This window comes from Melozone crissalis, unplaced genomic scaffold (assembly GCF_028551555.1).
Source record: "Melozone crissalis strain CALT ecotype California unplaced genomic scaffold, PUWL_Pcris_2 ptg000019l_1, whole genome shotgun sequence".
Taxonomy (NCBI): domain Eukaryota; kingdom Metazoa; phylum Chordata; class Aves; order Passeriformes; family Passerellidae; genus Melozone; species Melozone crissalis.
Genome location: NW_026535797.1, coordinates 23,612,843 through 23,684,931, shown reverse-complemented (window position 1 = coordinate 23,684,931; position 72,089 = coordinate 23,612,843).

Genomic DNA, 72,089 nt, shown 5'->3' with positions numbered 1-72,089 from the left:
GACAGTGCACCCTGGCATAATTTCTCTTTTTTTTCTTTCCTTAAGATATATCTTTCTCTTGAAATTATAACATAAAATATTATAAAAATTATAAAACATAAAATTTATAAAACAAACAATTTACATAGGAACATAGTATTCAGGTGACTTTTTTCTTTTCCCCATGAGTAGAAACTTTTTGCTACCAAGATGAATTTTTGTAAAATTCAAAGCTTGATTTATACATTAGGTCCAAAATGTAGGTCATTTAATGTTGGCAAGACAAAAGGGACACTCACTGAGTGACTGGCTGCTGTCAAGGCTTCATTGTCTGTCAGCTAAATAAAACTTGATGTGCCATGCCTGGAAAATTGTGTCAGGCAGGGAACATTCATAGCACTTTACTTTAGCTCCTAACTCAGGTGAGGAAGTAATAAATTATTATCTGGATCCTATATATATATGCACTAGAGAGACAGAAGCTTCTCTGGAGCTCAAGTCAAAGCTTAATGAGGGTACTGTAAATGACCACAGAAATCTCTCCTTTTTACTTGTGACTCAAGAGCAAGACTTGACTTAAAGGGAAAAAAAATAAAGCTTGAATTTATCACGTTAATAAAAAGAATGAATGATGTATCTTAGACCTTATTGGAAAGAGTTATATAGTCCCAGGTTTCACACTTGATTTGTTTGAAGAGACTGGGTGGAAATGAAATAAGACAGAGAGAGTGAAACTCGTAAATCATAGGAATTAAGGATAAGGAGGAGAAGCTTTGCTTTTCAATTCCACAAGCTCTATAAAGGAAAATGGAATTTTCAGAAATCCAAGACCAAATCACCTTTGAACAAAGTAATCATTTTGTCAAGGAGGATTCTTCCCTAGTCTTCTACCGAGGTCTCTCTATCAAAAGAAGACCACCAAGAGCGCTGCACCAGCATTTTCTGGCTTCTTGATATTGTTCTAGATCATCAGGAATCTTGAGGTTACAATCATGAAAGCTGCTGTTACTCTCCCTCTTTTTTTTTTTTTTTTTTGTCTTGTGGTTTTAATTAGCTGAAAGATGGAAAAGGCTTTTATCATTTGATTATAGAGTGTGAAAGTGTATTGTATGTACATGAATCTCTATGATCCTGTAACATTTACACAAGGAAGACGTCAGATAAGCATTTGTGAAATAATCTCATAAATATACACCAATATTGAGTTCTAAACTAGTATTGAGACCAGCTCATTGATTTCTTCACAGTCTGATTTGCATAATTTTAGAAAATGTTAATTTTGTGGTTATGAACAGTAGCCTATCACATGTGGCAGCATTTTCTAAGTGTTAATTTTAAAAATACTTTTAGTATAATGCATAAAAGGGAGTCTGTGTTTCTTTGATCAGCAATGTGTTTCAGGAATCTTTCAGAGTCCATCTAATTATAAGCAGGTTGACCTGAAAGCCCTGAGCAAGCATGGACTCACACAGAATTCACATCCATTCCCATGTGCTATTACATCTTCACAACTGGCCTTGTAGCTGATGCAGCATGATAAACAGACTTGTTTTCCTGCAGAGAATGCACCTAAACTTTCTATTCTCTTGGTTACACTGGCCCCACACCAAGCACTATCCCAAAAACTTCAGATATACATTTAATGCAAGTACAAATATACATTTAATGCATGTGCAGCTAAAAAAATAAAGTCATGGGTGCCAGCAGCATACAACCAGTTGCCTCAGGCCACTAGAGGCTACTGTAGCCTAGTAGTAATACTCATTTTCTAGACTATTCTGCCATATATTGTTTAAAAAGAGAGGGCATGGAAACAAGCAGGGAATAACACACTTGATAGAATGAAGTAACTTGAAAAAAAAAGAAAATTAAGTACATCTATAAAGAACATTTTTGCCCACTCCAAAAGATTTCTACCAAGAGTCTGAACAGTGGCATTAATTAAAAACAGAAATTGTTTTTTACTACATAAATTAATCAGTCTTTGAATTACCTTACACTCAAAGTATTAGAGAAAAATTCAGAATTTCTCTTTCCTAACCCTCAAAACCTCACAAATCATCCTGTTTTGTTCTCAAACAGGTTTCTAAACAAACACAGTAGGAACAACCCACTGTTGCCGTAGGCTTTGGTGAATCCTTTAAACCAAGGTAAATGATACTAGATTCAGATTAGAACCCCTTATGTCTATTTTATATTCTCTCTCATTTTCTCTAATTTGTATTTCTCTCTCTCTCTTATAGACATCAGAGAGACTCAGGCTGATAAGTTCTCTATATGCTTTATATTGTTTTTGCTCTGTTTTCCTTCAGATGCAATAGCACACCTTTTTAGTTACAAAGAAAAAGTGCATCTACATGAAGCAAACTTATCTGGACGCAGAGAAGTTATGTGCATTTCTAGTACACAATGGCTCCAGCACTCATTTCTGAGACCTCAACAGTTTCTTATAGCAAAAAAGAAGTGAGAAAATACCTTCAACAGTTTGCATAGTTTATCTTCTTATCCAGGCTAAGATTTCGGGCATCTGACAAGTGAGTAAAAAGCATGATATAAAAGTAATCATTAGCAGCATTATGTAGAACTTTTTATGAACATATTTAACATTATCTCCCAAGGGAGATTTTTAAAATGAGAGATGACCTGCTGCAAAGGGAATAGAAAGGGCACAAGGCAAAAAAGGGATTAGGAACTCTAAAGCTAATTAATTAACATCAAATTGTTGCTGCAAATTTACTTATTATTCAATTCTTAAAGAATTTGCACAGATTCACCTACTAAACCAGTTCTAGGACATTAACCATATTCTATGTATTTTAATGCTGACATTAGTGGTCACTCCGAACCCGTATTTTCTCCCTACGTTGTGTTTGTACAGTAGCCAGCATGACAGAGACCTGCTCGTGGGCTGGGCTTTCAAGCACTAATGTCTTGCAAGTGAATAATTCAGGGAAGATGATAGTGCAGGGGCACTAGTACAGGGAAAATTCATTCATGTTTTTCAAACTCGTAGGTCACTGGTCCAACTGACAGCAGTTACCAGATTTTATTCACAATATTTTTAAAAGCTACCTGCTCTCAGTTAACTGCTGTTTCAGAGGTTTCCAATTACACTGTCTGAAGCAAGTGTATTTTCCCTCCAAGATGGTTTTATCTTATCTTGTTTTAACCCCTGTTTTCCAAATAGGCTGTGAAGATAGCACTGCCAAAATAATCATGATAGTGTACTTTAATGTATAGGGGTTATCAACATCACAATATGGATCAGAAGAGAAACTGGACCACAACTTGTGCAGGGATTTATCACCAGCTGGTCTGTTAATGATAACTTGATAACTTCAGAGACACATCTCACTCCTGGCAAATTCCTGCTAGGGCAGGGCACTGCAAACCTCAGCCTGGACTGGGGCCCATGCCCTGCTCTGCTGCAGCAGGCGCTGCCTTGGCCCCTGCCCACTTTGGGCTGCAGCAGGGGACAGGTGCAGAGAGGTGGGCACTGTGTGCTGGCAGCTTCTGTCTGGAGAAGGTCCAGAGCCAGAGGCTGGCTGAGCTCTCAGAATCCAGATGGAAAATCAGAACAGACATTAGAGGTGTGGGAGGCTCTAAACAAAGGCTACCTCTGAATATAAGTCAAGTTTTGAGTTACACATGCTCTGATTAGGACAATAATGAGTTGTCAGTCTCCAGGGCAAAAAAAAACTAACCCTGGATTTTTGGATCCAGTAACTGGTTTTGAGTTACTCATTAACCGATATTTTAGGATGCTTCCAGAACATTGTGGGCCATAATGTGTGTTCCTATGAATAAAAAAAAACACCAAAGGAAAAGGAGCTGCATGACACTTTACTAGTAGTAAGTTTGGCTTTAAAACATCATTAACATAAATTACTGCCAAGTTTCATAAGGGCTTTCTAGGCCTTGACACTACCTCAGAGCAAAGAAATGAACATAATGTTAATATCTCTCATTCTCGGGGTATAATACCGGCAGTTTGCAACACTTTTGGGCTCCCACTCCTGAAGTTTTTGGTGACCTATGCTGGCCTGTGCTGAAGTACTTTGACAAAGATGGACAAACTTAAGCATATGCCTAACCAATTTTTCAAGTTTGGATAGACTCAAATGTAATCTGCTATAGCTCCCTGAAGGCTAATTTGTACTAAATTTGAGAGAGAACATTCATATTATAAATAGAAAACAGACCTAACTCAAAAATTCAGTGACAGTTTAGCCTTTGGGGTGTTGTGTCAAAATAGGATAATTATAATAGGCAAAACTGGAGAACTGCTGATGAAACTAATTTCTATTTCTTGTTGAACTTCAGTCTCAGAATATGATACTCTAGTTCTTACTAGAATATATCCCTGTGGTAAGAAAATCATCAGTGTTGGCACTGGAGTTTTCAGTTGATGATCACATAAAGGATGGTAGTAATAACTCTGATTTTAAGCATCTTAATAACCAAATCTCATAGACTGTTATAATGATTCGTTCTAGGATATCAATAGGGAGGAAAAAAATTTGAAGCAAAACACCTTAACCATAAGTCATTCGAATGACAAATGTGAAACAGATTCAAAACCTTATATCCATTTCTTTTTGGTGTTATGTGAAGAGTCTTCTAATCTGGAGAGGTTCCTGGTACAGGGGCTGTAACTGTGTAAACCATGGACATATTAATAACTATAACTGCATAGTCAGCCATTAGGAGCAGCTCATATTTTAAGAGGTGTCAAAATAAGTTTGGGTGCCTCAGTATTCACAAAAAGGATGCTTCTAAAACCACTAACTTTTTAAAATGCAGATGGATAATTATAACCCGTTTATAGCCAGTCATACTAATACAGTTAAAATTTAGAATATATTTATGCACACAAGATTATCTGAAAAGGTGTGTGAAGTAATTTTTAGTGAGAGATAACAACTAGACATTTGCATTTTGAAATTATTTCATTTTCACCCACATGTGTGTAACTTTAAGTGTCTATTTCAAGAAATCTTATCCATCACTTACAAAGCCCACCACACTCTTTGATGACTCTTTAATCCCTGAGAGGAGCAAGGAGTAAATCTTTTAACTACATAATACAACGAAAGGAAAATAAAGAGTTTTTAAAATTCTTCCACATTCTAAAGACATGGGTGAAACAATCCTGCTGAGATGGTGGCTGCCAATTCACTCTGGTTTTTCAATGTTATTCCCCTCTACCCCTTTGCAACTGGTTTTCAGACTTCCCTGCTGCTAAATTTGGTCTCACTACTGTCAGCTAGTGATTTTTACCTTGTTGCTACATTTGTAATGAAAACAATGGCAAAATCCAACTTTAGGGAAGATCTTCACATGGTATTAATGTCTATCACCTTTGAAAGTCAGTACTTCTCACCATGCAAGTGCTAACTATGTATATCTCCACAGCTAATCTTCAGGATCTGAAAGGATAAAAGCAAACAGGGCTAAGAACCAACCTATCTGTTATAACTTTCACTGACCAAATCCCATGTTTTCATTAATTGTAAAGAAAAAATATGAATAAAATGTAATGTGCCAGAATAGCATTAAAAGAAAGTGCAGTGGCATTAATGCTTTTGGTTTTCATTAAAATCAGAGGACTGAAGAAACTGAAACGTCTTCAATATAACCCCTTGGTTAAATCAAAATTCATTGAGAGGCAAAGAATTTAAAATAATGCACTGTTGTAGCAGATAAAACACATAGTGATGATTTAAAGCAACCTCTTGTTAACAGTGATACCTATTTACATATTTGTGAACATAAAAGCATCATTTGTAACTTGTATGAACATGTCCTCTGTATCATTAGGTTTCAGAGACAGTTTTCAACCTAACAGAAAGAATGAAACTTCAATCACAGTCAGCTGAGTTCAGCCCAATGCAGGAGGAACACTTCACAATTAATTCTCTTGGCCCAGACACAGATGCCTGGAAAATACATTAAATAGGTCTGCTAAAACATTATTTGCCCTTATTAATGCTGAAGTCCCATATTTCGTATTCTCTAATCAACAATATTTCCCACAGACTAAATTAGATTATTAAAGTTCTTAAATACCTTTAAATACCTCATCTTAGTTCTTCAAACTAATTTTACTTCCTCAGACCAAACCTCTCCCTCTCATTGCTGACAAATTCACCATGTCCAAAATTTCTCCTACTCTAAAAATTTTGTTTACTTAGTCCAATGTAAAGAATGTATTTTATTACTTCCTGATTTCCTTCAAATAACAATAAATAGTGAATGCCCATAGTCAATTTTGAAATATCATTATTGTTTATACAAAATTTAACAAAAAAAATCAAAGGATTCCACAGCTGAATTCATGAAACCAAATATACAAATCTAAGCCCTGTTCCTAAATAATCACACAAAGAAATTAATACAGAACACTTTTTCCCCTCTAACTACCTTACTCTAATGCCTCTTATTCGAGGGTTTCTTTTAAAAAGGAAATCTGTGGCAAGTAGTATTTTCCAAAAAGAGTAGTTGTTGCATACCCACAGCAGTTGCAGGCAGCAACATTCATACACTCTGTAGCTGTAATGTCCACTTGATTTCTACACCTTTCCTCAAGGACTCACTGTCTGCATGGCAAATAAGCACAGGTTCTTGCATTTTCATTGCACTTGTAATGATAATCAAGAGGCAAAAAACAAGGACTAACCTATCACAAGTGTTATGATTACTGTGTAATTACTGAGTTTCTAATAAACAGACTTCAGATTAACTCTATTGAAATAAAAAAGGAATTATTTCAATAAACAAACATAAAAAACAAATCTATTAACGGGTATAAAAGGAGCATATTCTCTCAGCCTCACACTTGATTGATGCATTCCACAATGAAATCAACATAACAAGGCTTTTGTTTTCTTTGTGTCTGTCATTTTACAGCTTTGACAAGTAAACATTGTTTAAGGAAAGAAATGTAAATATAAAGAGGTCTGGTTTAGCTACCAAGGCTGGAAAATCAGACTGACTAAAACAGGATGCAATCACAGACACTACCTTGCATGCTGGCTGCACTCTAGGCCTTGGAAATGGCAATGGCTGCTCTGATTAAAGGTGTCACTTGTTCACTGAGAAAAATCATGCCTGCCAACACGAGGGCTACCCAGAGAGAGGCATAAGAATGTGGCAGTGCAGCAGAGACAGTAAGCTGAGAGCCAGCAGGGCCCACACAAAGGGAGATTTTACAAGTAGGAGAGTGATGAGAGAGCAGTTACACAACCTGGATTTGCATACTGCCCCAAAAGAAGTGAGAGAGACTGGAAAGTAGCTCTCACACTGAAGGAAAGCCAGTGTAGCCAGCAGCTAAAAGAAAGCTTTTATTGCACAGTGTTGGAATGGAAAGACAAAGCAAAATCTCAAGGTTGGATGGGGACAACCTAATGGAGATTTAATAACACTAAAGAGGAGAAGGAGGGGGTAACAAAGCAGTAGGATAGCCCAGTGGTAGCCATGTGGGCTCCAGGAAAACACTCCTGGACCTCTGGAACAGCCTGTTTAGCAGCAGCTCGTTACAGCCCTGGGGGATATGCTTGTAATGTGTCACTGCTTGACACTGCAGCCTGTCAGATACAAGGACAACGTGCCTCCCTCCCTCTCCAGGCCTTTCTGGGACTCTAACATGGCTGTTCTCTCCAGCCTGGGTCAGCTCACTGGGATATTAACTCTGACTGGGGCATGCCTACAAGGGGGCTCAGGCCTGCACTTTGCTATCCTCTTTGGGCATATCTGTGTAAAAGAGGTACAGCTGTGTGTATGCCAGGCTCAAGTGGAGAAATAAATACCTTCTTAAATATTCATTTTATTTTGTGTTCAAATGCCCCCTGCACTATCAGAAGCCAGTCAGATGCACCAACACCAAAGAGACCCTGGGAGGACACCAAATTATTCAGTGACATCAGCACTGTAGCCATTTACCATTCTCAGCTGCTCCTCACTTCAATACTGAGAACTTTTTTGAACCCTACTTTCATAAAAATATGATGAGATTATGTTAATTTTTAATGGACAAAGCAAATAGGTCTCACATTTTTTATCTTCTTTATATTTTGTTACTCTTTTAATGTCATTCCACAATGTAGCAATGTCACAAAATGCTTTATAACTGCTGCTATAATGAAGGAAGATTTGGAAAATTGGTATTTCATACTGAAACAGTTATGCTTTTTCCAGACTCAAGGGTTTTGTTGTTTTGTTTTCTTTAATTAGTTCAGCATTTCCTTAATAATAATTTTGACTTTTATGATAAAGTAAAAATCAACATTAAAATATTTAATGTCAAATTATATTTTTCTGATAATTTATATTTTCCTGAAAATTTGCATTTCTTTATCCAAATTGAAACTTTAAAAGGGTGTTATTTCTTGTACAATTAAATGCTGATATTTTGGTTAGCTTTACACTTCCATTTATTGAAGAATGTCACAGTAACTTAATGGTGCAGTCGCTGACATACAGGAGTGACATCCACTCGAATGTGACTTTTGTGGCACTCCCTGCAAAGCGTGCTGACTCTTTCAGCTCAGCTCATGCATATATCCATAATTCTGGTCAGAATTCATGTCAGTGCCAGGGGTTAGATCTGCACTTGTAGCAAGGGAGGAGGAAAGTGACACCTGGTTCATGCCTCTAATTTGGATTTTGGAATGAGAGTGAACAGCTGGTAAACCTATTGGCTTTTCTTAATACGGCACCATCAAGGCTTTCTAAAAATGTGGTATGATGTGTGGGTCAGGCTGTTTTCTTTGCTGTTTCTATCACCAAATTGCTTTTGTACAGATTTCCATATTCTAGACTGTGTTAATTATGCATTATGAAGTTTCTGTGAACAATTCCTGGTAGCTGAGCCACTGTTCATTTTGACTTGACATATGGGTCACAAGCATCCTTGATTAAGTAACCATGTCAGTAAGCATCAGCTACTCAGAATAAATATGATTCTAAATTAGGAATTCACCCTCTATCTTCTGTGATACCTGTTTCAAAACTGTAGAAATAATAAAAGCACTTGTTCCAGAAAGCAAATACTGGAAAATCCTTGAAAGTTGAAATTTCTAATATTGAGACAAGCAGCCAAGAAAAACAATGAAGTATTCCTACCACACTGTGTTCATACCACTCCTGTGCTTATAAGCATTTGTCTGGAGTTCAGAATTCTAATTTTTGTTGCATGCAAATAATGTCAGATTCTCAGTGGGTTTTCCTATACGAAAAAAGATTTAGAAACAAAAATGTTGGAATAATGAAAATATCTGATATGTGACAAACATTAAATAGTGTGTCACAAAATTTTATATGACATGCTGAATTTTGAAACATTTGGGATGATTACTGATAGCTTTTAGATTTTTCAACTCTTTTTTTTACTTGCAAAGAGTTTCTAATGGCTCATTATCTTTGGATATCTTATCACAGCCTTTATTTGATTTTTACTGCCAATAACAGGGTCACAGAACTACATGATAAAAGAAGGATATAAATAAATATGTATGCCACGCAAGACAAAAAAAAGAGAGACATTACAGAGCAGTATTCAGGAAGAGAATGGTGGTGCTGCATACATGAATGATACTGGGCTTGGTGAGGCACAAAGGTAAGAGCAGCCCTCCCCTTGCTGCATGGAACGATGACTGGAATTGACCCTGATCCAAGATTAGCAGTCAGGCGTGTCATTGGAAACTTTTACATAACCATATGACAGATGTCACAGAGCATACACGGGATGAATGCATCCTAAGAGTCAGGATAAGCTGCACTTAAAACTGATGTGCAGTCCTTCTGCTTCCTGGGATTAAGTGAGACGAGTTGCAGGGTGTGCTCAGTCACTGCAGCACACATTTGAACCGATTCTCTCATCTTCTCCTTTCAAGCAATTCAGCACTGGTGCTCTTACTGTATGTACTTCCAATTGGGGGAAAACTAGTTGAAGGGTTTTTCAGATTATAAATTTGTTTCTTTTTTTTGATTGATTTACTTTGATTGTTTTGCCACAGAACACCAATGTATCAGGGAATCAGTCACCTGCAATAAAATATTGCCATCTCCAGGAAGCAGTTATTCTGCACCTGCAAGGCACCTTACATTCTAAAAAAATAAACCCCAAAAGCTGATAAATTTGGCAACATAAGAAGTAGTTATATAGATAAGGTCCCAGAATTTTGTTCTATATAATGAGAAATGCTTGAAAATCTCTCACAAATTAGGATTGTTTCATCATTTATGCAAAATTACAGCATTTTCTAAACACACTCCCAATATATAAAACTTGTGGATGAGATTAGGATTAATGTACACTCAATTTCAAGGTAGAATTTGAAGCTCTCTCTTGCTTTTACCCCTGTAAATATCAAGGTGATCAAGAACTTCAAAATTAAATGGCCAGTCATTTGATTGGCCTGTGATTTAACTTGCATTACCACTCAGATTTCTTGTTGGAGAAAACTGTAGTCATTCACAGTAGGAACAAATAAGAACAGACAGTGACAATACAGGAGCAGAGAACTGGCTGCTTGTAGAAGCAGTGCTCAAGAAACCACAGAAGGTGTGCACATGAAACTTAAGACTTAGTCTAGTACTTCTATTTCATGTCATATCAGTCAGAGTTTTTAAATTCAATGTTGTGTTTCACAAGGGAGTTATGGACTTTTGAACTTTGCAAGAAAAGTCAGACTTGATTTACTTTTGCCATTTAAACGGCTCACAATATAAAGTGTCAACTAAAATTTCCATATTTGTATTCCATGTAGACTCTTTCCCACATCTAGTAATAGACATATAATAGTATGAACAAATGGAGAACTGTAAGGAGACCAATCCTTATACTAAACAAGAATTTGATATTTTGAATACGTGGATTTATGCCAGTGCAAAACAAATTTTTCAAGTACTGCATCAACTCAACCTCCTACTTGGCAAATGAAATTTTAATTATATAATAAGACCATAAACAAAGTTTTGTGTTATACCCTTAGCATAACAATCATAATTTCTTCTCTGAAAACAAAATATTTAAATTGCTTCTGCTATTCCTTTTGGTAAAGGAGATGTGACATGTAATATGCAATACAAGAAAGAGCTAAGCTTCTCTGAATCAGCTGAATCAGCCCTGCTGACCAAATCAGGGAACAGAAAACTTGGAGTGCTGATAACAACTGCAACTTTGATGGCTTAGGAAGGAAGGAGAGGGAATCCCTTACAAAGTCTCTCAGGAACGGTTTGTGTGAATGAAAAGAAAGCACTTTAAAAGCAGCATCTACCTTTCCATCCACACAACCTCATCACAAGTTAGGAAGCAGATGTCTCTGCAGGATCCTCCACTGAGCAAACAAGAGAACATCCATAGTCTGTTTTATATATTTCTAAATCACTTGTTTGTTTGATAGTACTGACTGATCCCTCAGACTAATTTAAAGTCCTTGGATAAAAACTTCAATTACAAGGAGAACAAAATGTAAACAGAACTTGAGATACCTATTAAACTATTTAAGTATAATGTAACATTACAGAGTATAAAAGCATCAACAATCTTTCACTGACAAATCAATTTTCAACTAAGAAAAAAAATTCCTTTAAAGCTTTAAACAATGAATTTCATTTGAGATTATAGAAATCCCCTATTTCCAAGTCTTGGAAACATGGAGTAAGTCTAAGAAATTGTCCCACTGACAGCTGTTTTTTATGACTCCCAAAGATTCAGACCCATGCAAAACCCTTGGAAAATATTAAGTAATATTTCTGAAACTTTCATGCAGGGGGCATACGGATTTCACTGTGTGAAAATCTAAGTTTTATGGTAAGAGAGATACAGAGTTAGGTTAAGTAAATACTCTTGTTTGTGCTATATTGCACTGAGATCTCAATGGTTTCAATTAAAGTCATAGAACTCACAGACAGGTAGGATTATAGGAAACAAACATGTCTTTCTTAGGCTAAAAGTTACAGGTTTAACATGGACTGAAATACCAGAGGTTTTCAAATTCTGGCCAGGCCTTGTGCTTGTAGTTCTCTGAGTTACTGCCGATAGAACATATTTCTCCACTTACACTCCTGTTACAGTCAGTGGTTATGGCTCATAATCAGCAATACCTACTGCAGATAACAGATCTAAAATAATCAGCAAGAGCACCTATATTTTCATCACTCTTCCAACAATTATAACTATAAACAGAGCTGGTCGTAAGTTTGTGTCAGAGCTGAAACTAAACTTATAGTATTTGCCCCTTTTCCATCCTCCTGTGCTACATCAGGAAGCTTCAAATTAGAATTTTAGCCCTCCCATCCCATTCATACAGATGCTGAGCAGCCTGCAGCTCTCTCATTACCACTACCCCATGCTCACATGTTCTCTGTCACACAGCAGGAGACAGACTGAGCTGTTGCATACGTCCCCAACAGCAGCCTTATTTCAGGCAATCCTGTATTTGGCAAATGATGTTTATTAGGCTTGTGGGCTGCAACAATATCTAAGCCTTAAATGCCCTTGAGAAACATGGAACAGAGACTATCTTCTTGTGAAACTTATATTACATGAAAATAAGTATGAGTGAGCGATTTGAAATCCAAAGGAGTTCTGCTATCTGCTTCAGTGGAGCTGGATTTCAGCAAGAGCCTATGAATGTACATCTCACAAACTGTAATACTCCCAGGCCATATGCTCTCCCTCGTTGCAGACACTCATGGTGGAGGCAAAGCAACACCGAATCACTCAGGGCTCTTCCTTTTTTACCAAACATAGGCACATCCCTCCCTGTGAGTCTTGCCCACCACGGGAGGGAAGAAATCAGTGTTGTGCATGTGGCCTTATAGATATAATCCCTCAGTGCTTTGGTGATCAAAGATACATCAAACTCTGATCCTCCTGGGCCGTGCTACTCCCTCGACTTGGTGTCATTACTGTCACAGGAGCTGCATGGCATCTTTGTGCCTTCACAGATATTTGTCTTGTACTGCATGGAACCATGCAAACAGCTGAAAGAAGCTTCTTTTGGACTATAACTTTGCCTCCCAAAAGAGACAAGGGCCTCATAAGGAAAGCCCTTGATCTTGGGGGAGAAAGGATAATTTTAATGTACTAATCTAAATGCCCAAAACCACAGGGGTAGATTTGCTTCCTTATCTGTGAAGATAAAGATTAGTTAAGATGAACTTGCCTTTGCATCTCTTACATATTTTAAGGCACTTAGCCTTCATGTGGATTACTATTCCCAACAGTGTGTTGTGAAATTTGTCAAATGAAATACTTCAAAGTGTGGAATTGGCAATTTTTTATTGTCAGGTATGAAACCGTTATTTAGGTTCTACCTTTTATTAAACTCCAGGGTTCTCCTATTGTCCCTGATGAAATTATACTGCATCAAAATTAAGGCAAAGCTTTTTACTGGGAGCTGTGCTATTTCTCATTACTTGGTAGTGCTAATGTTTAAATTCTAAGTCCTCTTATTGCTGATTAAACCTCCAAAGACTACAGGAAAATTTCTGCTTCGCTGCTAGGAAAGAAGAAATCCAGCACAGTTTGTACCAAAGAGATCACTTGAAGAATGTACGTAAGGTTACTGCATTAATGAATAAAGCAAAGCATTATCATTTTTAATAGGAATTAAACAGCTAGAGGGAGAAGTAGGGCAATGCTGTGATCAGTGCAAAGAAAAACAATCTAACCATTTTAATTAACTGTATTTTAATAGCTTTAGTTATAATTGAATAATTTAAATACCAAGGGAAATAGTTAAATCTCCTAAAAGCCTTCTTTTTATTTACATTTTAAATACAGTTCATGGAGAAGGGCTGGCACTGTGAAGGCTTAAAATAAATGGGTGGGGAAAACCTTACTAATTTCTGCAGCTGCTGGACCAACAGGAAATATTTATGGCATCTTAGTCATTGCTCTCTGCAGGAGCTCCAGTCCAAACCCTAATATATTTTCTACTTTTCTCTCCAGTTCCTCAAAATATTACACAGTCCCTGGTGCTTCTACCCTTGACTGTTATAACCATAAAATGCACAGAAAGATAAATGTGAAGCAAGGATCATCTAATCCAATTTTTTTAAGTAGGCATTGGTGAAGAGGATCACTGCAGAAAATAAAACTGTTGGTCAATGAGGAGTTTCACTTAGATTTAGACAGAATAAAGATATTTAGACAGAATAAACTGACACACACATTTGTCCTTTATGAAAAGCCCAATACCAGTCATAAACAGAGCCCTTCCCTACAATACTTTTTGTGTTGCCTGTAAGGATGATCACTGAATTCTGTGCTGGTTTTCAGAGTCAATCTCTTATGAGGCTCATGCTCCCTCTCACACAGACTTTACCTTTTCATGGTTTCACTGACTCTGTTCCATTACAGCAGTTCAAGTGAGAGGGGCAGGATTCCAGCCCTGTCACTCCATCCAGTCTCTGAGATGTACCCTGCCTTGCACTGAGCCCACTGCCCTGCCTGCCACAGCACCCAAAATGCCAAACATGCCTTTGCAGGCTAGACACACAGTCTATCTCTCTGTGATACTATCTTTTGGCACTCAGAAATTTTTTGCAGTTTGGAGACTTTCCCAGCTAGAGGAAATATTTCTCTGTTTGAATAACACAAAACAGAGTTTCTTTCCAGTAGTATCTCTACATGACCTTTTAAAATGGTGTAAACTTTTCATGTCCAAAGAGTCCTATGGTGAAGCCTCTCTGCCATGCATTGCCTTCTGCTCTTTTGACCCTGCCATTACTCAAGGCCAATTAGCTTTTCTCTCAGAATTTACACTAAAGATAATTTTCGAATCACTTTTGCTGGCTGGTTTGGGATTCAATAGACCTCTGTCACACTCCCCCTCACGGGTTTATTTTCCAAACTGAAGAACCCTAGTCTATTTAATCTTTTTTTTTTGTAAAGTTCTTCCAAACCTTCCATGTGCCCTTTCACACACCTCCACCTCTCTAAATCTCCAAAAACCTTTTCAAAACCAGAGAAACTGTGAATGAAGACAGTATTCTGTTCACACACTTTTACCTTCAACAAAAGCATATTTCTAGTTTTTTTCCTCTGTTTCTCTTTTATAAGATTTTAAGTAAAATGTGGAAAGTATTATGGATGTACAGCATTCCACAAAGGATAGAGACAAAAGTGTCAGTAACTCTGATACGTGGAAATAATTAATATAAATGCATAAATTAAAATATCTGTACATAACTCATGAAAATATGTAAACCCAAATACAACTAAGGAACAGCTCTTACAATTTTTTTTACCAGGTGTTAATAATGACATTATTAACTGAATAGAATTTTGTCAGAATAATGTGGGTTTTAATGGAATTATTTCTCAAGTGTTCAAAAATCCTGATCCAAAAGCCAGCCTATAAATTTTGATAGTCTCAGATTTCTAATTCTGGCTCAACTTTTCCTGAAAATGTAAAGACAATGCTATTGAATCTCATTTTTATTGTTTTTCTGGGAGCCTGAAGTGCATTAGGTGCCTCACAGGCTAGGAAAGAGTCTGGAGTCAGTCTCAAAATGCTTCCAACCTAAACACACAAATTTGATTAAGACTTTAGAGGGTGGACCCAATGTGAAAACAAGATGATCAGTCTGGTGTGGCTGACATTTTTCACTAGGGGATATTTGGCAATACTGTAATCTCTAAAATTCAGTTCTTCTAGACATTCTTACATGTTTGATTCCTAAAGACCTGAACCCATCACAATTAGGGTTAATCTTTTACTCAGTTTTGGCTTTTGTTTTCTCATTACCAGAAAAGTCATGACACACCTGCTTGGTGTTGCATGCTGCACATTTGAGTAACACCAGGGATTAGGAGGCTTTTGTTGCCATGAATGGCAAGATGAAGAATCCCACAATTAGGAATTGGGACAGGATTCCAGAGGATGCTTGTCTGTCCCAGTGTGCAGAGCAATGGGGACATCTAATCTAATTTGTATCTTATGCCTTTCTATTATGTAAATACAAAATAAGAAAAACATCCAAAGTTTCAGTCCTGCCTTGAACTTCTCACTGATTTCACTTGAAAATTTATTGTTATTTTATGAAATGCATGAAAGTTTAAAAACCCAACTGAGCTTTTAGGCAACTGGTTGCAAAACAGTCTATTGACTCAAAATCATGAAGAATTAAGTTTCTGTATTATTCAACACAGGATATAATGAAAATTCTGAGGTCTTTATCTTTAGTTTCCTGAAATTTCCAATTCACAGTAAAAAACAGAATAAAGAAAAAAAAGAAGCAAAACAAACTTTTATTAAGCCATAAATAATTGTAATTTCTAAATTTTTATAATAGTCTAAGAGAGGTTTTATTGTTATTTCTGATTCATGCTTAACATGAAATATTTTATGCAATTATTCTGGATTCCACTTGGCAACAATGCACTCACATTGTTTATTTTTGAATCCTGAATTCATTCAGAATACATTTTTCTTGATATTTTACTTCCAAGACAGGCTTGGTTTCTGAAAGTTAAAAGGCTACGAGTAGAGAATTATGATAGTACCATATATGACAAAAAAAACCCCATTCATCTAAGATCAAGGTTTTTTCCATGGCTGGAAAGCATTAGGAAGAAAACAGTGTTCAGCAGGTCTCTGGATGGGGAATATTCACAGTTATAAAAGATGTTGTCATTATTGCATTAAGGAGAAGAGAACATGAAAAATGGCAGCAGGAGGAAATTCCAGGTTCTGGAAGTGAGAAAGTAGAGAGGAGGAAGTCTTGAATTCCCCAAAATTGTCTAACATTTGTAGTAGTAGTAGTAGTAGTAGTAGTAGTAGTAATAATAATAATAATAATAATAATAATAATAATAATAACCAGTGAGTAAATGAGGCAAGAAAAAGCATAAAACCACTTTATTTTATAGTGCCTGCCTATATATTGACATCATTTGGACAGGAAACCTGTGCAAATCCCAGACACACATACAGACTGAAGACAAGGCTATCTCCACATTTGGAGCTTTAAGAAAATACCTGTTTATGCTATTGAGGAATATGGAAATGAAAAGTCAGCAGGAATCCTAGGGGCCAAGGTTTTTAAAAGATATAACCCATATCTCTCAATCAGATCATGACATTCTACCAATTACATTCTGTATATAAAGGCACAGTCAAAAGTTTTAATATGGATAGCATAGATCTCCTTTCCTTCCCTCAAGTTTCTTTGGATGTCTATCAACATACTTATTAGGGATCTGATCTAATCCCCAATGACACATCTGTGTGGGTGGCACTCATTAGAATATGCTCTCCAATAAATGATCTGCTGAGGTTATGACAAAATAAATGCTTATTTTCATTATCAGTCACTTACTCCCTGCCACTTCAAATGCACATCCTCCCAGGTATGGCTTCAATCCAAACTGACATCTGAATCACAGTCAAGCATGATGCCAGATTTCAGTTGATAACATGAATGTGCACATGTAAAAGTGGAAGAGAGTCACAGCTATTTACAATACAGGAACAGCCTCAGAGGTGAGGGCAACCAACAGAAAATAGTGCAGTTCATTACTTAACTGGAGAGTTTGCAAGAAAAAGAAGAGGAAAAATAATAAGGAATAAATAGCAGCAGTTTGAAAAGCCTAGCTACAAACATTTTGAGAGTTCCACCTATCAGTGAGAACAAAGAACAGAAATAGAGTGGTAACAACTGGCTTCATTATTGGATTGTCCAGCAATCTGCTAGCAATATGTACACCTGATTTCATGCAAAGCCTACATCTGTCTTTCTGAAGCTTGTCAGAAACCAGAAAAGTGATGCAAAGAAAGGATCATCAGGGTGTGCGTTTGTAGATCTGGGGTTACCAGTAGTAGGGAAAGCTAGACATGCTGAAAATAACTGTATGATTCTTTTTGACATGAAACTAAAAGTAACAAAAGTATGTTTACAGTATGACTCTTTCTCATAAGGCAGAAAGATGATCTAAGCTGTATGACAGATGTCAAGAAAACTGATGTGTGGTTTAGGAAGATGCTTTTAATGACATGCTCGCAGCAGTTGGAAACAAACTGTCAGACAAGTAGCAATTCTTTTAACTGCAGACCAGCCCAAGGAAATGGAAGTTCTGCCTTGGAAAATACTGAGGGGAGAAAGATTTGACTTACCCCAAGCAAACAACTTTTCTAACACGAGACAAAAATTTTCAGAGTTGAAGTTTTCATCTTTATCATCTTCAGTGTTCAGGGTGCAGTGGTACATGTTAAACTATCCGTGAAATGCTTTGGACCATGGTATTTTACTCTTCAGCGATAGCCATGCCCTGCCACTATGCTTCAAATTCCACAGTGAGTGGATAGGTAATACTCGATCCTAAGTTAGCAACCAAGGCATAGAGAGGCTAAAGGACTGGCCAAGGTCATATATCAATTCAGCCCAATCTTCTGAGTCTCATTCAATGCCCTAATTACAAGATATTTGTTTCCCTTTGTAGCAAAACAGGAGATTTACCTGGTGTGTTGTTGTGTTTGAGGTAAGAAACCCCACAGGATTTCTTACAAAGGCTGAAAATATGGCAGGGAAGAAAGCAGAGAAGGGGTTTGTACTCTGCTCCTTCATGACCCAGGGTGCTGTGCTAAGAGGAGCTACTTAGGCACTTAAGGGAGCAAAACTAAGTAGAACTATGGGAATCTCAAGAATATTCACAATAGGGCAGTAGCTGGACCGTATGTCTCTCTGATGTACCATAAGAACTGAGATCTTTCTTCAGATTTTAGCCTCTCTAATAAATTAAAATCTATACCATGGTAAACAAACTAGAATTCCCAATCCTTAGTTAATTCTGCAAATTAATATTTTTCTCCCTGTTCCAGATGCAGTCGGTGCTTTACTTTGTTTCCTTTCCTACTTGATAATTTAATGCTACAGCACAGTCTTAAACAGATGGCAGGTGACTTCCCCAGAAAGGTCAGCAGTAACACACAATCCTTGGAGATGCAAACAATTATTTAAATCTATTGCTATCTTTAAAAGAAAACCAATGCATGATTTCTGTACACCCTTTTGCATCAGGTTCATTCTCAAGTCTCTTCTCACGTAATATTTCAGGATCTTTACTTTCCTTCAGAAGGCAAAGTTTCCCTTCCTTTTTCACAATGTGTTTTTTATTTCTTAGCAGATGCTGAACCATCCAGTACAGATCTTTTCCCTCTTATGATGATGTCTGCATAGGTTCCCCCATAAAAACAATTAAACAGATCTTGAGAGTTAAAAGTTGTCCACAGCAAGCAACCAATGAAAATCAGCAGTGAAAGAAATAGGACTTGAAATATTTCAATTTAATAAGAAGTTACAAATACAGTTGTTAGAAATAGGTAGTCATTAGGTCTGTATTGTAGACCTGAGATCAAGACTGGAATGCAGGTTTCTCCTCATATCTTCTTTTTTTCTCTCTTTAATTTTTTTTTTTTTCAAAGAGACACATTGTAAATTTTTTTTTCTTTTTCTAAAGGACTACTCTAGCTTAGAGAAAGTAAATAAATGCTCTACGCTTAAATCTGCATTTTAATGGCATCCTCTGTACCACAAATGAGTCTCTGATCATAGCTATGATCTATTATTATGTACCACTGAAAGTTCATTACTTCAATGTGTAAAACATGGATTAAAATATGACAGAAAGTGACTATAAAGTAACAAATCAGGTAAAACTGGACTAAATGTTAGTGTAAACAGCATAAAAACAAATCCTTTGAAAATTAATACCTACTTTCTTAGCTTTGGGGTTTATTTTAGCTCATTGTAATTTTTGTGCAGTGAACATTTCTTTTGGGGCAAAAATCCATTTCCTAATAAGTTTACATAATGCATATTTGCAGTCATAAAATGATAATGCAGAATGACTTTTACTATTTAAGAAATGGAGTACTTCTATTGGCTATCATTTCAGATGTAAAATTTTTCTTGACCACAGGCAAAATATCTCATTTATAGATTGCAGTAAGTGGAGGGTGAATCCTGTGGTCATAGTACAAGATGCAAGTTATAGAGTTCAAGTTCATATTCCAAGCTCTGTCATACCATTCACAGGTGAAAATAAACAAGACACAAGGTCAAATATTTAAGGATTAGTATTGATTACCATTATAAGCTGGAATTTTCTGGACCAGAACATGAAAAGTAGATATTGCATGTTTTAAATAGGTCTCACAGTACTTGGGAATTACTTGATGTTACACTTTTATGAAAAAGGTAAATATATCTGGGATAAGTTAGTTTTAGTTTTTCCAGAAGAACTGGGGAAATATAAATTGCATTGTGCAAAGTATAAAGCATAGGGAGAAATTACTCTGCTTTGCTGCACCATACATGTTCAACAAAGTATGCAAAAGGTATGGAGAAAGGCTTTAGCATGACTAGGAAGTGGATTACTTATGGATTATGGTCCATCAAATACACCAACTTGATTGAGAGTTGAGCTTTCAATGCTTTGGTTCACAGCTTGTATAAGAACAAAGAGAGCAAACCAGACAGAAAAGTTTGGACAGAAATACGTTTCAGCCACCAGAGAAATTAAGATTTCTAATGCAGCAAAAAAGCTGGTTTAAAGATGGAGTTTGATGGGGGTTTATGTTGCTACTGTTTTAGTGGCAAAGTGGATTTGATGACCCAGAAGTTCTGTTCCTGCCAATGATGCAATTTCTCTGTAAAATCACCTCAAGTCCTGAAATCAGGCTAATGTTCTGCTTCCTCCTAGTAAAACAGTCACAAACATTTGAGAAGTGTTCAAATCCTTCAATGTTGACTGCTACAATCATATCCTATCTCATTAAATCAAAAAAACAGGTTTGCAATAACTCAGCAATACATTAAACAGCTTACACTATTTATTAGGCACTTTGTTTAATTCAGACAGATTTCCTAATTCTAATTGATCTACCAATATGCAGATATTCACAAAACTCATTATGGCAGTATAAGTATTTTCCTAAATTGCTATTTAATAAGGTTAAGAAAAATTTGTAACATAATATGGAGTTTGCTTTGTCAGTACTTCATCACCTTGAGCAGATATACATGAGATATAATTTCTAGAATATTCATTATTCCACAAAACCCTCAACATCACTACTAACAGTCAAAATTTTACTCAAATCAGTTTTTAAGGATTTTGTCTAATATAAAAATGACTGAAGTCAATAGGAACACTCCAAAACTCCATAAGATTCAGAATAATACAAGGAAGAGCTTTTATTAATGCCAGTTTTCCTTTTTTTTTGTTTTTTTAAACCATGAGTAGAGAGCTATTAGCTTAAGTTCCATTACACTAGCTGATATACTGAGGCAAGAAATCGTGGTATATATTTTTGAGAGTGATTATTATTTGATGGAATTGTTCTATATTGTTTATGTTAAGCTTTCAGTTGAAGCTTGCAGATTTAATTTATGGAAAATGCCTAGAGTGTTTGACAGATGCTATAAAATCAAAATGAAATAATTAACTTGTAATGAGAATAATAGGTCTAAGGACAAAGACATGAAAAGAACAACAAAGTGATTCAAGGTGGGGGAGCAGGGGAAGCATTAGGCTCCATATAATCAGAGTTTTCAAAAGATGACTGAAGAGTGGACTCATTGCAAAGGCTTTCTAAAAGCAAAGAAAAGGCAGTAGAAAGTGAGGTAGAATATAGAGGTTCAAATATTTAGTTGGTTAAATGTCAGAAAACCGGACCATGGGTGAAGATTTACCCCTGTAAAAAATAGCCAAAAAAGACTAATTTGATAGGTTCAAATGAACACAGGAAGGCTTTCTTGAACAAGTACAGGTTAAAATAATTGAATTACTTAACTGACTACGCTGGAACATGTAAAGCACAATGGTCTGTGAAATACAAAAGGTGAAATTCTAAAGTAATACTAGAAGGGAGACCTGTAATCACTTCTTATGTAAAACAGGTATTGTGGCAAACAGAAAACTAACAGATAAGGGTGCTAATAAATTAGTCTATGACCTGCCCAATTTATGTGCCTCTTTTAATGTAGGACTGTCCTTATAACAGGATCTGGGCATTAAGTTGCATAACTCTGTTATGTCTCTCCCTCATCCCACATCACAAACAGACCCATCCCTGTTTGATATCCACAGTAAACTCAAATAGGAGTTGAACTGCTGATGCAGTCAACATGGCAGATATTTTAGTTTCTTCACAATAACCTCAAGGCAGAGCTTGAAGACAATGTAGTGGAATTTGTTAAATAATACAAAATGACAGGGAGGCTACCATCACACAGCAATTGTACCCTACGGTTCTTAAGAGGCACGAGGCAGAACCAAATGTCTCCCTGACCCCTGCGGGCATGATTATTTTGTAATAACCATGCCCACACCCTGCAGCTGATGTTTGCCTTATAAAATGTATATCACTGTCCTATGGTGAAGAAAAATTGTCATTCTTTACTAATTAAAAACACAAAAGGCAGCAGTTAAGCTTGTAATTAACAGCTCTAGTAGACCTAACATTTAAAAAGACTAGTCCAGTAAAATCTACTGGCCCTTCTACCTACCAGAGACATGAGTGTCAGTTATGTCCTAGTAACATGAGATTAATCTTAGTTTGGCTTTCTAAAGCTAGGCCCTGTAGTTTTCTGGGATGCTCTATGATTCTTTTCAATAAAAGGCCCCTTTACGCCTTAGAAAGAAAAAAAAAGCAAAAAAAAAAAAAAAAAAAACCAAAAAACACCCCCACAAACCTGTTTTATTGTATCCTTTAAGCATGGAAGGATAAATCTCTACAGTGCAAGAATAAAAAAATAGAGTCATCATAAGCAAGAGAGACAAAATGCTCCCACATGCTTCCTGCCTTTCATAAGCAGATTCTGTCCTCTGGAAATGCTGCCATTCCCTTACTGTTTTACAAAGTTCAGTAAGGAGATGCTGATATGAACAAGGACCAGCTAGCAAGTTGCAGGCAACTGCAAGTGTTCTTAGGCAATCAATAGCTTCCACTCGGGCTGTGCAAGGAGGAGCCACCTCAGTACATCAGTGGTTTAGTAACTTCTGTTGTTGGTATGGCTCCCTTTGACCCTTTTGTCTGCTTATTCAATTTGTTTGTAAAAAGCATTGTTAGATGGTATTTTCCTCCTGAGCTGCTGGACAGTCAAAGTAGGCTTCTTTTACCCAGTAAAAGGGAGTGAGGTTAGAGCTCTGGGATCATGATGTCTGTGTTACACAGGATTAAGTAGAAAACAGACTGAATCCAAGAAAAAGTGTCCATAATCATCTAGAAACACATAATAGCAATGTGAATATATACTTTAAGAAGTAAGAAGGGGAGCTGGAGAGATGTTCTTTTTTTTTGCCACAAAGTAGAATTCTTGTCTCAAAACAAGCATATGAGATGTAATTTTTAGGGTGGTGAAAAAAGACCTGACATAACAAGAGTTGTGTAAACAGAGTTGCTTGAGGGCATCCTTGCTATTGCTAGCATATGGTGGCCCCCTATTTCACATAAAATAATTAAGCTCACAGAGTTGATACAAATCTGTTGCCCTCAATAAATTCTTATTTTTGTAAGACTGAGTTATGTGATTGCCTATTTGGGAAGATCCAGACTAAGCCAGCTGAAGCTATTTATTCAGGTAACACGTACAAACACCACAGCCAAACAATGCCAGAGCACAATAGGAGATAATAGGACTACTTTCTAATGCTGTTCTTCAAAATACCCTTCATCAAATCATAATAAAGCTTCTCTGCTACTACAGTTCATTACAAACTGTACAACCTCTCTTTGTAGTATGAGAGCTGCTTTTAATTCATCAGATTTAATCTTTCAAATGAATACCAAGTTTTCCCCTCCTCAGCCTTTCATGTCGTTTCTTAGATAACTTACAGTCTCTAATGGAGCATGGCATACAGAGCAGCTTTCTCCCTAATCAAGTTTGTGAAAATTACACCAGACACCTTTTAGACCTAAAGAAAAAGAACAACAACAACTATGCTTGATGGAAGGAGCACTCAATCTTATAACAACCTAGCTCAATGATTCATGACAAATCATGGTCACCAAAGGGAAACTTGTGACTAACTGCCCCAGCTTTTAAGAGGACAATTGCCTGAGAACTCTTTACTCCTTAATAGAAGCAAGACTTGAGAAAGAGACTCTTTGCTTAATAGTGCTAACAGGCTAACTCAAACATACACCCTAACTGCCCAGGTACAGCAGCTCAAAAGGAAAATATGAAAGCACTTTCTGCAAGGTTTGAAGCTAATAAAGGGAGAGAAAAAGCAAGAACAGGAATGTATTTTTCTTTTTAACTCTTGTTTTCCCCTGCTGTCCCTCACAAAACATCTAACCCCTAATAGGAGCCAAATTGACCCTTCTGAGCACCTCCTTTTTACAGAGTGCTGAAGAACTACTTAATTCTTGACAGCTGGGTCAGCCCAGAGACTGGAAATCCCTGTGCTTAGGGGATGCAGCTGTGGGCTTCCCCCCTAGTCAGGGGGAGTGTTAACTCTTTCCAGAACCTGCTCCAGCAAAATCCATGCACAGTATCTGCTTGTAAAGCAAGATTGAGCTGTGCACATGATGAAATGCTCAAGTTTTTTGTAAATAGCCTGTAAGGGAAGTATTTCTTCAATCTATGTCACTGGAAATCTTCCTCAAAGAAAGTGTCTCAAATTTTTTCTCCCCTGAAGTTAACATTTTCTGAGATTGGTTTGTACCATTTTGTACTCAGATTGTATTTAGCTGAAATTCAGCCATGCTGATTAATAAATTAGCCAAATATGCAATACTAAAGTATCTGTACTACTCACATTTGGAGAAAATACTATTTAAATCCATAAAACTCAGAGAAGTTAATGACAAAGTGATATTGAATCAAATTAGCAACCTAGGGGCTAAATTTTCCTAAATCCATTGCTCCATTAAACTTTCTAACTGTGTGGGGTTACATGCCAATTAAGCAGTCTAGCCTATTTAATGGTATGAAAAACAAAGTCAGATTGTGAAGCCAGCAGCTGAGCTGAGGTGTTTGAAGGAGAGCTGTCTCATTCACTCATTTGGTCATGGCACAAGGAATGCCTCTCCTCTTCACATCTTGCTGTGTGCCCAGGCTGGCTGCAAACACCCCAAGAGTATTTTTCCTCCATGCACTGCATTCTGTGTATACTTCCCAGAGTGCTGGTCCAGGGCAATCTCTGTCTGTGCTCATTCCCATGGGCTCTCTGGGCTGTTCAGGGGCTGGATAAAAGCCAGAGCACTCAGATATGGTGGCCACAACCCACTGCATTCATTAGCCATGCTGCAGGAACCATACTGGGCCACTGGGCTCACTTCTGCTGGCACAGTTACAGAACCTACTCTCAATTAGGAGCAAGAAGCTGTAGATTGAGATGCTGCCATTTACTGCATCCAGACAAAACTCCTGTGTCTGAATGCAGCCATGTGAGACGGAGGGAGATGAAGGTATAGGTATGCAATGGGTGTTTTGTAGGTACACTTATTTCATGCATAAATAAAATACAGTGTATATCAAATCAGCACCTCTCAATCAAATTATTGATATTTCAACTGTCTCTATAGCCAACAACAACTGCAAGCTGCTCTATCACTTCAATACCATGTATGCTGTGCATGAATTTCATGAAAAAAGCTTAACAAAAGGCCATCAAATCCTGTTTCTCTGGAGTACTAGCACCCATTTATAGCCCTTTTCATAAAAGTATCAACTTCTGATAAAGTTTATTAGACATCTAATCAGCTTCATTCCATCTACACAGCTATTCCAAGACCTCTCCCTTAGGTAGTAAAAGGGTCAGGAATTTTCCAACATATTTTAATTCACAGCAAGCTAATTTAGCTCTTTTCTCTCCATGACGTTTATTCCTATGAATTAATTACATAATGTAATCTTGTTACCCCCAATGGGAAAGAATAGACTATACCCAATTCTTTCTAAAAAAGGGTTCAAATCTATATTTTTATTCATTGTGTTGACTCTTGGCTTTGGATAAAATACACACGAGAAGAGTTCCCACAGTTTTTAAGGTTAACACAACCCAGCCTCATGGGCTGCCAACTGTAGCTACTTGTGTGTGTCAAAGTCATGTGAAATTTGAAGTTAGCAAGACATCCTTGCTAAAAATAATCACACGTATCTAGATCTTTTCTGGAAAACTTCATCTTTCACTGGTAAATACAGCAGTGAGACATTGTTCAGGAAATGGCCAATTAATCAAATATTTGAGAAAGAAAAAAAGTAAATCAGCTCTCAGCCACAATGAAAATTTGTGTTATTTGGAAACATGCAGGGGTATTTCACTAACAGGGACCAGAAACCCTGTTGTGCAATACCTGCTTTAGAGCTAGGGAATCTGCCACTAGTTCATTAGGGGCTTTGTCTGTTGATTATAACTGATAAATTAGTTCAGAGCACATCACAACAGCCAAACTGTCTTTTACTGTTTTAAAATATATCAAAGGTTAGTCCTCTCCTAAAGGCCTTCAAGTTAGGCTGGTGGTAGGCTCATGAGAGGAAATTTTCTTGTGATTGTGGTACTCACTATGAGACAAAGCAGAGTGTATCAAGCTTTTATCCAGATATCTATTACCCAATGGTCATCCATTTGCATGATGATGGAGAAATGAGAGATCTGTGGAAAGCAACTCAACAGCATACACAGGAAAATTATTGTCTGATACTGTGCATCTAACAATAAGTTACAGATTTATGCTTCAGGTGGACTGTGTTTTACCTCTGAATCTCCTTCTCTTGGGAGGGGGTAAAAATGGAACTGGATTTATATCCCTGTGTTTTCTGAACTAGGCACTGCCTAATAATATAGGAGTCTAGGTACAGAATGGCATTAAAGGCTGTAAGTATTTGATGTTAATCAATGGATGGCTGTCTCAGAGGGAGTTTGCTCATTTCTGCCTTAAGAGAGCTAAATTGCTACATCTAGCTATGCTGGGCAGTATTGAAGCAAGCAGTCAATACTTTTTTCCCCAGAATCAATATATTAAAAAGTAACTCAATGAAAGTGACCTGAGAAATGTGCTAGAAGGAAGAAAACAAGCAGCAGTCCACCTTGTGCACTATAGCCCATGCTGGTTAACCAGACAAAAACATACACACACCTGTAAAAGGATACAGAATTTCACAGAGATTTTGCCTGGCCCAGAACTGGCTATGTAATCTTCTCAACAGTAAGACTGGAGGTTAAAAGCGGAGAAGACAAATATTTCCCCTTCCATTGACACCTGATACTGAAAAGCACTTAATCATTTGCTTAAGTCTACCCCAATTCAGCCAAGCTGTTAAGCTGAAGTGCGAGAAAGTCAATAGGATGTAAGCACGTGTTTGACTGCATTGCTGAAAGGGGCAGTCTGCAGCTCAGGGTGTGGAAGATGTGACATGAAACACTGTTTTCTGCATTGGCCTTTGCCCATTGCCAGACCCAGCTTTCATGGGGGGCAGCTGAATCCCTTTCCATCCTTAAACTGAGAGAATGGCAGAGATGTTACAAGTTCTACCCTCTGAGAAGCGCTGAGCACTGGGAATTCTCCTGATGTCTCTAAAGGACTCCAATGTCTCCAGTGCAAAGTGAGGGAACAGGTGAAAGTCCCTAAGAGATTGCAATAAGTACATTTCTGACCCAAGGTGGAAGAGTGCCTTGCTGAGTCCTCTTACTGCTGCTGATCCTCACCATTAATCCAATATTTGGGGAGCACTGGAAGGGACTCCACACTGTTTTGATGGGAGAATAATTGACAGCCTTCCTAACATAGTCTGGTGCATTCCTGTGAAGCAGCTGAAGCACAAATGAATTCAACAGACTGGATAACCAAAGCCAGGGATAATGTGCAGTGACATGGTAACACTGGAAGCATGCAGTAAGGGTGTGTGCCTGTGTGCTTATGTATAGGAGGAGAGCTGCACCTGTGCCTCAGTCCCAACATCTGCTTTATTAATGGGCAATGCGTGCGCTTTAGAAAACAAATTTTGTTACACGATTTGTGAAACGTGAGTCCCAAGAGTGTTTTAGTGGAAGAGTAGAGGTAGTCTGCTCTGATTTCCCCCTCAAAAAGTAAACATGAGATACAAAAAAAGGAATTATTATATTTTAGAAGTAATATTTTCTTCCGTATAAGCTTAACAACAATTCCATTCATTTTTTATGGTCTCAAAAGAGGCAATTAAATTTGCTGTATCATAGTACCCTACAAATTAGGAAGGAAATGTAGGTTTGTCGTGATGTGCTTTTAAAATCACATCCACTCTCTGCTGGTAAAAGCTCTTTTCATATACATGGAGAGGCAAGACCAAGTGTACTGTGAGAGGCAGCATCCTGGAAATGAAGAGCACCTCGGTCCTTCTGTCAGCCTGGATTGTTGTGATATGTGTCAGAGATCTTTACTGACAGCTAGTATCTGGGGTCAGATTTGCGCCTAAACTGATTTAGGTGCACCTTTTTTTTCTGTAGTTTTTTTTCTAATATGATAGACAAAACAATAGCTTGCTGGAATATTTTTTCCCTTTAAGCTTATCAATTATGAAAAGTATGGGTGCATGGAGCAAATGCATTTGAGTTATTGCTGTTTCTCTGAAAGGGGTGAATATCTACTGAGCAGTATATGCAAGCAACCCTTCACCTGAACCAACAATCCAAAAATAAGCTCAGGGCTCCCAGGAACAGAAATATGTCTCCTCAAAACCTTCAAGGACTATTTTGGGTGCTAATATTTTCAGGCATTATGTCCTGGGAGAAAAGCAGTCTCTGGGCATAAACCATTACACTTCTGACAAGAAGCAGCAACAAAAAGAGCCTCAAAAGTGGCCCATGGCAGCTCAAAAGAGATGAGTGTTATTGGATATGACAGAAAGTGATGGGGAGCTGGTTGCTAACCAGGTGTACATAGGCTGGAAGTAGATGATTAAAAACACTGTTAGCCTGAAGTGGTGGATCAAAGAAACAGCTAATTTTTTTTCAACTTTTTTTTTTAATAGAGGGGACACACTTTTTCCACTGTGACAAAAGTAAATCCAAAATTATTTTTATCTCTGGCTCCAGATAATTAATTGTATTGACAGTCCAGTTTGATGGTAGTACTATAAAAAATCTAGCTTAGCTGTTGTTCTTTTTAGTCCTTCTTATGCTGCATGTCAGTCATCTGGGATACAGGTTGAAAGTAACCAGAGTAAATCATGCTCTGGTTGAAATGAGCAACTTACAGTTTAGGAGAAATTTTTTAAAAAGATCATCTGTATATGTATTGGTTTTCCCCTGGTCTTTGTTACATGAGTTTTATGCAGCTTTTTCAATTCAGCATTGGCTCAACTTTAGAATCACACTTAGATAATTTGAAAAGTGACATTTTCTCTTTTCATATCCAAGCTTGAGTATAACTACCTCATTTAGAGAAAAAGTTGTAATACCTTTTAATGAAAAAAGTTTGGTTTTCTGTAGCTTGGGAAGAAAATCAAATTTTAAAAGCTGCATCAATAAATTCTGCCATTACTCAAAAGCTGTGGTGACATCAGGTTTATGGTGATTTGTGAAGATTTTGGGGAAAATTGCGGAAAGGGGGTGTGTAGGAAGACATACAGCCCAGCTTTGTGTCAGTTTGACACATCGCTCTCTCAACTGAGAGTTGAGTTGAAAAACAAGGCTACTTTGGTTCAGTTTCATTCCTTCAGAAGGAAAATGAGAACCCAGTATTTAACACAAACTGACATTTCCACTGCTGATGTCTTGTAACATGTTAACTAGATCACATTTGATCATTATTCCAGTGTCTAGAAATGTGGTCAGTAATACTTCTTTCATACTTCTAGAGACCTCTACAAGAATCAATTTTTTAAAAAATCCACAGCTAACTGAGAAATGAGTCTTTTTCATATGCCTCAGGGCATATAATTGATAATACTTATCCCAAATGGCACTTATTGCAGAAAAATGTAACCAGCTGCACAGCAATGAAAAATCAGGATAAGACTTTCTTTTACATACCAGTGCAGCCTGAAACATAACTTGGAAGGTCCCATTGGCCATTAAAAACTGTTCTGACTGTGGTGAGGTCATGTTAGGTCAGCACAGATGCATATATTACTGACATTTGTATTGTAAGTAGACATTAACTTGAAATCAGATGGCTATAACCCACTGGAGATTAAAAATGAGTCTGTGCTCTGTACAGCTGGAAAGGAGAACACAGGGAACTGGTACACAGAGCTGCAGCTCCCCTCCAAGAGGTATTGATAGCAAAAATCAGAAACCAAAAAACAATAAAAGCAACACCAACCTGGAGACACAAAATGTTTACCATCCTGCTTCTAGAAAGGCATTGGGAAGAGAAGTAAAACAACTAAACTTAATGGCATTTTCCTTTGACTGTGCATCTCACAATCACTCCCAGTAATTTCCTCAGTTTCAAAAAGATGTCCTGGCACCACTGGGAAGGCTTCCACTAATTTGAGTGCAAATATACTCAGCTGAGAAAATTTTCATACAAAGTGGTTATATAGTCATAATATCATTAAAGGAGATTAAGTAATGGTTAATAGAGTTAAATTAATCATAGCTAATTGATTAAAGTATATGAACAATTTTTTTCAGCATGGCACCTTCATTTGAAAAGCAACTTGGTCTAGGTATGTAGGAGTGGGGAATGGGGAAATTAAAGTAGAGAAATGTATTGAAGGAAGATGGCAAACCCTGAGAAGTACATGCCACTAAAATTTGTGGGATTTAATATTCTAAAAACAAAGTACCACATAAATCCAAGACAATATTCCCAGCCTACAGGTGAGAATGATATAAGTTTTGGGAGCAGCAAGGATAAACACAGAATATTCTTCAAGCTACATCTCACATGTTGCAGTGCACCTTTTATCAGACTGAACCTATTTACTCCTTCAGCATTTAATAATGACTGGAAACGTTCCAAAAATCAAAAGCAATGTGAGTATAATAAAATATTTATTTTAGTGTTTTATAGTGCCCCAATTGGTTTCATTTTCTTGAAAAAGGAAACACAGATTTAATATCCTAATTCAGCCAAAAATAGAAGCAACCATTTAATTAATTAAAGTTCATGTCACTCAATTAAATTATGAGTTTAGAAACCAGCAGACCATTTTTATAGTTTTACAAAGCTATCAGAAATACTTGCTGTAGGCTGAAATTTTTGCAATTTTTGAGTTAGGTTGGTTTGTTGATTTTTTAAATTTTTATTTTTTTTGACTAAGAAATCCATTTTGGTGTTATGAATAAAAAAGTAAAAAACTCCAAACTTTTAAAATGATGGCTACTTAAATGAAAAAGTCATGAAAGTGGCTTAGAAATATTAACAGCTTACCAGTTCTGTAAAACCCACAGAAGGTTTAATTTATTCACATCTCCAAGAGATATATCTCATTTTTCACTCAGGCCAGTGACCCTTTCCAAATTTCAATTATAGTGTTTATCTATTCTAGCTTCCCCTTTTTGGGTAGAAAACATGTCTATAGAAAACAGTGGTGGAAAAGGAGCTATATTTATGTAGTACCTGACAATTACATCTTAATTACAAGGCATCAATGTCCTTCATTGATTCAAAGCCTTTAGCATGAGCAGGAAGTTTGTGCTGTGTGTATAGCATAGTGTGAGCTGTGTACATCAGTGGCTGGTCCAGAGCAGCAGAACAGTTTTCAAGTCTATATCATGTTATTTCTGTTCTCAGAGTGTTTTGGTGTTCATAAATTAGAATCCACTTGGAGAAAGCTAATCTGAAAGATCTGTCACAGTTGCACATCAAATGTGCACCAACACCTTTGGAAATATATGGGTTTGAATAATTTCATCCTTCCTACAGTTTCGGACTTCATGGATAGCTGGGTGTTCACTCCAGGGGACCAGACTAAATTTAGTCTAGAGGAAAACACCACAGTGAGTTAGGGTAGACATAAAGGCTTTAGCACCAACTGTTTAGATCTACTGCCAACCTCCTATTGTGCCTAATTACCTGCTAACATAGTTACAGCCTAAAACTCTGTTGCTTTAATTTAGGGTCATTACTTCTCATTCTAGATAGTAAAACAAATTACTCTCTGAGTAAAAAATTCTCTTTCTCTTTTAAAATAACATTTACATACCAGAACACTGCCTTCACTCAGTCTTCAACAGGTATCAAAGCCTAATCCTTCACTCTTTCAAGACTTGTCTCCTGGTTTTCATCTGGAGCTGCTTTAAGTACTCCACCCATTCCTAGAGTTGTGGTGCCAGCCTTTAGTGGCACAGTGTGAAAGGCAAGGCTTATTTCATGTATTTTAAGAGAGATGCTTCTCTTTTACTTTCCAATACAGGATCTGCATTTTTCCAGTAAAGGAAATGGACATAATGCTGATTCTTATTCACTTAAGCTCTGTTAGAAGACATCCTTTTGTACAAAATTGCCCCACAAGAAGCTGTTCTCTGGGGCATGTCTGTGAAGCTGATTATTGCTCTCTAAGCACACAGCCTCACACAGCGTGGCCTACATAAGTCAGCAGCAGAACTCTGTGAAATCTTCATTTTCTATTTCATGAGAAATTTTGCTTAGAGTCCCTACAATCATTTATTGGCACTTCATTTCATAGGAAATGTTGTCATATATAGACTTTAGGGATAGAAGACAAGTACTTGTGTTGAAAAACTTGATAAATTTCATTCTTGTTTTTACTTGATAAAATTATGTGTCTTAGTCTAAACATAAATGATTGAAACACTCATTTCAAATTGAAATGTGCTTTTGAAGAGCCTAAATGAAACACTTTTAGTAGGATGTTTTCCAGCTTTCAAAGAAATAGCATCAAAATTGATGTGCTTCAGCAAAATGTTTAAATGAGTTGACATTTTAGTATACAAAAGTTTACTAGATCAGAAAATTTTTGACCAGCTAATCTCTGTGTGATGTCATGGATAATTTCATTCTGGATATTGATTTGAGAAAACATTATGCATTAAGAAATACCTCAAAGGTTGATAATCAAGAGGGACTGGCTCTGTAAAATGTGGAGAATAGTATTTCCAATTGAGATAAGTCTGCATTTAACATAAACATATTAGGGAGTTTAGAGACAGTACAAGCTGGCCAGTTGTTAAATAATGTGATAATAGACTACAAATTGTCAGTGTCTGAAAAATGGAAAAATTTCACTGCAACAGTTCTTCATTGCAGATTGTATTGAATAAACTTTTTATGGACAAAGTTAAAAAAATCTCAGAACATAAATATCTCAAGGTGTTATTAAATAATGTGAATAAAATTATAATTAAAATGCACAGAATTGATGAAAAGTTGAACTTTTTTTCTCTGCTAAAGCCCTTGCACTGCATTTAATTTTCTTAAAACACACTGAAGATAGATAAATTCATCCTGATTACTTATAGTTTCAAAATCTCAACAAATACCTTAACAGGGCCTGGGTATTACTCCAACACCTGCAAGTGCTCTCCATATGAAGCAGAAAAGTGGTAGCAACTAAATCATCTCTGGATGCTATTCTACTCCAACAGCAGCAGGTTCCAAGGTAAGAATTTCTGTCCTGGTCTTAAGGGACTTCTGATCTGGGGTTTTAAGATGAACCTCTGTAAATCATTCTTTAGGGCTCTGTGTAGTAATAGAGTATCCAAAAAATTGTAAGCAGAATTCATTCATCTCATCCTCAAAGCATGATACAAACATCACTGATACAAACATTACATTTAGTTGTAATTGTCAGGTATTACATAAATATAGCTCCTTTTCCACCACTGTTTTCTATAGACATAAGCAACTTTCTGTTTCATACATGAATAAAAATAAAACAGGATGACTCCCTCTTATTTTTTTTTTGTGATAACTGCTCTTATAATTTAACCTACTGATTTTGAAAACAATTATTAAAATGATACATGTTAATTAATGTGTATATACAATTGGCAGAGAGTTAGTTAGCATCATCCATAGTTGCTGGGCATTGCACTTGAGCAGATGGTAATTGTGCACATGCTCTGAAACTGAAGCTGTAACCCAGAACACACAGCATAGAATGAAACATAACTGAATTACTTCTCATGTATTTCTCTTTCCACTTTCAGGGACTGAAAACCTAGAATTACCTTCTCCCCTTTTAAACTTTCTATCCACTTACCTTTCCATTTGTCTTACTCTTTCTCAAACACCAAACTGAGCTTTCGATCACAGATTTCACCTGAGACTTGCCTGCCCTGAACTGTGCACTGCTTGCTGGCTATGCATCTTCTATGGATGACAATCCATCTTCTAGGACAATATCTTCTATGGATATTGTCATGAACTTATTTTACAAGTGTGAGCTCTGTCCCTCTGCTTCACTCAATGCAGTGCCCAGCACCATCAGGTCCCATTCTCTATCATCAACTGTGAAAATCGTTAAATCAAGCTGCAGCTCCAGTACAATTTTGAAAGGCAAAGCTGCTTCTCTGTGTTAAGTGATGAAACACAGCAAAGTTCTAGCCCTTTTTTCTGTTCTTTAGCTGGCTTACTATGCACTATGGGTCTGCTTCTCAGTTATGATAATATTACTTTGACAGAACGAAGGCTCTAAAAGTAGATGTAGAAAATTCCCTCAAAATCCACCTTCTAGAGTGAGCCGTTACCCTGCAGCCTCTGTGTAGCATCAAAAAGGCTAAGGGGTTTTACAGAAGCCCTGCTTCCAGAGCCCAAATATTGGCAAAACTGGGGACTCTACATTATTTCAGGTAATTTGATGAAGGTATACAAAGAAAACATGCATTTCATCAAGCTTCAGTCGGCAGCACAAAGGTCATCCCTCCATTGGGAAATTCCTACAAACTGGGAGTTAGCAGAAAACTTTGAAATATTGCTGTTTGTTTCCATATTTGTTCAGGGATAACAGAAAACAAATCCACACACAGAAACCACAAGACCCCACCTATGCCAATATATAGGCGTTTTCAAGTCCTGTCTATTTTGCTCCCACTCTTTTAGCTGTATTAATTGAGATTCAGGTAACAGGGTAAAAATAAAAAATCTGGATTGTGCTAGTGTGTTCTGGTGGATGAAAAAAGTCATCTGCAAAAACAGGTGATTAAAAATATCTGCTTAGAAATATCAATTTGAAACGGGATTACACATTTGTATTTGTTCCATGACAGTTGAATGTGGCAGTTTGTGGAATATATATGATTTTCTTCTTCCAGATTCCTCCCACTAAGTAGAGGAGGTCATCCACCTTTATTGGTAGCATTTGATCTACAGCAATTCCCTGTCCTTCAGCAGCATGAAAAGCCTCTAATCAGCTGGTAGTCTGGACCCCAGCTGGAGAATGCTGTACACAGTAGTGAATGTGGTACCTGTTCAGAATGAAAATGTACTGCTCTATTTGCTTAAAGCTATAGGCACCACTCCTTACATGTTAGTCAGTTTGGATTTGATCTTTGGAAAACTGGGGTTCTGAGAATTTGCAGCTCTTGGAAGGTGGCAGTGTTTACAAGAAGATGATTAAAATGACCAAAGATTTGCATGCAATGGTGTTGTCCCCCCACCCCCATACTATTCTTTTGAATAATTCATGAAAATAAAAAATAAACACCTCTGTATAACACCCTGTTTGTCTGACAAGGAAAAGAGCAGAAGATGTAAAGTATGCAAACATTTTTTTGGTGTATAATTTTAGCACAACAGTTGTTGGCAGTCTCCCACAAACATCTCTTCCCAGGCAGAAATTAGTCACCAGGAAATACAGAGACATGACTGCTTACCAGTAAGGACAGGGCCCAAGACATCCCCTCCATAAATGTAGTGTATGACAATACTGTTGCCTGAAGATGTCTTCATAAATGCATTTAGCAGATCTATCAGATGTGATACTTGACACAGTAATTCCTCAAGGCATTGTACAAAAGAATTAATCAGCTGCATGCAGAAAGAAAGATACAGACAGCAACTATAAAAAGAAGGCACACACAGGCAATTCTTACATTTTGTGTTTTTCAGCAAGTCCGGTGAATGCAGCCAGATAACAAAAGTTTCCTCAATAAATGCACCCAGGAAACCAGTGAAGGTAAGTGAATCTGTGCAGGAGCCACTGCAGCAGTCAGCAGTGTCAGAAATGAGGATTTGCATTTATATAGTGGATAAAGAAAAAAAAAAGGCTAAAACAAAGATAAAACCAGCTGTGATTAGACCTCAGCCATGCAGGTGAGGAAGCAAGGAAGAAAGGGCAAAGACCCAGTCAATAACTTTAATTCAGACATGAGGTGGTGCTGTGGGGAGCTGGGGGCTGGCCACAACCCTCTGGCCCCAGTCATGTCGAAGCTGGTGAGGATGTGATGAAACCCAAAGGAGAAAACCAGCCACCCATACCAGGTACTAGGCCTACCCCATATAAGTACTGACATCTGCCTGTGAAAGTAGAGTGCAAATTCTGATAACTTCTACTAAGACATCTTGGCCAATAATAAACCAGGGTAATTTTCCATGTGGAGAGCTAATATCTATACAAAATATTTCCCTTTCAGCAAAGAAGAAGAGAAACAAACAGATGTGACAGGGCAACCTGTGCTTTCAACACCTTCCTTATCCGTGTCAGCTCTACCTTGACCTTTTTCCTCAATGGTGCTCCAGAATTTCTCAGAACAGATCTTTGGGCTGCATCTCTGGCTCACAAGCTCATCTGTGTTCCTAACTGTAGAGCTTTTTTCCTTGGGAAACTTTCAATACATCATTATATTTTTTTAAAGCTGCCTTCTAAAGCATTATTTATTGACTCATTTAAAGTATGTACAGCAGATAATGAAACAACATGCCAGACTATAAATATTTTTCCTTTACCAAATGCTTGATCTTTCAAGCATTATTAACCTCTTTTCATTACAGCTACTCCCACCTTTGGCTAGAAGAAACATCTGTATATTGTGAGAGACCACAAAGCCCTGTTAGCATTCATAGATATTTCCAGTGCAGTGCTAGGAAAATACTCAGCCTCCTTTCTCCTTTTTCATCACCAGGGCAGGGCTGGGAACTCCAAATTTTTTCTAGAACCTTGGAACCAGGCTAGCAGTACTCCACCCAAATAATAGCTTTTCCATAATTTCCCTTGAAACTTCAGGTATTTTCTAGATTATCCTCGCTATTACTCTGAGGGAGATTTTCCCAACAGCCTGTTGCTTTTGACTCTCTACATGGGGAAAATTTTAGAAAGGTAAACTGAGGTACATGAGAGAGAGAGAGAATAGGTTTTTTGTTCTTTAGTCTCTTCATGCTCACATTTTCCATGATGTCCATGAATCAGAGGAACCTTACATGAAGTGTACAAGTAGGGATATTAGTGAAAATGTCTTTGACTTAAAAGCAACATAGACAAATGCCTACCAGGGAAGTTCTTGTTCTCTTTTTATTTTATTCTTCTTCTTTAATAATGATACATAAATCCATGTTTTTATTTAGAATATGGCTAAACCCTAAGAAAGAATGACACATCACACATTTTAAATAACTACTGTAATAATCAATGTCATGGGTTCTCCAAGGTTGAGAGCAAATTAACCAATCAACCTCCACTTTAATCAACTCTTAGGTGATTAGGGCAAGTGATTTGCAAGAAGCATGAACAACACATATCAGCTTGCTGAGTTTTTGCTGACTCAAGAAGCCTTCTGTGTTTGCATAATAGATCTAATAAAGATTGAGAACTACAGCTGTGGAAGGCTGCCTGATATGAAATATCATATGAAGGATGTTATAATGATAATCTTTCTACTGCTGGCATACAAATAAGTCAAGTTGTATATATGTTTTGTTTGCACATATGCCCAATTACTGGCTTCTACTCACAGTTCAGCTTTTCAAAACAGTAATAAAAACATAGGCTGCCTCTATTTAAACACCTAATATGACTAATCAAGAGATTCTGTTCAATGTCATTTGCTTCTTCCTCTGATAAAGCTCTTCTGACCATCTTAAATGTCCTCCTGAGAAAAAAAAATCACTCCTGGATATGAAGTGTCAGGATCCTGTCCTTATCTGGTGACATAGAGAGATGTGAGAGATGAAAGATACCTGGTGATTCTGTAACCAGTAATGATTTTACCATGTGCAGCATATTTTCCTGAGAACTTAAGTCTCAGTGTATGCCACATGCAAGATGGGATGTGGGGGAAAGCTGTGCCTTCAAATCCTGACAATATAAAACATGAAGTCTAGGATGCAGTCTAAGTTATCCAGAAGCCTACTGCGCTGAACACCTGCAGACTCAGGTGCTTCCCCAAGAAAGATGCAGTTGTTCAGGGCTCCTGAGGATTTATACAAATAAGATTAATATTACTAACAAAAAAATTTTCTGAGCACTTTCTCTGGTGAGAACATGCACAGATAAATCAAATAATTATACAACTGAATCTAGATATTTAAAAATACCTGAGACTACTTGTATCACTGCAGTACCTCAGGTACATATACTCAGTTCTTCCTGCCTGCAGGGACAGTTATATTTTGCAATGTAAGAAACACAAGTGGCCTTTTTGCTAAAGCCATCTTCTCTCCCCTGGCTTATTACACCTCCTGCTCCACTGAATCTCGGCAGGATTTTCTGGTCTCTTCTTTCCTTAGATATATTCTCCCAGCCATAATCTTGTATAAATCAACAACTAAGTGCTGGACAGTCCCGTCTCTGGTCCCAGGATATGGGAATCTCAGCTACTTTCACAGGCTGCTGTCACTCTGGGACTTGGTGAGAAATATAGCCTGAAAATGTGAGATCATCACGGGGCAGTATCTGTCTGAATTTTCAGACAGTCTCAGGAGAGTCAGTCACTGTAGCTTCTGAAGCTAGACAAGAAACTTTCAGGCCCTGAAGCCTAAATCCTTAAGAAGAAATTGTATTGGGCACTCTGAGGTAGATTTAATGGACACTCCTTCCCACAGCTGACCCAGGAGACCTTCCAGAAGTTCCTACTGCTTAATGTCCAGCCAAACTTTGCATGTGTTCTGGCAGTTAGCATTTTTTTGACAAAACTGACTTTAGTACCTTGTCAGTCGCTAGCAGCCTCTATGGCAGACATAATATACAGCTCAGATCAGCACCCACAGAAATCAATAAAGGCTCCAAAGAGTAGAAAATTAACCAAGGGCTGATTGTACAATTTTTCAGTCAAGAAATAATTTTTACTCTGTATCCAAGCACCCAAAATATGTTTGAAAAAGTAAATAGAGGTTCGGAAAGGTATAATACTTAAAGAACCAAAACTGAAGCTATGCTGTGCAATGTTACAAGGACAGTAATGCTTTTTCATCAGGAACTGAAAATCTAAATAAAAAAATTAAATGAAAGCAACTCTGTAAAACTATCAACTGAAAAACATCTGCCATTTCACACAATAAAACAAAGAAAGGCATTCCTTAAAAAGTCACTTTCTTTTTTTTAATGTGTGTTTATTTGCAGATTTCCATGTATTTATGTTCAGAAGGACTTGTTCTCAGACTTAATCAGATCAACATGCTTGTAAATGTGTATATTTTTCATAAACTTGGGTGGGCTACTAATCTGTGTAGCCCTAATAAAAAGGGCTGGCAATTAGTTCTAACCCACCCCTATATATAAGCACTATTACACACTGGCAGCAAATTATTGGGACAAGTCATTAGAGTTATAATAACAAGATCTGGAATATATTGAATGTCTGGTTACATAAACACAATCCAGCATACCCTAGGAAATTAAAGGAAATATTACCCAAAGAAAAATAATCAGTCTTTATTTCTTTTGTAATACCTTCTTTTTTTCAAATGTTTTCTCATTTTGTCATATAAGACATTTTAAATCAAGCTGTGAAATAAGAAATGCTAAGTGGCAAACTGTGGCAGCAGCTCTCTGGCCACAAAGAGCAACACATAACTTTCCCAGGCCTTTCTGGGGAAGGCTGTGAGAAGATCAGAGAAAAGAATGAGAAACAATTCTTATCTTAACTTGCTGCACCTGTTATTGCGAACATGTGGAATGTGTTACAGAGATTTGTTTACCAAAGGATGGTTTCTTAATTAGCCAGTGGTGATGGTGTTTTAATTAAAGGACCAATTAGATCAACTTGTATCATAACTGTCTACAAAAGCAACAGGTTTGTTAATAATGATAATAACATAACAAAGAGATTGATCAGCCTTTGGTGAATCATGGAGTCAATGCTAATTATTCCCAGTTCAGGGATGCCTTGCAATGACAGCAAACCTTTCAGTAAACTTTATTCTGAGGAACTTGAAAAGCAATCCACTCGCAATGGATTGTTTGAATTTTGTGGACAAGATCTAAATTGCAACTCATGTTTTGAAAGAGAGACAAGAGACAGGTACCAGAGCAAGCCTGAAAGAAGCTGATGCAATGAAAGAGCATGGATTCATAGAAGTCTTCAGACTGCTCATGTGAACAGGCTGTTGTATATTCATACTATCTTCAGAGTGGTCTACTACATGTCACAAGAACCCAACCAGACCTACTTCCCATCTCTCCTGCAAATTCTTTCACACAGAGGTAGGAGAGCCCATGGTAGGAGGATTTGTGGCCACAGCTTTGGCTCTTGGCAACAGCACCACTGGCTTCCATCCTCAGCTGGCCTCTCAGGCAGCAAGCCCACAGTCAGCCTGGACTGTGGGGATCACCAGCAGTGCAAAATTAAGAGTGGACTGAGATGTCTTTAGGCTGTAGGAAGAACATCAAAGGAATAATGCTCAAGGCACTTGGGAGTGACCCAGAGGAAAGGAAGAGCCTACATATCAGCATGAGAAATTACTCATCAGCAGAGCAATCCCCCACAGGGCTCTCAGGGTTAATCAATTTATACTTTATGTAAATCACAGATGAACCTGTCGCCTGTTTGCTGGCACTGTAGTCTTTAGCAGTCTGTCTGCTACTGGATTATTTTAACATTCTAGTGACCCCATAAAGTCACAGCAGTGTTCTCAGTTTCAAGCCACACCTGAGCTCAGGAGCAGCGCCAAAGCTTGAAGGAATGTACATTTCAGCAGCCATGTACCACTAACATCCCAGTCTGTAGTTGTTTTGTAAACACAAACTGCCCATTTGTTATAGCTCTACTAACAGTGACCTATATGGTCAGCCTGTGCAACGTTACAGGGACAGTAATGCTTTTTCATCAGGAACTGAAAATCTAAATAAAAAAATCAAAAGCAAGCAACTCTTTAAAACTATCAACTAAGAGTTGATAGTTGAGAGGACTTGAGAGAAGCCAGTGTCTTTTAAAATACAAAATCTCTAAACCAAAAAAATTATCACTCTAGTTTTGGTACTTATTTACCATATTTTGAATTAAAGCAATGTATCAACTTGTATCAAGCCATTTGCTTTATTCCTACTTATAAGCTGTATTCACTAGTTATTTGAATCTCTCATTATTTGAACTATCCTGAAAGTAGGAAATACTGATCTCAGTGAAGAGTCTTGATAACAGAGTTCAACTCTGTGGCTAGACAGAGAGAGCATAACTTGTTCTGCATACAAACTTGCCACTGACTCCCAGTTATCTTCAGAAGCTCCATTAATAAAGCAAGGCCACAAGCCATGGCTCAACACCTAATAGAAAGTTTGGCCTTTGATCCAGTAGAGGAACTTTATTCTTTCATTGAGGATTGCCAAGTCTTGGCTTCTGTCCTGAGGACGTGTCATTCACCAGAGAAGTTTGCTGTTTCTGTTTGTTCTCAGTACCTGCCCACATATGTAAAGGTAAGCATGTGCCTAGTCTCTGCAGGCCTTGAAACCTATTTGATCTGCCACAAGAGAATAACATTCAGTCCTTATGAAGTAATTGTAATTTTTTCATGTAAAATGCTTTTAATTGCATAAGACTTTTTTTAACATTACCATACATAAAGGAAACTAGCCAGAAGACCTTTTTCTGGGACTTAAGAAATAAAGGTCAAACATTTCCTTTATTTCTGGTCTTTGACACATAGACTTTAAAACATAGCCAAGAAACTACACATCTGGCACCTTTGTTCTTGCTGTATTAATCTGTTCCCATCCAGTATGAGCCCTGAGTTAATGAATCACTGGTGCTGGATATGATCCTCAGGGAAGTTTTGAATTTACTGTGCTGTGTTTTATATTGATGGCATGGTGCTGCAGAACTAAAACAGACACCTGCCCTGGCTCAAAGGCATGTCTTTCACATGATTCAACTAATAAAGTTATATGAATAGGAATTTATTACTGAATTTTAGGAACACTAAAGTCACTGTTTATATAGTCCAAGGCTGGTCTGATCCTTTAGACGCTACAGTAAATTATGCTGCAGTGTTCTGCCAAATAAACTGAGCTGGCTGTGAATTAGCCTGGGTACCAGAAAGAATATAACCATATTAGCATACTGTTCCAGTAATACATAACACCCTGATCTACCTTTTTCTAAGCTAATATAGCAGCTAAAATTATTTTAATGGAAAGTTACTCTAATGAAATTACTACTGTTTCTATTTGCTCAGTTGCACTCAGCATTAAGTGATTGGTCTGATCAGACACCATGACTAGAGACACCCTTCCAAGAGTCTGTTATTTCTCACCTAGGCTAGGCAGTTTTCTCTGACCTAGCCAGAAGAAGGGATTAAATAGGTTAGTTGATCCATTTCCTCTCTTGTGAGCAGCCTCGCACAGGCCTGAGGGGGAGACAGGAGCTCAGGAATGCTGATGAGATTCTACATTTATCTCCCTGATGAAGAGCTTGTTTCTCTAGTCTCTTCCTTTCACACAGTTCTGCCTTTTCAGTCCCCTTGCAATGCTTGTGCTAGCCAAGGTACTGGTGCAGAAGGTGATCTCATTTCTGTTCTCCTCCCGAGGCCTGGGCCCAGGGTGTTCTGTGCTTTGCCAGGGGCAGCACGGCCGCTGGGGCTCTGCCCTGCCCTTGAGAGCTAAGGGGTGCCCTCCTTCCCCTTCACTGCTGCCCTGCTGCTGCTACCTGCACAGAGGGATTGCCCTCCTGGCTGGGTTCAACAGCAAGGGAGCCTGAAGGAAACAGTCTGTAATCCTCATGGGGAGCAGGAAGGGTTTAATCATGGAACTCGGCCTTTACTCCCTGTTCTCATGGACAATCCCTTTTCTGTCCAACAGAATACTGAGGGGTACTCAATGCAAGCAGATTTTTAGGGAATGACACCAATTCAAATATTTCATTAGCATTCCCCCACATATTTAGTCAACGGCATTGTGACACCAAAGGTGAAAGATGAAAGATTAAAGAAATTTTAGAGGGAAAGCAAAAGAGTCTGGAAGACATATAAACTGGCTTAGTGTAAGTGAAAACAACATACAAAATGCATAAAAAACTGCTGCTTTTACAGCTCTAAATCAGTGTCCATTGAAATTATTGCTTCCTGTGTCAGTCCTGCCTTGCTGAAGACTTTCAAGGCACCTACTCATTCTTGCTATTCCTCAAGATGTCCCAAATCATTTTGGTAATTACTAACTTAGGAGAGTCGATTAGCAACCTCTTGTCACTAATCTGTGTTTGTCTTAACTCAACACCATCTCTAGTCTTTATTACAGCCTATAAATGGAAAATTAATGAGAACTGTTCAAATTGCCTCACTGAAATTAACTAAAAAATGAAAATATCTACAATGCATGAATCATAGACTGATGCTGTTCAAATATGGTTAAGAAGCAAGTCAGGCTATTCAGGCTCACCCAGCCTCCAGTAATAGACAAGACTGAAAGCATCAAAACATCACCTCCAGAGAGGATCTGACAAGAGCTGGAAGCTGAAGCTTAAGAAATAAACCTCTATTTAGAAAAAATAGATACAATTTTAAAATCTTGATTACTTCTCTATTATATTTATTACAAGAAAACAATTTACACTTTCTCATAGTTACTGATTATTTTCCCAGGTTTTTTTGTTTTGTGGTGCTTTTGTTTGGGTTTTTTTGGGGTTTTTTTTGTTTGTTTTTTTTTTGTTCTGTACACATGCATGATGTATGACTGGCATGGTGTCACACAATAACAACAACAGTAACAAAAATGCCTCAATAAACAATATAAATTTATCACACTAATTAAAATATTTATTGTAAATTATTTTTTTAAAGTCTAACCTTCCCTTCTTCTCTCATTCCCTTTTGCTTTTTTAAGGATAACAGGGTATGTAAGTCAGAATATGGATGTGAGCCATGCCTTCACTATAGATGTTTCTTACTCCCTTCGAACTTATGTCCTATCTGGTAAAGCAAACTATAGCTACATAGAAACTCCAAGTTTTAGTTTACAATGCCCCTGACAACTTCATCAATTAGTCTCCATGCTAGTAGGATGATCTTATGTTACTAAACTTAAGCAGGAAGGGACTTCTCTTCAGAGGCAAGCAACCATAAAGCAATCAAGGCATCCAGTCCCAGTTAAAAGCCACCAAACTTTCCCAACTCCTTTACAATGCTAGGACAACTGCTTCAGAATAGTCTTTTTAATTTCTAAAACATATGATTCTCAGCTCTATTTGTATCAGTATTCTCTCTAAAGGCAAATAGTCCTTTCTCTTTTCCAGTTTTTCCTCCTAGCAGAAAGAACATTATATTAGGCTGAATAAATCAAGGTGGTTTGTTCCTTCTCTTGTGGAACAGTATATAAGTTTCCCTGTTCATTCCAGTCAACTTTTTCTGTTACACCTTGAAATCATCTTTCTTTCCTAAGAGAACAGTGTGATCATCATTCCAAAAGAAATCTTCAACACTATCAGTGTTCCCTACATAAGTAATTTTTCAGACACATCCTCAGACCACACCTTTTCCACAGCTGTGTTCACTGGTGATCCATAACTCCACTGTGATCAACTAAAAGGCCCAGTATTTTTCCTTCCCCATTGTTTCCATTTGTATTTCTTCTAGATTATAATATGAACTGCTGCTTCACAATTTGAACAATTAATCCCACCTTTACAGACACCATAATCCAGTTCTGTTGTGAAATTCTTAACCTCCTGCTTCTAGGAATCTCTTATCTACTTCTCCTCAAGTGTCATTAGTTTGTGTTTTATTTTCTGTGTCCGGGTCATTAAAAAGAAACTAATAATAGTCCTAGGAGTGGACTTAAGAATCCTTAAAGGACTACCTGACTATGGCCTTCCTTCCCCTTTCAGCAAAACCCTCTCTCTCTTCTTTTCAGCCAGTGCCTTATCCACTTCACAGTCCTTGCTCTAATCCCCATCTCACCTGCCTTCACCAATAATTTCCCAGGTGGCACCAAATGCTGTACTGAAGGCCAGAAGGATTAGAACATTTCCCTTGTCTTTAAACAAGCTATTAGACTAATCTGGGAAACAAGGGTTGAATTTAGATTAAAATCTCAGTTAGAAATAGGTCCTGCACCAAAGGGAATATCAGGAAAGGAAACACTAATGTCAGGGAGAAAAAATGTAGACATCAGGATACTTTTGGTCTTTGAACAAAATAGGTGCCAATTAGAATTTCTTGGAATGACTTTGAAAAGAAAGAGTACAGTAAGAATGTTGGCTTCTAAATGATGTTTTTTTTCAGGATAAGTGAAGAGGATTTTGAGTTGTAGAGAAATAAGCTGAGAGGGAAACTCCCCATGAACAGTCCTGGGTAATTGTGCTGCAGTCTTATGACAAGTGAGAGTTGAGTCACTTGAGTTTCAGGCAGCAGCACTGGCCTTTTTTGATGCATGGATCACTAATAGTGATGAAGTAATTATCCATGTGTGTGACATGGTTATACTACTAAATTAAGCTAATCGAGGTGCCTCTTCTCTCCTTTGCTCCTCAGCCCCTCATTCTTCCAAGTGTATCCAAAAAATCTTCTGACAGAAGCACAGCCTCACAGATTGTGACACGCACACATACAGTGTCAGCATGGTTTGCATCCCAGATAATTCAAACATGCAACTTAGCTACAGCTTTTTCCTTGCCACTGATTTATTCACACAAGTATTGGAGAAATGACCCTTGGTTTTCAGTGAGGACTTCTTGATCTCATATGTTTTAGATTAAAAGTCATTTAAATTATCAGAGCAAATTCTTACACTTGTATATGCTATTGCTGAATGGATAAGTTCTTTGTCAAGCATGACATGAATTGCTACATCACAGGCTTTAAAATTGACTTTTGGAAAAAAAAACCAAAAACCAAAAGCAACCAAAAAATGTTTGAATCTACACTTTTGTTGCAGTACATTTCAGTCAAAATTTTAAATGCAAAATAAAATTTAAATTTAAAATCTAAATTCTCTTTGAGAAGTAATAGGTTATTTTTAAACTGGACTCAGTCCACTTCAAGTCCTCACAAAAACCGACTCGGCCACATACTCAAGTTCAAAAAGAAACGTGGCTTGTTTTTAACTACTAAGAGTGATTTTTCTTTTCCAATAGCAGGTTCAGAGGATTAATATGAAAATAAAGCCTTTCCTATCAGCTTGTGCAGACAATAAAGCAGCACAGGATATTATGATCTGCAAATAATGTGAATTCATGTATCCTGCATGCTACAAGTGGGAACTTCATTTAAGACCTGAGTAAATTGGCACGGCAGAGGCAGCAGGAAGGCAACTCCAGTAAAGACCTAAAGACCAGCCCAGTAACACAGAGTGGCCCCAACCTTTTTTTCTGGCCTCAAGAATGAAATAACAGATGTCAAGATCCTTTGTTGTAATCCTGTTGTGGCCTGCCTATAGATTGGGATATTTGAATTTCATTTCCCTGCCTCCACTAAGAGTGTCTTTGAAAGCCTGATGACATTGGCTTTGTGTAGGTGAGGTGCATTTCCTCTATAGTTCGTGTTGGCACAGTAGCACTTGAAATGCAAAACACAAACATTTTCTTAACAGCGCTAAATGTCCTCATTATTCAAAGGCATGGAAACAGGCCAGAAACTGTTCAGATTACCAGTGAACCATTCAAGCTAGCTGTACAAAAGTAGGTATTATAACATGTGAGAAGGTACAGAGAAAAGTGATGTAGGAACAAAGGCAGCGACAGTATAGGTAGTTTATAGTGCTTAATCCCTATAATCTAAAAGGTGAGAAAGGATCAAGAGGACTGTATTAAGTGAACTATATCTGATTTTAAGGTTATGGTTGCTGCTGAGAGATAATCAAGCACACATTTCAGAACAGTGTGATTTAGAGCAGGAATAATTTCATACCTGACATTGGAATTACTTATTCCAGAAAAAAAATAATGTATCAGATGCTGTCTAAACAAAAAATAGTGCAGAGGCAGGGACCAGAGGGCTCTCCTGCATCATTCAAAAGACAACCACTATCATGTTAAATAAAATAACTTTAAAAAAATGAGCCTCAATGGGCTGAAGAACCTTTCTTGCTTCCGACATTCCTGTTCTTCACAATGTGCCTTTTTTTAAAATTACCCCCTCAATTAACTCATAATTGCTGTCCGTGCCATATGAATTATGCAGCATTTGATGTAAATTCAGATTCCCTGGCACTAAACAAATCTAACGGCATTTCAGAACTTGGTGTAATTACAAAAGTAATCCCTTTAGACTGAGAAAGAAAATGAATATCATTTTTTTTCATCCTGGTTGGTTTGTGTGGTACTCCTGTGCTGCGTTCCCCTTCGGCTGCCATGAAAGCGCATGGACTGGGTCTGGCTGAGATGGAATTCATTTTCCCCACTGCAGCCCTAGCAGGGCTGTACTCCACTGGTGGCTAGAAAGGTGTTTCTAACACACAGTGCTTCGGCCCCTGCAGGGCTGGCACAATGTCAGGGCTGTCTCTCCAAGAATTACCCCTTACCAATAGGCTGGGAGTGGGCAGGACCTGGGGAGAGACAAAGCCAGGAGAGCTGACCCAAAAGGATAAAGTGCAAGAAAAGCTAAGAGAAAGAAGGAGGTGAGGAGCATTTGTTCTTACATATATTTTCCAGAGAAACCACTATGCATACTGAAACTGCTTCCTGGAAAGGGGTTGTACATTGTCTGCTTATGGGAAATAGGGGATAATGTTTTGTTTTCCTTTGTTTCTGCTGAGGAGGAGTGATAGAGAGGCTGGGTGTATGCCTGGCATGCAGCCAAGGTCAGCCCACCACAGTGCAATAGCAAGGAAGATCCTAAGCTGGGATAAATGAGCACAGGACAGGAGAAATGAAGGGATCTAGCCCAGCTGACACCAGTGATACCTGTGGCTGCAATTTCTTCTCAGATTTATCCTTGGTGACTTATCCACTGAAACTCTAACTGAACTAGAGTCTGACTGGAAAATGTTACTGAAAACAAAAAAGGCAAAAAAAGTCTTGTAATGTACTATGCTCTGAATTATTCAACTGTTTAAAGATTCAACGTTTATCCAAAATAAGAGGAGCAGGGGCAGTTAATTGGCACATTTAAATATAGGGCAACTTGTAGAACAGTGGACAAAGGAGTAAGACAATGTTGAAAGACTGATGCATAGGAAGTTCCACCAGAATATAAAAAAGAACTTTACTGTGTTAATGACTGTGCACTGGAACTGACTGTATAGAGAGGGTGTGAAGACAAACTGTCTGGGTGAAATCCTGTGCAATCTGTTCTAGAATGACTCCACCTGAGCAGAGAGGTTAGGCCAAATGACCCATGGTACTCCTGACTTTCTCCTTCAATCTCTGTAATTTTATGAATATTTCTCTAAATTGTTATGTTTGTTTCTGGAATCAGGCTTATAAGAGAATAAATAAAATATTCTAGAAGGGAGTCTGGATTCTAAGTAATTTCTAATGTTCTTGGAAACTAACTCTCAACAAATGTAAAAAATATAATAAGACTTATGCACATCAAAATTTTTCAGTGTACCTAGCACAGAAAAAATTACTAGCACAGAAAAAATTACTTCTGAAACTTCTGCCTCTCTACATCTGCAGATAGGGGTGGGGTGTGTTTCCAGGGCTGAGGAGATCCTAGTGAAGCAGTGACAAGAAATGCTTGGAGGAGCTGAAAAAGCAGAAATAGAGCAAGAAGACAAAAAGCAAGGATGGGAGACAAGATATCCAGAAGATACTATGACTGGTAGCACAGGCAGATTGCACACCAAATCAACAGTTCTTAAAGCCTACAGATTTTCAGTCTGAATTTTTGCCAGAATTTGGGCTAATGAAAAACTTCTCATTTAAACAAATTTGACACTGAGCTTGACTAAACTCAAATTTGAGCTTTCATGATTAATTTTTCTTCAATACCAGGAGACATAAAATTGCAAGACAACACTGAAAGAAGTTTTTAATACAAAGTCTCAAATACAGACATGCCTAAAAAGTCAGATGAATGAAAGTCTATTAAGAATCTCTCCAAATATGTTTCTCTTAGATTAATTAAATAACACTACCATCAACATATATAAATACAATTCATTTTTTTAACTCCTCCAACCTGACCATAGCTCAGATTCAGTGATACAATGACATTTTCATCTTCTTAATCTATTTAACAAAGATGTGCTGTAACCAGTGCAATTATGAGAAGGAATTTTCGAAATACATCAAGCACATCAATAGAACTGATAAGACTGTGATTTTCAGCAATTTTGTTATTGTGTTTGCTGCCCCTGATCACTCTAAGAAACTTCTGAAGCTGCACAAGTAGGAGTGAAGATGGGCTTTAAGCCATGAAGTCACATCCTGCTCTTGACCCTGCTGTCAGGGATGTTTATGCAGCCCTTCTGATGGATTACCTGAGTTTATTATGATCTTTATTGCAAGGAATGCATCAAATAAAAAAGTGTGACTATTCCTCCTTTACAGAAGAAAGGTGAGAGGCAAGAAAGACGATATGATTTTCCTGAGACAACTTAAAAAAAAAGTATGCAAAATCATGGATGCTTAATTGAGCATGGCCAAACTTAGGCTTCCTCCCCCACAACAGGAGATAAGTAAAATTCTGCCTCCAATTTTTAACCTGGCAATCACATTCATTTATCTTAGTGTGTGTGGGGGTGAACAATCTAGCTCCTTTCTCAATATACTATAAACACAGAACTTTTTGCTGAAATAAAGAGCTGAAGAATCAAACTGAATAGATACTAAGTTCCATACAATATTGAAATAATTGCTACCACTATTCCTCACCTTTAGTATTCTTGCCTTCTGGCGGTATTTCCTGACTTTCATAAAGGGAATCATTAATATTATCCCTGCTTTGCTGCCTCTTTGTCTCCCCCTCCCCCTCCTTTTCTCTATATGGAGACAAGCACTGTAGTCTCTACTGAAAGCTGAAGTATAACAGTCTAATTGTTAATCAGCCAGTAGAGAGTGGCTGATAAAGCAAAATGCCATGATGACTTCCACTTGAGAGTGTAAAAAATTAGGTAAAATTGATCTTTGATGTACTCTTACCATGACTTCTCTTTCTGGATACTCAGAGTCCTAAGCCCACATTCTTAAAATCAAATGTCCTTCCTTTTTAACAAGCATTATTACAAATCTGAAGTCAGTTGATGGTTTGTATTGCTTTGAACAGGACAATAGTTAAATGATGTGCCCAAGGTCATACAGAAAGTCTGTGTGAGGATGAGGGAGATTTTATTAGCTATGTACATTAACATTTTTTCTCTCTGGCTATGACAGCTCCAAAATTTATTGTCATTTCCCTAGGTAATGCCCTGTATTGCTAGCCTGATATCATCTGAAGCAAAATTATTTGCTTTCAGAGTTTTTTTAAGTATCCTAAAAAGATTACTGAGTCTGACTTTATTTTCTGACACTTGGAAATAAAGTTGCATTGCTACTGAAACAAAATTCAAGAGTAATTATGTTTCTGTCTAAATATTTGTCAGTAAAGCTTTTTATTCCGCCTCCCCTTCAAAGTCTGCTACATTCAAAATAGTTAGTCACACCACAGAGCACAGAAATTCCTTTCTGAACATTAGCCATCCAATCCAGCTTTTTTTAGAAGCCACCAAGAAAACGGTGACCCCTTCCACACACATATAATACAGACAGTCACTCATGCATTAACAGCCATAAACCCCCAAAGGTCGTTTCCATGACAACCCCAGGGTCCTTAATGACCCTGACAGTTCAATGATTTTGTTTTGTTTGAGAGTGAAGGAATAATAAGTCTTCTCCCATCACCCCCTACCCCCTCTGCTGCACTGATATGCTGTTCATTATCTGATCCCAGGCTCAGCCCTGGAGACAGAGCAGCAGCCAAGCCAGCTCTGAAAGACAAGAGCCTCGCTGCAGACAAAGAGCATCGAAGGAGCTGAGCGTGCTCAGCATACTGCAGCAGCACCAGCCTCATTAATTCCATCACTAGCCCAATGAGTTTAAGCAAGTGCCAGGGGTATTACAATAGTTTGTAGCAATATGTTGCATAAGTGAGCCCCAAATCGCTGTACAGTTATTTAGAAAGTACATTTTGCATACCACTAGCAGGACTGTTTCTGTTAATGATGTGTGCCAGAAACACAATAAGACATTGCAGCTAGTCTGCAGCAAGACCTATAATTTTAATGACATGATGAATAAGGCAATTAATGTACTTCAATCTATTTCCCATATGTATCATATTTAACTTCAGAGAACTAGAGATATCCAAGAGAAAGGAGTGTAATAATGCATCACTAAATGGGTAGGCTACTCCTAATTCTTTGAATGCACGTTTCTTAGTACTGCTCTGCAGCTGAACCTTCTATTCTTTAATTAGAAATCAGCTACAGGCATATGCACACTTCCATTCCCAATATTATATAGAGTCTTCATTAAATGCTACAGAAACTGGCTTGTTGATCCAATGTCATTCTTTATGAAATTCCACTAAAAGCAGCTTCCATTGTTTACATGAAACTATATCCATTCATTTGATCCCAGCCCAGCATTACCTCGTCATGACTATGGTCTTACTAGTGCCATATTAAACCAGCTCTTTGGTGACCTATTTTATGGATGGATGAATCTAAATTGCCTTCGTTTTCCTTCACTTCATAGATTAACTGTGCATTGAACATAAATGGTATAAATTACAGCTTCCAAAAGGTTTCTCTAAGTAGAATCAATGGCCATTGGCTTTCAGAGTCACTACAAGTTGCAACTGTGTGGGGAGACCACAGTTGTGTTTTCCTCTTCCTACTCACACAGAGACCTGGATGCAGTATCCTGGGACTAAAACCCTCAGTTACAGCTGAAAGGTCCCTGTCTTTACAGACAGATATGCTACTGCTAGTTTTGTAATTGTAATGTAAGAGGTGGCCCAACCTTTCTAATGAGAGTGAGAAGCCTTTAATGTGCTTTAGATCAAATTATAACAATTTTGCTGTGTTCAACTTTACTGTATAACATTCAATCCTTTGATCTAGAGAAGTGCTTAACTTCAGATGGCTTTAGGAGAAATGTGCAATGGCACAATCCCCTCAGGGTACATGCATCCTTAGAACACAGGCCCTATAATGCAGCCATACAGAACTGCCCCTAACTCTTTAGTTCAATTCCCTGGAATTTATTTTAAAAATGTATCTTTTAGACAAATTAATATTCCCAGAGAAACTGTCTCCCTCCGTACTTGAACTCAATGAGCAGCTTGAATTTTTGTTGCTATTTGTATATTACATTCAGTCATCACTTGGGGAAAGTTAATCAGTAAATTTTTGCTTTATTTTGAATAGTAGAATCTAATATGAATCAAACTACTCACAGAGGAAATCAGAGATAGGACTGAAGCACAGGCACTAGACCCTTCTGCTCTTTCCAAGCATTCAATTTCCACTCCCTCAAATATGATGATATGCCTTTTAATCTTGCCTACACTAGGTTTATTCCTCTTCACTGCAACCTAAAGCAAGGTCACTGGAAAGTCAGAGACAACACAGCAAGTCCAAGTTTCAAGCAGGAAAGAAGAGAGGTTTAAAGAAAAAATGCAGCATCTTGACTCTACAGTTAATCGTTCCCAGCAGCATGTCTTGATTGTACACTACAAAGGTAATCCAAACTATCAGTTACAGCCACACTGCAGCCTGTGTGCTCCCCAAATATGACATTTCCTCCTGCATTCCATCCATGTTTCTCTCCATGATGGCAGAGTTTCCCAAGTTCTGCAGAGCTTCCCCACAGAGAGCTATACACGCCTTCCTAAGCAAGGCCTTTGCTCTCAGTTTCATTACCATGTTCTATGCATACCCCATGTTATGCAGAAGTAGTCTTGGTCTGATAGCAATTAAATATGCCCAGAGGCTTGGATTCTCTCTTCGAGTGCACATGCAGCTCTCATTAATGTTAATGTTGGCTATGCACCTTATCGCAAGGAGAAGCAGGGAGATCTGTAAAAGTACCTAACCTGGGGAAAATCTGGCTGGGAAGCAAAATGATGTTGAGTGTATGCACTTAGGATGAAGTTCTCCATTTCAATGCAGTTTTCATAAACAGTGGAAAGTCTTCAAACCCACAAGGCAAAGAAATTAAGCACCTAATGTGTCAGGATTCTTACACAGCATCCAAATATAACTATACTCTGTTTCTGCCCTGCTAACAGTACAACACAGTCAGCTACAAAACACATTGTGTAGTTCTGTAGGAATTTTGAGATTTTTTATTATTTTTGTGACAACCAGAGACACTTAGCCCAAATGGGATTAGGATCCTACTGAAGTCTCCCCTCAGAAAATGTCTAACGTCAGTGTCTCTTCCCTAGTAAGTTTAGACATAAAACAGGTACGACAGACAAAAGAAGCGGTTATCTCCATTTCACATGCTAGCAGAAGAGGCATAAAGATGAAGTTACTTTCCCAAGTTTACAGCAACAGGAAGTAGAAAGAGATGGCAAATTTCCTGAAATCTGTCCCTACTCTTTCACTACATCAACGTCTTTCCCCAAATCTGAAAGCTTCATCTCCCATCTCATTCACTTCAACAGTTCATGAAACAAAAATGCATCCCACAGGATTTTTGTGGGATTGCCTTTTTCTTACATTTCATCTTGCTAAAGGCATGTAGCACATAGTAAAAGACAACACTTCAAATTCCTTTTCCAGCAGGGAAAAAAAGACTCTCACAGGACCAGGTTCTACTACCTTTAGGAGACATGCTCTACCTAGAAGTAAAAGATTGACCCAATATACAGGATGTCCCCCCAGCTTTTACTTCTGTTTATAATCCTAATTTGCCAGAGACAATTTTAAAAGCTGTTGTTCCACACAGTTATGTACTAAGCCAGTATGGTGCAGAAAGAAGAAAAACTGTAGTTTAAACTGAATGAAGATATGGGATTAAGGAGCAGATCATCCTGATTCCCATCACATGGCATGGAGATCAACCAGGAGATCAGGTTCAGCCAGCAAGAGTTCATAAAAGACAGGTCCCTCTTGATGAACCTGATCTCCTTCTGGCACAAAATACCTCCCTTTGTGGACGCGGGCAAAGCTATGGGTGTTGTCTACCTGAACCTAAGTAAGGCTTTTGATACCTTCTCCCCCAGCTTTTCCCTGAAGAAACTGACTTGGGCAGATGTTCTGTTCCCTGGATAAGAGACTGCCCATGTGGCTGGGCCCAGAGAGTAGGGGGAATGGAGTTACATCCAGCTCATGGCTGGTCACCACTCTTGTTCCCCATGGCTCAGTACCAGTGCCATTCCTCTTTAATATCTATATCTGTGACCTGGACGGGGGCATTGAGTTTGCAGACAACAGTGATTTGGGTGAGAATGTTGATCTGACTCCAAAATTACCAGCAAGGAGGGTGTACCGAAGTGGGTATTAGTCTCTTCTTCCACATAAGAGTGATAGAGAGAAACCAGCCTCACATTGCACTGGGGAGGCTTAGATTGGGATATTCTGAAAGGGTTGCCAAGAATTGGAGCAGGCTGCCCAGGGAAATGGTGGTGTCACCTTCCCCAGGGGTATTTAAAAGATGTGTAGATGTACCACTTAGAGAAAAGGTTTAGTGGTGGTCTTAGAAGGGTTAGGTTTATAGCTGGACTTGAGGATCTGAAAGGTATTTCCCAACTCTAATGATTCTGTGATTCTCTGAGGCACATCTGAATATTCATGAATCAAACCTTTCCCATGAGGACATTGGTAATGAGGGGAAAAAACCAGCAATTCAGTGTCTGCACACCATGAGTCATCCCTTCCAACACCACAGTTGTTAAGTACAATTTTGTTAATTCATTTGGAAAACTTGGAATTTCAAGTTTTCACATATATACTGACTTGTGAAATAAAATTGCCATGAAGTAAAGATTTTAATGACTAGAACAAGTCACTTCAACTGAGCTTCTATAAAGCGTGTTCTAAATGTCTGAGGTGATATGAAATGTACTTAGGATTTCAAAACATTTTAAGACACCCATATGGACAATGATTCAATGTAGGGATAAGTGTAAGGGAGTGTTAACTAAGTATAGGTAATTATTTACATTAATGTAGTATCTCTCTTTGCATATATAAAATAAATGTGTATCCAAAGAGAAATTTCTTGAATTAGGATAATTTAAGAGCCATTTGAAACTCAGAAATACGCATTACCTTTTTTTCCCAATGGCACTGCTCACAGCTGTAATTTCCATAGCAATGAAAAGAAATGCATCTGAAATGAAAGTGTTAAGAATAACAAGCTTTTTCCATTTCACTGTTAAGAGCAGGACAATAACTGCTAAAGTTCAGAAACAGCAGACCTGAAAAAACATTATTTTTATCACCTGCATTGCTAAAATGTAATCTGTGGCAATTTGCCCAGGCCTCCTGAGGTTGAATCAGAAGATACTACTGTTATTCCTCCCAGTACTTGTTGTTTGTGCTAGTCTGGGCACAGTTTGATGTCAAAAAACAGGCTTCTACTGCCAAGAGGACAGATATTTAATGCTGGAATAAAATACACTGAACCACAGTAACCTCTAGCCTTGACAGTCTACTGCCTTATATTGGAATTATTATGAAACTTGGACGTATATTGTACTTTTTTTTACCAGCTGAACTTTTTTTACATTATTTGTACAATCATTAAGTTACAGATGATTTCTTCAGGTTCTGCAACTAATGACAAGCAAGTATTCTTTTCCCATACAATAAAATGATTCATAATCAAATCCTAGTGCTTGTGCACAGTACAAAAAGGATGTCCCAATGGAGGAATAATGTGCTGAGCAAAGGTAAAGCAGAAGGTGTTATGTGCTGTAAATTCCAGGAATCTGCTTTACCAAAGCCATCTTGGCATTCTGGAGGACAGGCTTTTAGAGGTTCTAGGTGTTGTTCTCAAAGGATGTAAGCATTTACATGTCTGCTTTCTACAAAAATCAATAGATGAATTGCATAAAAGCCCCAGCTGAAGGCAAAGCATTCCCAAGATGACACAGATAATTCAATACTGTATTAGAATTTCCATTTCTCATCTATATAAAACAAATTCTTTTGAGACCTTTACTTTCTTCTGAGTCTGACACAATAGGATGTTGACCTGCTCTCTTAAACCAATTTATGGAAAGCATAAGACCTCACCTAAAAAGTATGGAAGCTTCTCAGATGTAAGGGATTGTGCTTGGTACAGACATCACGCCCTAAGCAACCATTCCTAGGCATTGCCAGCCTTGAGTGTTCACTGCACCAGCTATGAGGAGTAACATATTACAGACACAGCTGCACTAAAACCCACAGGCTCACCAGAACACAGCTCTGGTTTTGCTCTGTCAAACCAGAGCAACAATCACTAATAAGGATTTTGCAATTGGTTTCAGCAAGAATAGTTTGTCATTGTGTGAACACTTATAAGCTTTTCTGTTCAAGCTATCTGAGGCTACCTTACTGATTCATCCCCAGAGAAGTCATTTAGATTTTCATCTTTCTACATCAGGCAAGGAAAACTGTATATTTTATGCATTACTTTTCTTTCCATTTTCTAGCTGATATCTTATTTGGGCTGCTTCTTTTGAGAGCAATAATGGTAACCCTACATGTCAATAAATATTAGTTAAGTAACAAACTATCAAGAGGCGAGTTCTAAAAAGCAAAATTTTAAAAAGTAATTGCTTTCAATTTTTGAGCTTTATGTGACAGAAAAATCTGAGAACTTGCCACACAGAATTAATTTGAATACAACAAACCTTTCATTCATTTTGCAAGCAGTTGTAAGACAGCACTCATGGCAGCGCAACACTGGCAATTAAGAGGCAGATAGCAAGCTGAAGGTGCACTAACAAATCCAACTTAGATGCTGAATCTTCTCTATTGAATTTTTTTTTCTTATTTTCTTCTCACCCTGGTGCTCCACAGCACAACTGAACATTTTGTCTCTTATTGCGTTTCTTGAACAGGTGTGCTAAAATAACTCATCTTTTAAAACAGGGCATTCAGGATTTCAGATAATATGATAAACCTTTTTAGATTTTTTTAAATTAAATGCATAAAAACATACTTTCTCATGCAGAAGAGTCTGTGCCTACATTTATTTCTGTATCTATTCATCTATATGTTCCCATAGAAACATTAATTTGAAAACATTTTGGTTAAAAGAATCTCAGATTAGTCACCTACTCTGGCACACCAGGACTAGATTTACTGTTTCCATCAGCCCGTGAACGCTGCAGTGTCCTGTTACCAATTGCCATCCTGAGTGTGTTTTGTAAGCAAGGCCACGCTACACTTGTGGACCAAATGGTGTATGCCAAATGATTATGCAGGCCTTGAGGCACTCTGAGTGTATAAACATTTACACTACAACAGATCTTTGGCCAAGTGACCAAGTAATTGATTACAGGGCTATGAATGTCACTGGATTTTAGTTATAAAAATCCCATGACATTAGCTCTACTTCATGCAGAATTTGCACTGGCAGTTTTTAAAAGTAGCATACTCTTAGGTAATTCAGAAGCAAGCAGTCCCTGCAGAAAATCATGGAGAACAAATAGGAGAGGTCTCACTCTGGCTACCACTTTTTCTGAATTCAGAATATCTGACAATTAGGCAAATGCATTATGAAGGTTCCCTGTTTTGCTACAACACAAGTGAACATGAGGAGGTCTTTCCTATATGAATATTATATAAAACCACAAAAACACTGACCTACATGAGAACAAAAACCAACAACCAACCCAAAAGAGAAAATAATAAAATGAGTCAGAAGTATTTTAAAATAAAATCAGTTGAATTCTTGCTTTAAATACAGACATTGAATAGAAAATTTCAAATGCTGGACAAGAGACAAATTATTATAGGAAATATGTTTTTCAGTTTTAATTAATTTTCCCAACAAATCTTAATTAATTATTTTGAAAGGTAAGGAAAAATTCTGTGGAAAATCAGGAGATATAGTGATAGTCAGCTGTATAACATTAAAAGACAGAGGCACCTGTATAACATTAAAAGACAGAGGCATTTTTATCTTTAGAGGTGGCATTCTTAGAGACACATATGATAATGAGGAGCCATGCAGAAGCATATTGGCCTTTAGTTTTAACATCTGCAAAACACCAAGTCTCCAACCCATAAAATCATATGGACAGTTAACTTTGCACACTGTGTTAAGTGTCTTGACAGAGCATCTCATTCAAAAATGCACATAAGAGCACATTCAATGTGCTTTTCTGGAGCTGAATCTGCTGTCCTGATTTCCTCTCAGTTTAAATATTTTTTTTCCTTTTGCTGCTTAACTGGAAGAAAAAAATGTGCAAGTGCAACGTAATTTGATTCCCTGCATCAGACACAAAGGATAAATTCACCTCAAGTGACTGATAGACAAAAGCAAGCTGTAGGTTAGAGACAATGATTTTTACCATTCCCCTTGTTTGTAAAATGACTATCTGTCTAAAAGCCGTGCCTTTGCAGGGCTGATGAAGAATGTGCTGCATCCACAGCATTTGTCACAAATCTGCTCAGTGTGTTGATCTCAGGAATAACAATGCATGCACTCTAAATGTGGTTTATAGACACTGTTCTCCACATGGTAGGTGATTCTAGGTCCTCCTCCTAATTTACTCAAATTTCTGTATTATTGGTGTATTTTCCTTTCAAACACTACCTCTGGCAGAGATAAACAATTCTGCAAGCAAGCAACTGTGAGCATCACCACATCCACAGTGACAGCAGTGGGTCAGGAAGCCCATTCCAGAGTTCTGAGTTCACCATGTAACACCATGGCACCAGCTGTCTCCAAATCCAGATACACTCATAATAAAAAATGATGCATTGTTCAGAGTTAGTAAACAGTATGAAAACCTGGACTTGTACAGCTCTTGCTGTATTTATAAATCGTTTATAAATGGGGAGACTGAAAAACTGAACAGGTAACAATTCTGTCCCTCAGTTTTGATTGTTCCTTTAAATTTCTGAGCAAAACTACCCAAGAATGAAGTTCTGGCTCTAAGATCCAAAACTGTTTTCTAGAACAACAATACTAAATGTGCTACTGATACCAAAAGTTGCAATCCAAAACGCAACACATGAATTGAACTTTTCTGCGATATAACTAGAAAATAATTACAAAGATATCTGGCATGTGATATTTACATTAGAATAGCGCCCAGAATTAAACACTGTTCAAGCACTCTGTGACTGTTGGGAGCAATGCCGAGCTGCTTCCTGGCCAGTCAACAGACCCAAGGAACACAAAGGTGGTTTGGGGTTTGCTTTGCTTCCTTTGAAGTCCTGCCTTGCACAAAGGTTAGTCAGACTACACTGAAGGTCTCAGTACAGCTAATATGTTTTTCTTTGTGCAGGATCTGTAATTGGAAAGCATTTTGAGCAGCAGGGGGGTAACCAAGCAGTTCTGAAAGAAAAGTAGTGCATTTCCTCTGTCACAAACAAGGAACAAATCACTTTTAGTAGTAAGAAGCCAGCAGCAGTATCTCCAGAACACATGTGGAACAGAGCTGCCACTGTTAGAAATGAAAAAGACTTATTGATCTTCTAGTCCAGCTACCTGCAAATTTAAGACCGTACTCTACAGGATGTCTGCTATTGTTTATTTTCTAGACTGGTTTCAGAAGACCACATATTGGTGATCCCACCACTTTCCTGTTAAGTTTTATTCCAATTTTCACATAACTCCCTGTCAAGAGGAGGTGAAGAGGGTGAGATTGTTTGTTATCTAGACTTTTTTGAATTCCTTAGACTGTATCTGTCCCTCTAAATATTTTTTTTGTTTACCTACCTAGATAAAGTTTCTTTTTCATCTTTCTTCACCCAGATTTAATACTGCATCAGAAACCAGCAGTCCTCTGAGTGCTCATTCTGGTCAAATGACCACCACTGGACATTTTCTGGTTGCCCATTGCAGCTTGTTAATTTCTTTCTTTCTTTCTTTCCAAGCTCTGTGGGTTGCATAATTTTAGCAATGAGCTGTCCAGGACGACAGGCACAGTAAATAAGAGTAATCTAAGAGTGTAAGGACCTAATTAATAAACTAGGAGAAGCATGTAAATGCAGAGTGTCAGAGCTTAAAATGAAAACAGGGACAAACATGTTGGTTTCTTGGAACCTTTGTAATTGTTTCATGTCAGAAGTGCCCAAGGCTAACCAGCCTTTGGTGGATAGATAAAGGACCAATGTGTCGGGTCTTATTTAGTGGAAGAACCCAATTAATTATTATACAGAATTAGATGCCATTTAGCATTGCTTATATTACTGATGACTTGCTAATTTGGCTGGCTCTGATGTAATTACAATTAATTTACGTCCTTAATCCTAATGCTCTAACCTGGCTTTGATTTAATCAGGCGATGTGGAGGTATCACAATCAAAGCAGCATTGAGGAGCTCACTGCTAAAAAGAGATAATTACACCTTACAAAACATATCCTTCCCACCACTGACATGTCTTGAAATACTGAATCAGAACAGTGAAATTCTCAGTCAGAAAATCTCCAATGGCAAAGCTCAGAGAAGATCTGAGACCACTGCCCAAAACTCTTCCTTTCCTTCTCTCAGAACATTTAAGAACAGTTCTAGTCATTCAGCTGCAATCTACAGATCTTTGGATAAGCCCAAAGAAAAGCAAATCTTCATGCCATGCCACCAAGACACAAGAGGTGACAGACAGTAAAGCCGAACTGCCTGTAACATCTGGAAGAACACATCAGTGAAAATGAATATAACAGCAACCTAGAGCTCAGCTTCAGCTAGCCTTGATGAGAAGTCAAAGCAAGAGAAACTAACAATCCCTTTATCTTGGGGATACTGGTCTCCTGCACCCATTATGCATCCCTAAATGCCAGCTCCCCTTGACCCTTCCACATCGTCACTTCCTAGAGACAGCTGTGCCCTCTCTCTTATCCCAGAATGCATAGGATTTCTCTATAAGGAGTTCTAAAGGTGGGGAGGTCTCTCTCTCTGAGCCATTTCTGCAGCTGTCAGAGAGGGCCCTTGCTGTTGAATTGTCCTCTGGTGCCAAGGAGAAAAGCAGTTTTGAGGAATCAGTCTTCAGATGTTTTCTAAGAAACTAGATGTAAGGCAAGCCTGGAGCCACAGAATTTTGCTGTGAGTTTTCTTACCCTGCTTCCTGATTTCCCCTTGGGTTCTACATCTGTCCCCAGACCCTAACAACACAATGTGGCCTCTGCCTGTTATATGTCTCCAAAGCTAAACTATTAATCTCTAAGTGATTAAGTTAATTTTATTAATTCTTGAAGAAATATTTTAGCTCATTCATTCTTTAGCATATAACTGAAATGTGCTCCACTATGAAAAGCTTATTTGCTGTAGCAGAATTGAAAGGCACAGAAAGTCTCTCTCCATTCCCTCTCTTGGAGACCAGCCTGACAAAAAAGACTTCAGCTGAAAAGACTGCCATAGTAGAATGTACACAGGAGCAATGCAAATCTGCTTATTCTTTTGCAAACAGCACATCCTCTTACAGCCCAGAATAGCACATGTTAGTGAGGTTATCATAACATTGGAAGTTAAGACAGTTCACAGGCTGGAATGCAAGAAACTGTTGAGTGTGGGGAATTTAATTTCAGTTATCCTGGTTACATTGCTTTGCAGCCATTAAACTGTTCTTTTTTCTTAGAATCTTACTGCTGTGTAGTGCTGTACTGCAGTTCGAAAACAGTGAGCTTACCATTACTGATGGCAGCCACAGCAACTGCTGTACCTTACTGTCCCGTGCTTTATTAACTAAAAGCAGGACATTTTTATGAGAAAGAACATTAGCTTCCACTTCTGCTTGCTTGCTACGATACCTTCTAACTGCATGCAAGGTGAAAGATTGCTTTACAGGACCCACAACTTTCCATCTTTCCTTTTAGCAGTTCATAGCGAACAACCTGTGCCCAGGTGTAATGGGAAGAGAGCAGCACTCACCCCTCATTTCCCCTCTCTTTGTCTTGTTCATATTATTGTATTCAGGCTCCTGCACACTCAAGTCATCCCAGCTCAGTATAGCACTTAATCTTATCAAATAGATGCTTAAGTGCCACAGAAGTCCCTGAGAGTTAACAGTATGTTTGTATGCTTTGTTGCAAAGCAGGCTGTCAGAGACCTGCCTGTGTGCTCTTCATGGACGGATTGACTCCAAATTGTTGCAAGCACTTTCATTAGTCAGTCTCTAAGACAAGCCTGCTTTTATCAAGTTGTCAGATTTTGCACAGAGGGGAAAGAAGAGAGGGTAGTTTTGAGAGGGAAGGAGAGCTGTTCCTTCCCTGTGCATGCAAACATCTCCCCAACAGCTGACAGAACTGCAGATGTGTTGTTTTGAGATGCCCCCTCTCTCTAAAGCAGGCATGCTCCAGAGGAGATAGTGGATGCCATCCCACCGAGAGTGCTGTTATATGATCCTCTTTCAGTTATTTGAAATATGGACTTCACTCAGAGGATTCCAGGAATAGCTGCTCCAGCTGTTCTGGAGAGATAGAAAGCTGTCACAGGAGACATTGTTAGACTCTGCTAAAATCAGTGGCTGCACTAAAGATCTCACATAAACTCCTTAATGGTTTGTACCATTCAGTCAGGAGTCAAGGAGAAGTGAAATGTGGTCTGTGACTATAAGGCAGTTTGTATTCCATGCATCAAGGCTATGCTTGTGTTTGGCAGACAGAATAGGAAAGACGCTAAACGGATCCTTTTATCAAGTGTCTGAGCAGTTACTTGATCTAAGAGGTTTGTATACCTGCAACCAGCAATGTAAATGTCTGAGACAAATTACAAGGCAGCAGTAGTGTTACAGTGAAGGATGAAAGTGCACACAGAAAGGCAAACAAGCAAAGCATTACAACAGCCACTTAATGGCAAACACATTTATTAACATCAAGCGTGATGTTTGTAGGTTTTCCCTGCCACAACCAGTTGCAGATGCCAGCTACTTAAAAAGATGAAACAGTGCAGTGAATAAAATTGAGGGATTTTTTTTTTTTTTTCCAATGTAGCCTGCCTGCATTCTTGGCAGAGGAAGCAGGCTCGTAGCTCTGCCTTCGAATGAACAAAAGGCATGCTGGCACTCAGTGAGCAACTCGATTTCACAAGGCCTCCTGGGAAGGCTGTACAGGAGCATGGCTCTGTGTCTGGCAGCTGCATCCTTGAATAAAAAGAGGAGGAGGAAAAGGGCAGGAAGGAAAGAGCACACAAGGTCTCCATACCACACATGAGAAGCTTTTACACACAATCAGACATCCTTGCCCCAAAGTATTCAATAAAAGAAGTGTTCAAGGTGAACCACTATACTTACTGCACACCACAGCAGCACATTTCACAGGCTACTGTTCTTTTATTAGAAACATTTCTCAAAGGTTTTATTGCTACTCATAGATTGTAAGGGTTTGGGTTTTTTTAAGTATAGGAAATACAGTGAAGTATAAGAAATAAATACAAATTTGAAAATTTGAGATACTTTATAAGGCAAAAATAATACTCTTTCCTTTTACTTTTTGCTTTTAATCAAGAGAAATAAGTAGTCAAAATCAAAGTGAGAAACTGTCCCATTGCAGCAGAGTACATCAGTTTATTTCAGTTTAAGGTATTGACTCAAAATAGGTATTTTAATCATGCCAGTGGTATGACATGGACAGAAAACAGCTACAAAAATTAATGCATGACTCAGTGGAAATTCAGACAGAGATAGAGATACTCATATTAGTACTGGATTATATCTGAAACATAAGAGTGTGAGATAAACCTGCCATATATATGATACTGATTCTCATCAAATCCTTAATCTGGGTAAGCAAGGTACAAGTAAAGGATTGCTCACTTCAGAACCTTAAAAATATTATCAAGTTCAATGTAGTTAGGACATTTTTTTTAAAAGGCACTTTACTTAAAATGTTCCTCTGTGTTTCAGAGTCCAAGAAGAAAACTTCTAGACAAACTAGAGAAAAAGGAGGGCAAAATTAGTATTACCACAATAATACTGGTGTCTCAGCACATTTCCAGGATTGGTCTTTTCATTTAACTCCAGTGCATTTAGACTCATGAAGAGAATTAAATTAACCATTATGCAATGGAAATCAGGACAAGTTTCCTTAAGGGCATATTGACGTTTTATCTCTCTTGTTCATTGACAGATGTAAACAGGAGCTGCAAAAGAGTGAGAATCTCTTCTCTTGCCTATTTCACATTCGTAAATCAAAGTAGGGCTTAATCTAATACCCCTGTTCTTTCAGCTGGAAAGAATGAGGGAGGGCATGCACTCTCTGAAAGTAAACTGGCTGTGAGGCCAAAGAAGAAGTGTTCAATTCTTTAAGGAAGATGGTTATTCTAATAAAAATAAACATCCAGTTATCTGAAACCACTGTCAGAGAAAGTGTTTATTTTAACTATTAGCTGTACCTGGTGGATCAGATTAATTCTTCCTCCTACTCTGAATATATATATTTTTTAATCATAAGTAATTCTGCTGACTGCAGAAGTCATAAGCAAGATTGTTGTGGTTGTGAATTTTAGACAACAGAGCCTTTAAAGAAAAAACCCTAAGCAAACAAACCAAAAACCCCACAACCCAACTCAACTTTCATAATGTTACTTGCATGCCAAATTCTCACTAATTAGGAAGTGTTTTCTGCGTCAAATACAAATTGCTCCTATCTTGCAAATGTTTCAGGGAGTTTCACCTCAAACAAAATGGTGTTGGATAGTGCACAATAGTCACTTCATTTCTTTGTTGGCTGATCACCTTGGGTTAGTAGTTTAAGCAGCTTACTCTCAGCAGAATCAAGTTATCCTCCCTGATCATCCACTTTACGTCTTAGCAGTGTTTCCTTATTCACCTTTAGCCCAGTTCATCTGAACAGTGATGAACTTGATTCTCTTGACATTGTTTCTCTGAGTTTGCATGCAGTATGTCATTGCAGTGCCTTACTCCAGCTTGTGTGTCACTAGTGGCCCACTCTGCCATCCCTCTTGGCAAGCCATGCACAGCACACGGCAGCTCTGGAGCCAGGCTCCTTCTCACAGACAAACTGAACAACCATCTTTTATAACAGACATAGGATCCACAGCAATTGGCACATTTACTTCTAATCAACTTTTAAAATGGCATCATTCGGCTGTGCTTAACCACATTACTTAATTTGCAGTCTGCTTTGCTATCGATTTCTTATATCCTCCACAGATATAGGACATCACTCAATACAGCATTTTCTTTACCTAACACATTTATCTGCCAGCCAAAAAGCTGAGAAATTTAGTAAATACGTTTGTAAATTTAGGATTACAGCTCTCTTATAAATTAGTTGATAAGGCTATTTACTGAAAACATGCAGAACTATACACACAGTATTTTCCAAAAATCTCTGAAATAAAAATTAACATAAGGTACTAGAAAAATTAGCTTCGATTTAAAAAAGAGAAAAAGTCAAAACCAACTAACATATTTTTCCTTAAAGAAGACCCTAGCTCTATGGCCAAATTACTCTTATTTTCTCTTCAGATCAGAGGATTTTTAGAGTTCATTGTTTTGTGTGAAGAATGGTAATTCTTGATGACTTATGAACAAAATAAAGGAAGATACATCTGGAAAGCTGAAGAAGTGGGAAATACTATATTTCCACTTAATTATTAGTTATGGGACAGAAAAAATTATGGATTTGTCCAGTGAGGAAAGAAGAAACCGGAAAGAACACAGAATGCTTTTAGATATTTATCAGTTAAAACCCTGACAAAAGCATGAAAAGAAGTTGCTGTGAAACATTTCTACTCTTTCTAAAGTACATTTGAAGTGGACCTCACAAGTGGTACACAGGGTTTTCAGCTCCATGAATTCCCAAGATCTGATATTAAGAAGTTGCATGGGAACCTCATTTTACACTGAAATCTGAGCACATTTCTATCTCTCTTTGCAAGGTGGGACATCAAGAGTGTGGCTTGACTATTCAAATTTGAGAGCTCAAATAGCAAAATCAAATTTAAAAAAAAAACACTTAATGGTAACAGTCTTGTAAAGATATTAAAAAAAATTGCACACATTTTTTTACATGGGTTTCTTCATATTTGAATGCCCATTTTTCTCAAAATTGAACTTTTTAAAGTAAATTCTAGAAGAACAATTCTTACTTGTACTGCAACAGTAATGAGTGCTTCTTTCTTTAAAATAAAATAATTATGTTCCAAAAAGTAGCTTAGTTCAATGAATTTAAACTGTTTGTGAAATCATTACCCACAAGTCATTGAGAACTCAAAGAGTGGTTAAAAAAAAGCCCCTATACATTTGGTAGAAAATATGCACATTCGTACAGCAAATGTTTAAATAGTCATTTAGCATGTGCATTCTTCCCATTATGACTGTAGTGTAGAGTCCATGATTCCATATTGCCACTTTAGACAAGTAAAAATCTTAACCTGAACAAAAAGAGACTCTAAATCAGAACAGGCCATTATCAAACTCTACATTTCATCAAAATTAATAAAACACCCTTTGGTTAAGAAAAAAATGTGATATGACTTATTTAACCTCTTCAAAGAAACTCACAACATAAATTTCATAGGAGCTGCTTGCTCACATCACTGAAAAGAAGAGCTAAGCAAACAAAACCATTGGCTACAGGGACTAAGCTGTAGTTAAATATGTTTGGTTTAGCATTCACTTCTGTGCTAACTTCAGCCAAGTTGTTCAGTTTAAAGGGAATGATGGCTGTGAATGAAGTTAATATTTTCAGAAAAGATGAAATTTGAAAGAGCCAATGTGGAAACCTGCTCTTATCAACAACTATATTCAATCAGGGGATTGTGTGTGCAGTCAACACAATTCAAATTGCAAATATAAAAAATGAATAGCAAGCACTCAAAGGACCACTGACAGAAAACACGTTGTCAGCAGTTCACTGCCTGAATTATCTTAACAACAAACATTTACTGAGTAATTGCAATCAACAAATTTGTTGAAACACATCCAGTTGACAGACAATTGATCAACAGGAAAAAGAAAGATAAACATGTGAAGAATCTTTGTAGTTCTTTCATTAATATTTGTGGTCCATCTTCACAGATTTGGAATTTAGAAAATTACCACGGGCCCTCCTGCCTCTGCTGTGATAATGCCACTTCTAATGCTATTTATAGCAGAGTTACAAGTTACACCCATACAGGTAAATAGCTTGAGTCTTCAGATAAGACTTTGTACTGTAAGATTATCACAAACACTTGCTTTATTTGCTTATTTTTAAACTATGTATGTACTTTAAAAAGAGTAATAGGGTCTGCTGAAACACTGGAGAGGGAGACTGCTCTTTTCCTGGAAAAGAGCAGTGTGCTTGGAAGGCCAAAACAGCCTGTGGGAGGTGGCACAGAAAAAAAGAACAGGATCATTACAAAGCACAGGGATTCTGATGCTCACATGCAGAAGCAGAGAGTTTGCTGGAAGTCCCAAGGAGCAGATAGTGACCTATCCAGGTAATTGGAATGTGTGTTGCTTTTCAGAAAGTCACCATGGTGTGTCTACAGAAGCATTTTAATAGCTCAAAAGTGCACTTCTTTTAAAAGGAAATTTCTCAATTCTTCACTATTTCACACTCTTCCATACATCACAAAACTCTTATGGAACAAAATATATGAGTGAAATTACACTGAAAATAGTTTTACAGGAGCAAACCTTGTGTGCTTTGGGCACATCTAACCTAAGGGGAATTCAGTCTTGCAAGGTATGTGGGTAGATGTCACTGTCTCACCATCAAATATTTCACTCTACAAAAACATCTCTGTTGCCCTACAGTACCTGTTAACATGCATGTAGCTTGAGGTGATGGAAACCAAGCCAGGAAGTAAAGATATATATACACAGTCCTGATGAGATTACTGTATAAACCCTGTATTCTGTCTCACATGCCCATTTCAAGGTTTTCTTGGTGTTAAGTAGCCCCTTTTAAAGTATAGTAAAATTTGGGATTTTTTAGATTTACAACCCTTTTGTGTTCTGACAAAACAAAAATGTATAGTCAGATTTCAAGGTTTACTTGACACCACTTGGTCATCTGAATGTCATTCTTTGAATGCGCTTGCAATTTGGAAATCAATTGCAACTGGAAATAATGTCCCACACAAACATTAGTAACAACAATGTTAATATTTCCTACTGACTAGAAAATGAGAACATAACTCCTCATATGTAAAAAGGCAAATAAGCAAGACTCAGGGAACTACAGCCCAGTCAGTCTCACCTCAGGAGCTGGAAAAGTCATGGTGCATGTCATAGTTTGTACCTGGAAACTGTGCTAAGGCATATGTAAAGTAAGGAGGTCATTGATGAAAGTCAGCATGGCTTCACTAAGAGCAAATTGTGCCTGACAAATTTGGCCTTTTATGACTCGGTTACACTCATGATGGATGATAAAAGAGTGACTGATATGTTCCTGGACTTGTGCAAGGTATTTGGCAGTGCACTACATGACATCCTTGTCTCTTCATTGGAGAGACAGGGATTTGATGGATGGACTACTCAGGAGATAAGGAATTGGCTGGATGGTCACACCCAGAGTGAGGAAGCTTGAGTACAACACCAGGCTGAGTGGTGCAGCTGGCACACCTGAGGGATGCAATACCTTCCAGAGGGACCCTGGTGAAGAAATGGGCCCATACAAACGTCATGGGTTCAAGGAGCCCAAGTGCAAGGTCCTGCACCTGGGTTGGAGCAATTTTGAGCACGGGCTGGGCAGTGGGAAAAGTCCTGCCGAGGAGGACTTGGAGTACTTGTGGATGAGAGGCTGGAGATGACCTGGCAGTTTGCACTTGCAGCCCAGAAAGCCAGTCATATTCTGGGCTGCATCAAAAGAGATGATCAGGGGGTTGCAGCATCTCTCTTATGAAGACAGACTGAGAGAGTTTAGGCTACTCAGATCTGGAAAGAGAAGGCTCCAGGAAGATCTTATAGCAGCCTTCTAGTACTAAAGGGGGCCTACAGGAAGGTTGAAAAGGAACTTTTGAGGCGGCCATGTAGTGACAGAACAAGGGGAAATACTTTTAAACTGGCAGAGGACATGCTTAGATTAGATATTGGGAAGAAAATTTTCATCATGAGGGTGGGTGAGGCATCAGAACAGGTTGCCCAGAAAAGTCACAGATGCCCCATCCCCAGAAGTGCTCAAGGGCAGGTTGGAAGATGACCCTGCCCATAGCAGGAGAGTTGGAAATAGATGACTGTGAAGGTCCCTTGTGACCCAAACCATTCCATGATAATTGCTAGTGGAGCAGCATTCTAGCTCTTTTATCATGCTAAGGCTGGTGTTTGTGCTTTCACCTATTTGCAGATGCAGTCGTGGTCATATGCATACCCTGTTGACAAGCAGGTGACAAGCAGGTGACAAGCAGGCTTATTTGGTCCATCATTTCAAAGGTATTCCCAGCATTAAGCCATGCAGAGTATGCTGCATGCCATAGGGAAATAATAAAAGTAGATTAAGATATTTTTTACATATTAATGTATAAACTAAATTCCCATAGACTTAATTCATTGCAGTACTCAGAAGTGGTATATTTTTTTTCCTTCCAAAATAGAGAATATTTATGTAGAAGAGAGTAGGTATGCTTGGGAACAAGCAATGAGTATAAATAAAACTAAAGAAATCAGAGAAGACTTGGCATAAATAAGCCAATTACATAGACTCTTGAACAGAAATCTTTAATAATGCATAAAGTAAAACACAGACATGCAGCAGAGCTAATGCTTGCAAATGAGCAAGTCTACGATGTGGAAACATTTTCCCAAAGCGAGGCTAACATAAAGAGTACAGTATCTAAAATGATCTCTCCAAAACCCACCCCAAACCAAATCATGAACTGAAAAAAATAATTTAATAAGATAAAAATATATAAAGAAGAAAATCTATTCAAATTGCTTTTAGAAAAATTTCAACTGAAAAGAAGTTGAAGTCCAGTGGAGACCAATATATCATGATAAACCTTCTGTAAATAAATTATCATGTTTCCTCACAGACCCCTTTGACAATTTAAGATCTTTGCAGCCCATTCTCTCTATTGTAATCCAGCTAATATCATTCAGTCACTAGGTATGCACATGGTTAGTTCAGCTCACAGTGGTTCCTGGGGACAGCTCCACTGTTCCACATTTCCTCCTAAATCTGAGTTGCCATAAGATGCTGGGAACGAAAGCCCTGAGCACTAAAAATCACTCTACAATTGCCGGAGAGCTGAAATGGTGTACATTCCTTCACACTAATACAGAAATGAAATTGAGTGGAAGACTGCAATTAGATGGCAAAGGGCAGCTAGAACTCTCTCATTTCCACCAGAGTGCTCCTCCTAAGGCTGCAGAGAGGTGCAGAGATTCTGTGTGGGTTGCATGGGGACAGGCATTGAGATACTGCAAGGACACAGCACCAGTCCTTGGTAGCTGCTTTGGACAGCACAGTGCAAGGAGACCTCCTCACACACTGGTACCCTCCTAAACTCATCAAGGTGCCACATGCTTGCTGGGAACTGTGACTCACAGAATAAAATACAGAAACTGAATTATGCCACATTTCTGGGGCCTCAGAAAATATGTTTTCCTCTTGTCTCATATTGCTTGACTTTTACAGTGATGTGAACATTGGAAGAAAGATGAAAAAGAAAGTTGATACCCTTTGTATGGTGTCAGTTCTGTGACCATCTTCCCTGGCCATTAGCAAATAGTTGAGCTTATTTGCAATATTTAAAATTTATTACATGGAATTTCTTGCCTCACAAAATGTTTCAAAATTAAACTTTTATTTATAATACATACCATAAAAGAGTATTTTTAAAATACTAGTTAATATGTTTGGGAATAAAATTCAGTTCCATCAAACGCAAAACTCCATTCAAATATTTTGATTTTTTCCCACATAATGCATTAGGTTTGATAAAAAATTAACCTTGGATCTTTTGAAATGAGTATTTCAGTCATTTCAAGATATTTAAGCATGGTTTCAAGTATTCCAAAGTTTTGGAACACTTTAGAAAATTCCTCCAACATTTTCAAATGAAAATTTGAACTTGACTCACATTTTCTCATTTTTTTCCACATGAAACCATATCTGGTGAGAAAATGTGCCAAGCTTTAAGCAGAACATTATGTATTCTATTACATCAAGGAGTGATTATTTTGTGACTAGTTTAATATCTCACTTCAGGTCACACATGCAAAAGCTGTAGTCGTTTTACATATTTTACCTTTTGCTTTATTCATGAATAAGGAAGTAGGATATTATAGGACCTGACCTGTTGGTCAAACTTCCAATAGCAATTGCAAGCAATTATGGCAAGGTGAAATGCCACTGTGCACTGAACCCCTCCTTGTTACTCCATCTACAGATTGGGCAGAAACCATCTTTGTTTTATAATGTAGTCTGAAAGAATTCCCACCTTAATCAAGAAAAAAAAAAATGTAAAAAACTGAATTCTCTCTACACTAGATTTTCACTGCTTGAAGAATCTTCAAAAACTTATGCTTCCTAGATGTATTTACATCCCATAATTTTTGTCGTGTGACTCATTTTACCCTGATGCTTGTATGCAAAAAATACAGGACAGATTATTATTTTAAAATATGTACTATACTGCTTACTTAATGATATAAACACTGATAAAGTTTTGGCTATCTAAAAAAAATCATTGATGCTGTCTAACACCACCAATTTCAAACCATGTTTCACAAAAATTCAGCCAAAAACTGATCCACAGAGCTAATTACATATTAGCAATTATGAAGTCATGCATAGATTTTTCAAGTTTATTTTAATCTTTACGCTATAAACCAACAGGAATACAAAAATTCACTATCTTTATATTTTATTACTGATTATTATCTAATAATTAACAATTATTTGT